Here is a 72,089-nt window from a genome sequence, read left to right as displayed (position 1 = left end):
CTCTGGTAAGGTGCTATATAAATTTAACATAATAATTATTATTATTATTATTTAACTAAATAATGGTGTCTTATCATAAAAATTCCTGATAGATTAATAGGACTTTCACCTGTTTGTAGGCTATATTGATTTTATTTTTATTTCTTTTAATGTTTGAATTTGTATTTATTATTCACTGCAAAAAATGTGTGCTCACATTTTGCTTGAAACCTCCTGCTTCAGGAAAAATATTGTAATGCATGAACAGATGAACGAAAATTGTTTCATGCAGATATTAATATCAGAAATACCAGGAGAAACCACAGTTAACAACATATTCCACAGTTAATGTAGCCTACAAATTCAGCTTCATCTAGTAAGAAAAAAAAAAGATTAAAATAATATATTTTTAAACAAAAGTTGTATAATTATTATTATTATTATTATTAGGCTATTATTATGAAAAGACATATACAATGCATATTTTATTAATAGAAACTAAATGTAAGAGTACCATTAAAATTTCATTTAGTTTTGATGCGCTTCCGGTTTAAGCCCCACCCACACCTGGTTCTAGCCGAATACAGATAATTTTGTCATATGAACAGATAAAGATACAAATACAGATAATGGCTACGCTGCACACCCCTATTAACAATATACAGGAAGATGACTGGAAGAAATATGGAAGAAGATTAAAAGAACTGAGACAGTCACTGATTCATTTGTGAATTAATTATTGAGTTTTTCCACTGGAGGAACTTTTCTTAGTAACTAAAAACTATTTCAGGTTCATGTTGTTTTTCCACCACACAAACTTGTTCCACGTGGAACTAAACCTGAACCAACACCAGAACCTTATTAATACCTGCTCCAGAGGTAGTATTTCCCTTGCAAAATTTAAACATTTAGGTGGATTCAGAACAGCGAACGTTTCTTGTTGATTAAGAAAAATGAATTTTTTAAAAACTGGATAGTAGCCTAAGCTTCGCTAACTTTTGTTGTGTTGTTGTTATTGTAGGTTTTTCAAATTGAAATAGATAGATGGACAGACACTGCTGTGAGTATTTGTGGAGAAGAAAAAAAAAAAATCTGCATGTTTAAAATGTCCACCAGAAACAAAAGGTGTACAAATAATATCAGACTGTCTTGCAAATTTGGCTTTGATGATCACAACATTTAACTAGATTAAAAATAAAGAAAATTAAACAAGACTACAAGAGAATAAATGATCATAACACATTATCTTGCAATTGTGTTTATTAAGTATGTAGTTCACTCACTCTACTATTAGATCTATCTATCTATCTTTCTGTCTATCTATCCTACATTTTAAAGAGATTCCGTGACAAACATTGTTTTGTTCTCTTTGGTTCATGAAAAAAAAAAAAAAAAAAAAAAAAAACTTTAAATCTCCTTCCCAGGGGACTTGTCAGTTTGATCCCCAGTCACTCAACATTTCCACTAGCAGAAGCTCCATGAGAGAAAAACACACTCAGTGCCACTGTGGTGTTATTTTTGTTTGCTGACTTTGGAGGTCTTTGGCTTAGTGTTCTTCCCCTCTCTGTCTCCATTCAGTTTACATATTTCTTTCACCATAAATAACATAACTAAAGCAATAATCCATTTTATGAGTGTGTCAGTGGTTATTCCCTTGGACAGGCTGGATTGAATACATTACTCAGTGGCCTGTAGTCATTTGAAAGACAGAAGGTTAACTCCTGTAAGAAAAAATATTTTTTCAATATCTAAATATTTGTTGCAGCTTAACTTTACTAAAACAGTATATTTTTAAAAGATTATTTAAAAAAAAACAACAACAAAAAAAAAACAATCAAATAAAAAAAGGGTTTAAAATAATTTTGTTCAGATTGATTAGAGATTGAAAAAAATAAAAATAGAAATGGAACTATACATAATGTGCACTCCTAAAAGACATATAGTATAACAGGTGACATGGATGGGTTTAAAAGCTCAACATTCTAATTTTTCAGAAAACCTCCCAAATAAAAAAAGACTCAAATTATTCCTAAATGATATTGTATGTGTTTATAATCTTAGGATAAACAGAACGTTTTTTTGAACCAACATGCACCAACCCCCATTGTTTCATTGAATATCTTAGCCTCTGAGTGGACTAGAAGCACAATCTTAGTGTCATTAGAAAGCTGTGATGATATATAACATTTGATCATCAATAGTCGAATACATATTTTTCTGATGATTTGTTAAGCATGCTTTTCCTGCTGGATCTCATATTTTGTTCTTGACATCTAAGCTAGAACTAGGGATGTCCCGATACCGATACTGGTATCGGGTCCGATAACACGCTCATGTACTGGTACTCGCAAAAATGCTCCGATACCAAAAACCGATACCATCTGATGTACGAATGTAGTTACGTTCACATTCAGCACACAAATTAAAATCTATGTAATTTTACTATATACATAATAATTTTTAAATTGTATCAGTATATGTTGAATTAACATTTATCAAGATAAATAAATCCTGTAAAAGTATTGTTCATTGTTTGTTCATGTTATAACTAATGTCATGTCATGTATCAAATATGAAACGTGCGGCATTATAAGGTTAAAGAGTTGCTCAAAAAATGTAATTAGAAACATGAAGACAAAAGAGTCCTAGAGGGCTGGGGGCCCTCATAGTCACAGGGCCCTGTTGAGGCGGGCCTTGTATAAGCTCTCAAATATTTAAGCATATATAAACATTTGTTTTCAAAGTTAATGGGCCGCGAGACCTTGCAGCCCAGGGTCCTGTGGGTGGCACCAATTGTGTTTCATGAATTACTGAGCTCCTAAGCTCTAACTGGGCAGTTCGTATACTTACAAACTAAACAAACATTTAGCCTACATGAAATTAAGAGTACATTAATTAAAGCCTTTGGTTAGGGCAGGACAATATCCATTTATTACAACACCTTCAACTGATTTTAATGTTAAATAGCTACATTAAGACCACAAGGATAAACATGTATCTGAATATGAACTATCTTATGTAACAAAGTATCTGGCTAGAAACAAATATAATGATATTCAGTAAAAGTTAAGCTCAATAGACAAACGTTGTGGCATAATGTTGATTACCACAAAAAAATCATTTCGACTCGTCCCTCCATTTTTTAAAAAACAAAAAACAAAACAAAACAAAAGCCCAAATCGAGGTTACAGTGAGGCACTTACAATGGAAGTGAATGGGGCCAATTTTTGGAGGGTATAAAGGCAGATGTGAACCTTTTTCTTTTTGAGCTTTTTTTTTAAAGAAAAGGAGGGATGAGTAAATAATTATTTATTTATTTATTTATTTATTTTTGATAATCAACATTACAACAAATTCTGTTAATTGAGCTTAACTTGTTTTGATCCCAGAATATTCCTTTAATGCATTAGGTTGTATGAGCTAACAAATAATAATTATTGTTACCTTATTAATTAATTTTAGTTTTATTAAAATGTATTAAAATATATTTTTATTAATTTTTATAAAAAATAAAATATAAAGTTATTCATGTAGGTTTATAATACATTAAGTAATGTTAATGTATACTACATTTAAATGTTAAATTTTTCTTTTAATTTAAAACATTTATAGCTGAACACATATTAGTAAGTGTAATATGATAGTATACTATATAATAAATATATGGTAACACTTTACAATAAGGTTCCCTTTTTATCACTTAAGTTAACAACATTAGTTGGCATGAACTAACAATGAACAATGCTTTTACAGCATTTATTAATCTTGGTTAATGTTAATTTCAACATATACAACTTTTGATTGAAAAAATGTGTTACTATTTGTTAACATTAGTTAATGCACTATGAACTAACATTAACTAACAATTATCAACTGTATTCTTATTAACTAACATTAACAAAGATTAATAAATGCTGTAAAAAATATATTGTTTATTGTTAGTTCATAATACCTAATGCATTAACAAATGTTAATGAATGGAACTTTATTGTAAATTGTTACCAAATATACATTACTGTAAAAGTAGGCTATTGTACATTGTTAGTTCATGTGAACTATTGCATTAACTTATGTTAATATATACAACCTTATTACACAGTTTACAGTAAAAACAAGGGATTTCAAATAAAATACCATTCCAGTTTACAATAATTTCAGATGCTTTTACACTCTGTTTAAAATCTCTTTTTATTAATCTTTTTTATGTTGTCCTCAACCTGATCTCACAAGAATTCGCCACAACAGAACGAGGAGTTATGCACCCTCCAATGAGAGATGCTTCCCTCGTGTTCTGTAGTTCCCAATGTGCCGTTTGTTCCATGTAAATCCAAAACTGTGTTTTCATAACTTCAAACCCAAACCCCATCCCTAAACCTAATCTTAGAGCTTTAATGTGATCATGATATTATATTAAACGTCCTGATGCATAATACAGGAAGAAAGCGACACTTCCTGGTTCCAAACGTGTGTTCGTGAAGCGTATGTGATTGGTTGATGTATAAGATGTACACTACCAGTCAAAAGTTTTGAAAAACTTGACTGAAATGTTTCTCATGATCTTAAAAATCTTTTGATCTGAAGGCGTATTCTTAAATGTTTGAAATTAGTTTTGTAGGCAAAAGTATAATTGTGCCAACATATACATTTATTTCATTATAAACTAAAATGTAATAAAAAATAAAAAAAAGTTTTTGAAATTGATGACTTGGACCAAATAATAAAGAAAAGCAGCCAATAAGAGCCCAACATAGATGGAAACTCCTTCAGTACTGTTTAAAAACATCCCAGGGTGATACCTCAAGAAGTTGGATCAGAAAATGTCAAGAGTACATGTCTGCAAATTCTAGGCAAAGGGTGACTACTTTGAAGATGCTAAAATATAACACAGTTATGATTTATTTTGGATTTTGTAACAACATAATTCCCATTGTTCCATTTATGTTATTCCATAGTTTTGATGACTTTACTGTTATTCTAAAATGTGAAGAATTTTTTTTTTTTTTTATAAATAAGAATGAGTAAGTGTTTCAAAACTTTTGACCGGTAGTGTACATTTCCGCATGATGAAATCGTAGTAGTGTGATGATTAGTACTCATGAGACTATGTTGTTGTCCTCCTTTGTTTAAAGTCTTACAGCTGGGTGAGCACCCAGAGGCCAGCCGCACACATGTGCATGACCCAGTGCCTCCAACACGGTATTCTAGGCTCAGCTAAAAGGAAATTGCTTTAATCCAAAATTGGTTTGAAGCAATTTCCCTGGCCCCTTCCTTAAACAGTGCCAGATACGGGGACCACCTCAGCAGCCGCTCATGTAGGGGATGAATAGCAGACCTCAGTGTCCTCAGGGCATGCAAACTCTCTTTCCATATGCTGCCTAATTGGTTTAATTACTGTAATTATCTGCTGGGGTTCACATTGTGCAAGCAGGAACGATTAATGACTTCAAGAACACATGCAGACAGAAGTAAAAGGAGAGTAGTAAAATGCTGAAGAATGCCAGTAGAAAGGGGGTCGATAAAGTTTGAAAGGACTGTCATGGCCACTCAAGGACAAGGAAAAACAGAGCTAATTAGAAGAATACTACAGAGAATGGAAAAAAGGGCTTGTGTTGTTGAACAAGTCGTTATTTGACCTGAAAACCTACAACAACACTGTGAAACTTCAGGGGAAGCAATCATGCAAGTTTTTGTACCATTTGTTGCTGTCTTCTTTAAGGCATAAAGTGTAACAGAGCAGCAACAGGGACAATATTTCAATGTCAAGCTGCCAATGTCTGAAAGAATCTTAAGTAAGGCACACTGATAGATGAGTTACCGTCTAGCAAGCATAATTAACCAAACTACATAGCCCTGTACATTGTTAAAATGCAGATAAGATAAGCTGTGTTAAAGATAAACATATCAATGGCACTTTCGTCACATAGCAGCATTTGTTTAGCAGTAACAAATGTATAAGTGTCACAAGTAGATAAATGTGTTTCCATGGGGAATCATCACCAATAACAGTAAAAACAAACTTTCATTAGGAAATGTTAACATTGTAAGGAATGGTGGTGCTGTTGGTATCTTCATTCAAGCAACCAAGCAGTAAATGTGTAATGATATTTCTTAGTATACATACAATACATAGCATGGTGTAATTGCAAGGCTATCTACTATATATATATATGAATATACATACATACATACACACAGTTGTGGCCAAAAATATTGGCACCCGTGGTAAATATGAGCAAAGAAGGCTGTGAAATAGATGTCTTTATTGTTTATCCTTTTGATTTTTCATTCAAAATATTCACAAAAATCTAACCTTTAATTGAAGTAAACTAATTGCAGGGGGATAAAATCAATAAATATATAAATAAATATTTTTCTCCAAAACACGTTTGCAACAATTATTGGCACCTCTAGAAATTCTTATGAGTAAAATATATCTGAAGTATATTCCCATCCATATTTTACATTTTTAGTACACCTGGGTGACTAGGAACATGAACATGAAATTGTTCAGCCATGACTTCCTTTTTCACATGGCTATAAATATGAGGTAACACACAGGCCAAATTACCTTAGCCATACATCACAATGGGTAAGACCAAATAATAAAGTTATGATGGGTGGCAAAAGTTGTTGAGCTTCACAAATTGGGAAGTGGCTATAAGAAAAGAGCTAAAACATTGAAAATGCCCATTTCCACCATCAGGGCAATAATTAAGAAGTTCCAATCAACTGGAGATGGTACGAATTGGTCTGGAATAGGACGTGTGTCTATATTGTCTCCATGCACGGTGAGGAGGATGGTTCAAGTGGCCAAAAATTCTCCAAGTATCACAGCTGGAGAATTGCAGATATTAGTTGGGGCTTGGGGTCAGAAATTCTCCAAAACTACAATCAGATGTCACCTACATCACAACAAGTTGTTTGGGAGTGTTTCAAGAAAAAAGCCTCTGCTCTCATCCAACAACAAATTCAAGCTTCTTCAGTTTGCTGGAACTTAATGGGACCAGGTTCTATGGTCAGATAAAACAAAAATAGGTATTTTTGGCAGCAAACACCAGAGATAGGTTTGGCGCACACAGAGAGGTAGCCATATGGAAAAGTACCCCATGTCCACTGTTAAATATGGTGCTGTATTTTTAACATTGTGGTGCTGTTTTTATGCCAGAGGTCCTGGACATCTTGTTCGGATACATGGAATCATGGACTCTATCAAATACCAACAGATAAAAAAAAAATCAAAACCTGACTGCCTCTGCCAGAAAGCTTAAAATGGGCCCTGGTTGGATCTTTCAGAGGGACAATGATCCAAAACAAACATCAAAATCAATACAAAAAATGGTTCACTGACCATGACCATCTCAGTCCCCTGACCTGAACCCATAGAAAATGTGTGGGGTGAACTGAAGAGGAGAGTCCACCAGCATGGACCTCGGAATTTGAAGGATCTGTAGAGATTCTGTATGGAGGAATGGTCTCAGATCCCTTGCCATGTGTTCTCCAACCTCATTAGGCATTATAGGAGAAGACTCAAAGCTGTTATTGTTATGATTCCTGTTGCTTTGCCTTGTGTTTTGCCCCTGTCATCTATTTTCCCCGGACTACACTTCCCATAATTCCCTGCCCTCATCACTGCCAGCTGTTCCCTATTGTTCTCACCTGTGTTTCATTTCCTCATTTACCCCTGTGTATATAATGTCCTGATTTCTACCCAGTCTTCGTGAGTTGTGTTTTTCTCTTCTGTTTATATGTACCAGTTCCCTTCGTGGATGTTTTGTTTATTTTATTTCTTAATTCAGCCTTGTTTCTGAGTTTTCCATGTTATTTTTGTACCTTTACTTTATTTCTTTATTAAACTTCTTTAGCTGCACCTAGATCCTGCTCTTGTGACTTCCTTCAAAACGTTACAGTTATCTTGGCAAAGGGAGGTTGCACAAAGTATTGAATAAAAGAGTGCCAATAATAGTGCCACACATATATTTGACAAAAATATTAGTTTTATTAATCAAACTTATATTTGCAATTGTTTGATATCCTTTAGAGGATAGATTTATGTGAATATTTTGAATAAAAGATCAAAAGGACAAACAATAATTTTTCCACAGCCTTCCTTGCTTATATTTACCAAGGGTGCCAATACTTTTGGCCACAATTGTAATGAAGAGCGTTTTCAAATGAAAAAGTATTAGTGTGGACGTGGCCTTGTAGTTTATTTTCAGAGATTTATTTTTTTACATTGTCAAATACTTCTGAGGGGCCAGATGTTGCATTCTGTGGTCAAAATTGTTGTTTAATGACTGTTAAACTGTATAATTGACCGTTTGCCTGGTAGCCCATTTCCTACATATGTAGCTGTGCTGGTCCATATCTCTCATTTCACTCTGTGGTCTCTTCTTGAAATAATTTAAAATCAAATCAATATTTCATGATCATGTATTTATTTATTTGGCAAGTAGCCATGTAATAAGCAAGATAATGTACAGTTAGATGGTCATTATTGTAAAATAAACCACTTTAGGGTTTATTTTGTGCTTATAACTGGCACACTGTATATTATCGTTTCCAGTACATATTATACACATTCTTTAGTGTTTCTATTTGTTTTGAGCTCAAACATGGTGGCCTTTGCTCACAGCTGCATTTGAAAAACATGTCAAACATTATGTAGTCTACATTCAGCATGTGTTTAGATTGTACTAAAAAGAACCTATATAAATATTCATTGGTTTGAAACAAAGGACAAAGTAGCACATAAGTTAAATTAATTGCTAAAACACCAGTAATGAAGCAACAAAAAACTGGTGAGTTTGAAAGTGTGAAAAAGTCTCATGAGGACAAATAGAACAGTGTATAGAGAAGGAGAAAGAGAGGAGAGAGTGAGAAACAGAGAGAGAAAAACTGAGTGAGGAAGACCAATATAGCCCCAAATTGGAGGATGTGTTTTTTGGTCAGAAACCCATCTCTAAAATTAGCCAGGGATGTAAATTCCACAACGCTTCTAGCTTTGTGTGCACAGATGAGAAAGAGGATGATGGAAAAGACAAGAAATACATTTAAAAGGAAAAGTCGTGTTTGAACAGTGTTATGATGATTTTTACAATGGGTGTACTTTAAAGAGTGGGGACATTTTCAAAGCCACTCTAAAGAAGTAGGAAACCTAAATATGAAAGCCACAGGCCCACATAGGCCATTTCACCATTAAGGTTAAACCATGTGTAAAATGCATAAAGCACCACAGTCCAGCCTCCAACACAGTCCTCACCTATGCTTTGTAGCCTGTAATTTAAAGTTGGAAAAGACACACACATACATTAAGAGAAAAGTGTGTCTCCCATGACTAACATTCTGGGACATTTCTTCAGAAACAAACAGTTTTGCTTATGTAACGATATAGGTATATTAATATATATATATATATATATATATATATATACAGTATACAGTATTGTGCAAAAGTTTTAGGCACTTGTGAAAAATATTGCCATAAACAGTTTTCACTTATCAGTTAATGTCATACAAAGTCCAGTAAGCATTTTAAAAAGCGAAATCAATGTTTGATGTGACCACCTTTGCTTTCAAATCAGACCAATTCTCCTGGGTACACCTGGACACAGTTTTTCTTGGTTGTTGTCAGATAGGATGTTCAAAACTTCTTGGAGAATTCGCCACAGTTCTTCTATCTATTTATGCTGTCTCAATTGCTTCTGTTTCTTTATGTAATCCCAGACTGACACAATGTTCAGTGGGGGGCTCTGTGGAGGCCATTACATTTGTTGCAGGGCTCCCTGTTCTTCTATTCTATTCTATTTTCAAAAGGAATGTTTGGGAGTCTAAGGGTCCGTTTACGCGACAACGTTTTCAACTAAAAACGGAAAACTTTTTATGCATTTTGGCTGTTCGTTTACACGACAACGGCGTTTTGGGGCATGAAAACACAAACTTTTGAAAACGGGTTTCAAAGTGCAAGTTTTTGAAAACTATGCCGTTATCATCTCCATGTAAACATACAAAAACGTGAAAGTCATGTGCACGCATATTACGTGTTATATAAAGAATGATGGATTGATAGGCATCAATTTGAGATGTATAATTATCAATATGAATACTGGTGTCTGTGCAAATAACAATAATCAACAGTTTATTCATTTGGAGTGTTTTGTATGGAGTGTGAACATTGTACAGTAGGCAGAACCTGCAATTTGAAAATCTTGAATTTAATGTATGGATTGAGATGGGGAAAATGTATTTTTATTTTAAATGTTATTTATGTATTTACTTAATTTTATTTGATGTACCTTTATCTTGCAATTTATTCATCCACCGCTTATGGATATAACCTATAGACAGAGATGTGATGCCATGTACAGTATTCAGTGATATGCTTAGAATATGAAAACATGAGGAAATGCATGTTAGATCCAGTGTACACAAGACCTCTCTCTCTGTCGGAAGATATCCATATCTCAGAGTTCTGTCTGATATCCAAAACCAGTCAACAACAACAGCTTGTTATGTTAACTTACTCTCCTACCAGCCCAAGAGTCAGCAGGGGGAATACAGAAGAAGGCAGGAGATGAAGTGATGATAAAAATGAGCTTTATTGAATAATCTTGAGAGTTCAGTCTATAGGCATGCGCGCGAGTACTTCAAAACAACGTGCGAGACATTCAAAACTACAATGGCGGACTACAGGACTGTGTTTGTGCTGCTCAAGATTTTGAGTTTATTGACGCTTCTCCAGCAAAGTCACTGTAGTAATAAAGCAACCTCATTGTCCGTCCAGACAAAATTGCTAGATGCTTTCACCATCTTCATTGTTTGTATTCACCGCTTCTTCTTCTTCTTAGGTTTTTATTGGCGGTTGGCAAACCAGCTTATAGGTGCTTTACCGCCACCTACTGGACAGGAGTGTGGATCAGAAGATTTGGCAGGATGTGGGGAAAGGGGAGGGGGGAAAATAAAATAAAAATAAATAAAATAATTAACCATATCTTTTTATACTTGCTCCATCAGGCCTGTTTCTTTAAAAAATATAATTAACTGTGTATATATTTTTCTCAATGCTGCTCCAAGGATGTTTTTTAAAGTGAAGTTTAGTTTCAATTTTTCAAGTATTTCTTTTAATTCCTTTCTTTCCTTTACATATGCATTACAATCCATCATCACATGTTGGACAGATTCTGGTTGATTGCAACGTAAACACATTCCATTTGTATGTCTACCTATTAAATGAAGTGTCTTGTTGAGCCCTGTGTGTCCAGTTCTGAGATGAGTGATAACCATTTCTTCACTTTGATTTTTTCCCCATCTCTCTTTCCATGCCAACAGAGCTTTGAATATTATACAAATGTCTTCCAGTGTCATTAATATCCCAATATTCCTGCCATATTTTTTGAGTTTGATCTTTTATGATCTTTAGCTTCAGCTTTACTTAGTGCAATCTGTAAATCTACTGTTGGTAACTTAAGAGATTGTTTAGCTAACATATCCACTTCTTCATTTCCTTTCACACCAACATGTGCAGGAACCCAAACAAACCATACATTCAAACCTTTATGATGTAATCTGTTTATTTTTTGATATATTTCATTTAGCATATCAAGTCTGCATGATTTCCCTGATTTTATACTTATGAGTGCAGACAAACTATAAGATGCAACAAAAGCATTTTTTTGGTTATTACCCACTGTAATCCTAATATAATGGCTACCAGTTCTACTGTATAAACTGAAAGATGATCTGTTGTTCTTTTCTTGATAGATTTTCCACATTGTGGGATGTACACTGCAGCACCTGTGCGTCCATTTTCAGGGTTCTTTGAACCGTCTGTGAATATCATTATTTTATTGGTAAAATTATTTTCTAAGTAGCTTTGGACAATAAACCAGACAGGTATTTGTTTCGATTTATCTTTTATTTCCTCATGTATTTGTAAATCAGTAAATGGCATTATAAATATCCAAGGAGGGATATCTGAATATGGGACAGTAGGACAATATTGTATACTATGCAAACCAATTTTCCTTGCTTTCGCATTCACAATTCATCCAAAACTCCTGAAATCTAATTTACTATGTTCCCAACACTCCTGTACAATAGTTTTTGCAGGGTGTGATTCATTATGCCCTTGCAGGTTAACCCAATATGAGAGCATAAGTTTAATTCTTCTAATACACAACGGCATCTCTCCCATTTCAACCTGTATTGCCGCAACTGGAGATGTTTTAAAAGCCCTACTACATATTCTTAAGGCTTGAGCTTGTTCTGTATCTAGTTTTTTAAGATTAGTTTCTGCTGCTGACATATAAGCTATACAACCGTAATCAAAAGTTGATCTCATAAGGGCCCAGTATATACTTCGCAATGAAGACCTAGTTGCTCCCAATCTCGTCTTGATAAGCAACACAAGATATTTCGGATTTTCTTGCATTTTGTTTTCATTTTATCTATGTGTTGTCTCCATGTAAGCTTTTCATCAAATAAAACTCCAAGAAATCTAATCACCCTAACTTGCTCAAGTTCTTTACCATATCATTTCAATTAAATTTGTTTATGTCGCTTAGAGAAGCAAATTATCTGGGATTTGATTGTAGATAATTTGAAACCCAATTTATATGACCATTGTTCTACCACCTTAACTGACATCTGCATTTTCTTTTGCATGTATTCTAGATTTCTGCCCCTAATCCAAAGGGCCTCATTGTCCACATATAGCGATTTCCCTATACCATGTTCAACTTGTTCAAAAATATCATTTATCATTATATTAAATATCAGCGGACTACATACGCTACCTTGCGATGTTCCATTTTCTACAAAGTGCAAACTAGAATACTCCTTCCCTACCTTAATTTCTATTGTTCTACCAAACAGAAAGTCTAACACCCAATTGTATAGTCTACCCCTTATACCTAATTTATTCAGTTTAATAAGGAGTCCTTCTTTCCAAATCATATCATATGCTTTTTTGATGTCAAAAAAGACAGCTACTACCATTTCTTTATTTGTCTGGGCTTTCCTAATCTCTGATTCTAGATATAATATAGAATCCATAGTATTTCTTCCTTTGCGGAATCCACTTTGATATGGTGAGTGTAAACCTTTACTTTCTAGAACATATGCAAGTCTCTTAGTTACCATCCTTTCCATTGTTTTCAATAACTGAGAGGTTAAGGCTATTGGCCTATAGTTTGATGGGTCTGACGAATCTTTCCGAGGTTTTAGAATTGGTACAATAACTGATTGTTTCCATGCTGATGGGATTTTGCCTGTTTCCCATACTCTGTTAAATAACCTTAGAACTTCAGCCAGTGAGCTATCTTCCATATGAGCTAACATTGTATAGCAGATATTATCTTTTCCTGGAGATGTTTGCTGTGCATTTAAAAAGGCTTTCTTTAATTCAAACATATTAAAAGGTAAATCTGTGTTTTCCCCTATAATAATTCTTTTGATTGCTACATGTGGATTTATTTCAAGTATATTGTTCCTTTCTTGTTTAGCTTTGTCTGATAAATTTTCAGAGCTTTGAATCTTCACTAGCACTTGCGCTATCATCACTGCCTTATCTATATTACTAATTGCCTTTTTACTATTTTGACATAATACCGGTATTTCATGCTTTCTTTTTATGCCACTTATTCTTCTGATCATTCCCCAAACATCTGATAATTGAGTCTCTCTTCCTATACTATTGCAATAATTCCTCCAATATTCATGTTTTGCTGTTCTTATATTTTCCCTAACTATTGCTTGTGCTCTTTTATATTGTATTAATGTGTCTATTGAATGGTTTATTTAATTGTCTAAATGCTTTATTTCTATTTTTGACAGCTTTCCTACAGTTTCCATCCCACCAGGGAACACTCTTTTTCCCCTCAGCCTCTTTACTTTTTGGAATTTTTCCTCTGCTGTCTGTATAATTGTGGAGACCAGTTTTTCATTAAACTCATCCACATTTGTTGGATGCTTCCTAAAAAGTACTTCACATCTACTTTTATTTATTATTTGAAATTTGTCCCAGTCAGCTTTATTAAAATTCCATTTGGGTGTTTTTGTTGACTCATCCTGATACACTTCTATTCCTCCTCTAATCATAACTGGATAATGATCACTGCCAATTGAAGTTTTATTAAGCACATCCTATTTTACTGCTATCTCACTTGACGTCAGAGTCAAGTCAATTGTACTTTCTTTATTTTGAGTACTATTATATCTAGTGCCACTCCCATCGTTTATACACACTAATCTTTTCTCATCTATAAACTCTTCTATATTTGGACCATTTACATCAGTATACCTACTTCCCCACAGATGTACTATGCGAATTAAAATCATTATTTTAAAACCATATTGTGGCAGCGGGGGCGTGGTCAAGCATCTCTCCAGAGAGAGAGAAAGCGGTAAGGGCGCTTACACCTGAGCTAAATTATGTCTAACACCTGTCTCTAATTTCAGTGAGCACGGGGAGAGCGGATAAATAGAGCCACACCGCAAGTAGAAGGGAGAGAGAGCCTGGGCATCACAGACCCGAATAAGAAGCAAAGAGTTTTGTTATTACAAATGATGAGAATTTATTTTGTGAAGCGGTGTGTGATTATAGAATAACTTACTGAATAACGCAAAGACTCTGAGACTGCAATTCTGCTGAAGAGAGAAAATAAATCCTTACCTGAACCAGGAAAGCTGCTTCTCGAGTCCTCCTTACACATATTATTTGACCCTGCATTTGTCCATCAATAGTGCTCAGTATATCACGATTAAGCCTTTTACATGGGTTCTAATAATTAATGATTGTTATGTCCTCTTGCCCTGCCCAAATCCTTACTGTTATTGATTCTTGCTCTTTCCCTATAATAACGATATTATATTTCATTTCATTCTGCAAAAATATTGCCACACCTCCACCTTTTCCATCCTTCCTATCATTTCTTACATTATTATATCCAAATATGACAAAATCCCATTCTGGCTTCTACCATGTTTCTTGAACACATATAATATGAGGTTTATCTTGTAAATTAGATATGAAATGTTTAAACTCCTGACCATTAGCAATGAGACTTCTTGCATTCCATTGCAGTATATTTAATGTATTACGGTATCACCATCCCATGTTTGAGAACTGGTAGCTCCCCCACTTAACATTTTCTCAACTGAATCACTTCCTAGGCTTTTGATTCCTAGATATTTCTCTGCTGATTTCACTATTATCTTGATCTTCTCAGTTTTCTTATCTGTTTGCGCTGTACAGATGATCACATCTACCATGAATAGGACAGAATTGCTTTTGCATTCAATCAATGTATCCTCTTTTATCTTGACACACCCATCACATGATTTTGTTTTCCTACCTTCCGTAACTTTTTACTTTGGTTTCTCTGTCTGAACAGGTACTCTTCTCACTGCTTGAGCATATGAAATCCCTTGTGAGACTTTCACTTTCTGTACTTCTGCTGCTCTCTTACTGGCTTCACATCCCCGATATGCTGAGCTATGCTCTACTCCACAGTTACAACATTTTAACTTGGCTCCATCTTCACACTTTCCATACTCGTGTTCACCTGCACACTTTCCACATCTTTGTTTCCCTCTACATATTGCCACCACATGTCCGTATATTTGACACTTAAAACATCTCAATGGTGGGGGAATGTAGGGCCTGACTTCATAGCTCATATAGCCTATGTATACTCTCATAGGTAGTTTTTCATTATCGATTTTAATCATTACTGCTAGACTGTCACATTTCTCTCCATTTATTGTTGTTTTTAGATGTTTTGCCTCAATCACGTTAGCTCCAACAACATTATCTTTTATTTGTTCAATTGTTACAGCTTTGGGTACCCCAGAAATTACTCCTTGAAAAATTTCCTGTTCTCAACCACTGTAGCTAGCACTTTTTTCCCCTCAATTTTATTTATTTGAATAGGCTTACCTTGTTGTGTACTATCCTTGCACTCAATCAACATTGCTCCATTTCGCATAATTCTGGCACTTTTGATTTCTCCTATCATTTTATTTATTGACTTGGTAAGTTGTATCGGGTTCCACTCACCAAACGACGACCCTTCTTGTGCTAGTTTAAGTAGCACTTTGTATTCTTCCCTTTGTTTCCCTATTTCTGCTTCGTTTCCTCCCATGCTGTGATCATTATCAGTTTCTCCACTATTTGAAATTGCCTTTACCTACCTATGGCATCTGCGTTTTCTATTATTCTTTACTCCTACCGTATTCCAGTCTTCATTTTTCCCGCTACCTAGATCCATTCTTCCTGATCCACTGTCAAATCCATCACTTCCTTCAGCCATCTCCTGTCCATTCACAGTCCAGATGTTGCCGACCGCCTACCTCCTCCAACTGCCTGAGATCAGCTGTCGATCGAGGCCTGCGAACCTTGTATTCACCGCTCTGTGGAAGAATGCTTATGTGCGCAGGCGCGTAGTGTTTCTTTACAAAGCGACATCACCAACTACTGGTCTGGCATGCATAATACATAGTTTTTAGTCGTTTTTGCGGATTCGTGTGAACGGGGATCGTTTTGACAACGTTGTCGTCTGTACGCGAAACTTTTCAAAACGCAAAGGAAAACATTTCCATTTTTAGTACATTGTTGTCGTGTGAATGTAACCTTAAATTTATATTTCCTATTGATACACTAAAGCTGAAGATATAAATAACCATCTTAAGACAAATGTTTTTTGTGAAACATCTTAACTGCCCAAGAATTTTGCACAGTACTGTACATATATTGTTTATATGACTTTATATCATTACATATAAAAACATATACATATAATATACAGTATGTATAAGTATATAACATATGTATAAACTGTATATTACATATACATATAATAATACATAAAGAATGTATTTTATAAACATAAAATACATGTAATTCATATAGTTTTATTGACATGTGCTGGTCCTTTAAAAATATATTTCCCTTACTTTCTCAACAATATTTTTGAAACATAATCAAATGTGATGTGTCACACAGAGATGTCTGGGAACATCTTTTAACTGTTTTTCTCTGTAAATTATACAAATTGTACTTACAAAAAAACATTTTCATTTTCACCTTCATTTTAACAATATTTTACTGTAAAAGAACTGTAGAATATATTTACAAAATGTACAATAACATTATACACTCTTATCTACAAATTATTATTTATTTATTTTTTACAGCTTTATAGTATAATTACAGGCATTGTTTTGTAAAACGAATATAAAGATTCACCATATATAGTAACTTGGTTGGTATGGTTTTACTGTAGCATTTTTACATTCTTTTACTTTCAAAATATCTTTTACAGTGTTCACACTCTGACGTACATGAGGCATATATTACGTAAAATTACAAGAGATGAAGAAAAATCTCATGGCCATTCTGGTTTTTGATCTGTCTGCACAAAACTCTTCCAGGCCAGTGATGCAGGTACAGCTTAACAAAAGATGACGTTAATGCATAGACAAAGGCAGACATGCAGACATAAAGGTCAATAAAAAAGGAACGCAGGACGCTTTGTTCACGGGTCCTACCTGTTTGACTACCATGATGGTATTGCATTCTTCTGCCAGCTTCCCCTTTCTGATTATTTTCGTATATAAATATTTACAATCCAGCCCTGACATTTCCACCTTATCAAAAGGGTACATTAGTGGCATTGTTACCTGCATCACTCAACAGCAGCTGATAAATTCAATACTCTGGGCGCCAGACAAAAACCTCTTTAATTTGGGTTCAGTGAGGCTGTGGTTATGGACAGGAGGGGCAAAACTGAGAACAAAGTAAATCATCTTCCAAGGGCTATAAGGTTCATTGGTTTCCGTCATAGTTTACAGATGGACTGCAAACCAGCAACTAATTAAATAGGGGCTCCTTCGACCAATCAGATAACACAGTCGTGCAAAGCTTCTAGTTTCCTTGAGTACATTAGAGCTGCCTTGACTAGATCAGTACAGCACAGCTTAATGCACTACACTGAAGCAGTGATTTGGAGCACCAATGTGATTCCACTTTTTTATTCTCTTGTCTCTAGTTACTAAAGAAACAAATAGGGAAATCAAAAAGAGACATTGAATTCAAAGGATACAACAATTTTATTGTGACTGAAAGACAAACTTCCATTACAAATAAATCCCAGTTCAGTGTTGTTAAGACAATAAATAGAAGTAAAAAATAAATATACTATTAAATAAGGTACAAAACAATTGGCCCAATTAAACTGGTTTTTGTTTGTGTGGAAATATGTCCAAGAGTGGAGTCTATATGTTGTACTGAGCTTTTCAAATATCATTAAAGTTTGAAAAAAGTAAAGTCAGAGCAGTGTAAAACAAATCAAGAGTCAAAACCAAGACCAAAATTTAAAATGTCCCTTTTCAAGCATGGGGGCCCTGCCATCATTACAGTTTGCCAGTATAACATTCCTAAACCACACTTTATGAAGGACAAGATCAACTGCAAACAAAAACATTAAATATGTCATTTCAAAATATGGAAGAGCCCATCTGCATTCAGCATCTAGAAATATTAAGAATAAAGTTAAATTAAAGTGATAGTTCACCCAAATATTAAACATTATCTTATAATTTACTCACCCTTATGCCTTCCCAGATGTGTATGACTTTCTTTCTTCTGCTGAACTCAAAGAAGATTTTTAGAAGAATATCTCAACTCTGTAGGTCCATACAATGCAAGTGAATAGTGGCCAGAACTTTAAGGTCCAAAAAGCACATAAAAGCATTAAAAAAAGTGATCCATATGACTCCAGTGGTTAAATCTGTATCTTCAGAAGCAATATGATAGGTTTGTGTGACAAACAGATCAACATTTAAGTCCTTTTTTACTATAAATCTCCTCTTTCACTTTAAATTCTTCTTTTATTTTTGCCGATTCGTATTCTTCATACATATCACCTCCTACTAGGCAATGAGGAGAATTTATAGTAAAAAAATGACTTAAATATTGATCTGTTTCCTATCATACCGCTTCTGAATATATGGATTTAACCACTGGAGTCTTATGGATCACTTTTATGCTGCCTTTATTTTCTTTTTGGAACTTCAAAGTTCTGGCCAACATTCACTTACATTATATGGACCTACAGAGCTGAAATATTCTTCTAAAAATCTTAGTTTTGTTTTGTTTTTTCAGCAGAAGAAAGAAAAGTCATACACATCTGGGATGACATTAGGGTGAGTAAATGATGAAAGAATCTTCATTTTTGGGGAACTATTCCTTTAAAAAGAACTGCAATATGTTCCAATTCCATAAGTGGCCTTAGTTAAGAAAGTTAAGGACATTAGGTATCTGTTTGTATCCTTTGTAAATACAACTACTCCTAATCTTTATTTTTTTTATTTTTTTACATTAAATCATTAACAGACCTTTCCATACAAGAGGGACTAATTTCTACACTTCCATTTGAAACCATATTGAGGTTGATCCTGTAAGTCTCAGGAAATAATCAAGGAAGGTCAATGCGTAGCATAACATTTCATCCCAGCATATCTTGTATCAGTTAATCATAAACCGAAACTGCCAAAGATAGTCTACACAATACTCAGCTCTAGGCAACTATGCTTTAATCTGCTGATACAGAATGAATAACAGATCATGGTGTATCAACCACATATCCCAGTAAACATAACTGTGTGTAGATTTCTTGTGATCATTTCCTTAGTTTGGAAGGATTGTCGCTCGGTGTAAATATCTCAAAGTCAAAACCATGCATTTGTTTTCCTGTTTCCGTGCATGTATTCCCTTTTGATTTCATCCGATGTGACACTTTATAGGTCCGCGTGCCAAAAACTGTCCCATAACCTTTTTTAAATTCCATTTTGTCATTTTGTGTGCACGGTGTTTCCTTCCATCTTGAATGCCATCATGGCAGTAAACTTCCATAATGATAAGGGATGAGACAGCCCGCATTTAAACTGTGTCAGTGCTGCTGCTGAGACTTCGGATTTAAGTGCTATTTCATGGTGGTGCCTTCTCTCCTCTTGTTCGTAGAGAACATTTTGAATTTAAGGAAAGACTTGATGGTTCAAAGCATATAGCACTGAGAGTGTAATTAAAAAGCAAGCGTCATCAATCATGGCCAGCTCAAGCCTTGATAGAAACCAGAGAGCATTACAATCACCTTGATCTCAGTGGAACATCTCTAAGTCTCAAGTTAAACCCATAACCACCAGCTCTGATTCCACATTTCAGCTGGTAGTGAAAGGCCTGTTTGTATATGTCTTCCATGGCACCAAACTGATGCTAAAAAGTTTAGTCAAGCACAAGGCACTTCTCTAAGAGACCATGCAATGCGAATTCCCCTACAAAACAGGCCACGTTTGTGTTTGGCTATAAGATCAGAGTAGACTAGCTTTGACCGTTCTCTGTCAAAATTAAGCATGCATATGAAACTAAACAAATTAAAAAACGAAACTAAAGAAATTGCTATACTTTTCTCTAAAAAATATAAACATATGCATATGGTAAAAATATATCAAATGTACATGGTTTGATTCAGACATCAATAGCTTCTTAATTGTTTTACACGTTTTCAATACTCCCCCCTCCATTTTTGATAAGTACATCAAATGAAAGTCTCCATGGCTCTGAGAGTCCATCTTGATAGGCTGGAGGGTTATGGCCAGGTCCAGGGCTGACACTGCAGTCCAATCCCAAGGCGGTTTAGAGTTCATTCAGTCCAAAGCCAGAGGGTTTGGTCCCTTTGGTGTATTTCAAAGACAGTTCACACTGCAAACACACTCAGGGTGCTGGTTTGGTCCTTAAGCCCCAAGATGCTGTAGGCAATCCTCTTTAAATGCCCTGGCAGACGTACTCCAATGTTACGGATATCCCTGAGAAGTGAAGGAAAAAAGCGTGTGAGAATGGGTGGGAGCTAGAAAATTACACATAATCTCATCTCTGAAAAGGTAATTTTGAGGGAGGCCGTGCACGCAAGCAACGCTTGACAGATGGCATGTTATCCAGGTCCTAATTGCATTTTTAATTAGCGCCTTGATGATTTAACAAGGATTCCCTACACCCACCATGAATCAAAGCTGGCAGCCACAGCCAGTGGAGAAACTTGTAAATAGTTTCTGGTTTGAAAGAGTGCAACCAGATGACAACAAATGGAACACTCAGCCATAAAACAAAACAAAAACGAAAAAGAAAAAAGGACAAACACATCAAAGACATTTCTGGTCCTCCACACAAAGTTCACCAAAGCTTCCATCCAAGCTAAAAACACCCACAGGAGCTGAGCCAAAGGTCTCAGGGCTAGAAGCTACACTGTTTCCACAGAGTCACCCACTCTATTCATATATCCCAACCCCTTCATCAGTCAAACTGCCTCCTCCGTGAGGTCCAACACTGTTGTCTTTACCTCCACATTCCCTGCTGGAAAATGTAGCTTAAGCTGGTTTTAGAACATGATTGCTGGTTTCTAGCTGGTCAAAACTGGTCATTGGTTGATCCAAGTAGCAGGCAGACCATCTTGTACCAGCGATAAACCAGCCTAAAGGCATATTGCAATGAAAGTGAATGGTGACTGAGACTGTCAGTGTGCTGAACAACTAATTTTTGTGTTCCATGGAAGAAAGAAAGTCATACAGGTTTGGAACAACATGAGGATGAGTAAATGATGACAGAATTTCTTCCTTTTTAGATTAACTAACCCTTTTAAAGTTGTCAAGCTGGTTTTTGGAATATCGTAGATGGTCCAAGCTGGTCCAAACTGGTCACTAGCTGGTCCAAGCTGGTAAAAACTGGTCATTGGCTGGTCCAAGTACCATCTTGGACCAGCAATAAACCTGCTTAAATGCATAGTTTACCCCAAAAAATTACATTCCGTCATTGTTCTGTCATTATTATTCTGTTAGTTTCAGTTACCATTCACTCTCATTGCATTTCAGTGCATTGAAAGTGAATGGTGACAGACACTGTCATTCTGTTGAACCTCTCCTTTTTGTGTTGCATGGCAGAAAAAAGTCATACATGTTTGGAACAACATGAGGATGAGTAAATGATGACAGAATTTCCTTTTTGGATTAACTAACCCTTTCAAAGTGGTTAAACTGGTTTTTGGATTATGGTAAATGGTCCTAGCTGATCAAAACTTGTCATCGGCTGGTCCAAGTAGTGGGCAGACCATCTTGTTTACAACAAACGTTTTTGATTACTGAGACCATCATTCTGCTGAACATCTCCTTTTTTTGTTCCATGGAAGAAAGAAAGTAATACGGGTTTGGTACAACGTTGGGCTGAGTAAACAATGAAAGAAGTGGTCAAGCTGGTTTTTGGAACATGGTAGCTGGTCGACTATCTAATGACCAGCTTGAACCTGCTAGAAAACAGTTAAAATTTTCCAAAACAACTGCTAGCTTGAGTTGGATTTTTCTAGCAGGGTCTGTGCATTCTCGTCTACCATTACTTCTCTCTTTTATCTCTCAAGTCCTGTCTTTTAAGTCCAATCCTGTTGATTTGAGAGGGAGTAGCCGCATAGCCTCATGAGCCTAGCAGGCAGGAACAGTGGTTACTGGCTGCAGTGGAAGCACAGGCCTCAACTAGTGCTGTTGGTAAAGGGAGGGATGAGAGATTCTGGCGAACAGTGGGAGGAAGGGAGGGAATGCATGCCACAATCCACCACATCCAGGCCACTAAAAAATAAGCCTATTCTTTCTTTCTTGCCACAGTCTTTTCCAATCAAGCTTGCCTCAGCTAATAGAATTTTAAGGTTTATATGTTTTATTATATGAAAATGTCATTAACGTCTTAAGGTGTTTACTCCAAAAAGTCTTGTAAGACGGTTAAATAGTTATTACTATTTTTACGTGGTTTCCACGTTGGCCAGATGCAGTCAATCATAAATGTTCTGTGGCCGTGCAAGCTTATCCTTGTAACCAGATCATACATTTGAGTTACATTCAATTACTGGATCCCTAAAGCAAAACATGGAAAATATTTGTATGTTCTTCAAGAATTATTAAAAGTTATAGATACCATCTTATTTAAATACGATCTTGTCCTGGCCAATAAGCCTCAGCATAGGCTGTTTCTGATTGTATGCCACAGGGAAAACAGTTCTCCAAATGCACAAAATTCTTTCACAAATTCCCATAACTCTCAGTTACAAATTATGTTCATCTGGGAGCATTTTGTTTAAAGGACAATTTGCATAAAACCTCACAAGTTGTGTACTATACAAGCTGGAAGAGTGAAAAGACGGCAAAATATGATTTTACACAATAAACAGTGATACATTAAATGCACCTTAAGCTAAATTTAAGCTAAATCTTTCTAATTGGGCTGCCAAACATAATGTGATAACTTATGAGGTTAAACATATTTAATGCTCCTGAATATATTTATATGTTTACTTTTCCGTAGCTCGCCTCTCGTTTATCAGTAAATTATGAAAAAATATTCCGGGTTCAATACAAGTTAAGCTCAATCGACACCATTTGTGGCATAATATTAATTGACATGAAAAGTAATTTTGACTCATCCTTCCTTTTCTTTAACAAAAAAAAAAAAAAAGCAGATATCTGGGTTATAGCGATCAGGCACTTAAAATGGAAGTGAATGGGGCCAATCCATAAACGTTAAAATACTCACTGTTTCAAAAGTATAACCATAAGACAAAAACAATATGCATATTAACATGATTTTAGTGTGATAAAACCACTTACTAACCTTTTTTGTGTAAAGTCATATCCAATTTTACAACTTCGCTGCCATGACAATATGTCAACAAACTCTAAAATGACTGTAAAAATGATGATTTTACAGCTCAAATAATACATGAGTTTTAGAAGAATTAATTTATGTCCTTTTAAAATTATATGCTTCACATTTCTGCCTTTAAACCCTCCAAAAATTGGCCCCATTCACTAACATTTTAAGTGCTTTTATTTTAAAGAAAAGGACAGACGAGTTTTTTTGTGGTAATCAACATTATGCCACAAATGCTGTCAATTGAGCTTAAATTGTATTGAACATGGAATATTCCTTTAATGACTAATTTACAGTATATGTTAATTCAGTTAAAATAGGATTTTTTTTATTTTTTATAATTTTATCCCCTTTTCTCCCAATTTGGAATGCCCAATTCCCACTACTTAGTAGGTCTTCATGGTGGCGCGGTTACTCACCTCAATCTGGGTGGTGGAGGACAAGTCTCAGTTGCCTCCACTTCTGAGACAGTCAATCCGTGCATCTTATCACGTGGCTCGCTGTGCATGACACCGTGGAGACTCACAGCATCTGGAGGCTCATGCTACTCTCTGCGACCATGCACAACTTACCACGTGCCCCACTGAGAGCGAGAACCCCTAATCGTGACCACGAGGAGGTTACCCCATGTGACTCTACCCTCCCTAGCAACGGGCCAGATTGGTTGCTTAGGAGACCTGGCTGGAGTCACTCAGCACGCCCTGGATTCGAACTCGCGACTCCAGGGGTGGTGGTCAGCGTCAATACTCGCTGAGCTACCCAGGCCCCCCTAAAATAGGACTTTTAACAAAAGTAAAGTCATTTGCAGTCTCTGTATAAATGTACTTATTATTGAAGCCCAAAAAGTGTGAATTATCCTTCACAAGCGAAACTCACCATTGATGGTACTAATGGTAATGAGAGGCCAACGCTAGGGCATCAATAAAACATCTGTCACATATTTTGCTTTCTTTCCTTAAAAGCGCAACTAAATGCATTGTAAAGGAATATATATATATATATATATTGATGGTCTTAGCTGGTCTCCCAGTCTAACCAGCTGAGAAGTGCCCAAAACCCTACTAAAACCAGCCAATTTACCAGCCTTACAATTAATTGTTTTAATTTATTGAAAATCCTAGTTTCAAACTGATTCCAGTAAAGTCAATCTTAATATTCCAGGACATGTCACGCCAAGGAAAGAAGAAAGCAAATGTGTAAAAATGCACTATGGACTGTCTGTGATCTCATCTAATTGTTCACTGCAACTCTTCCCTACTATTGGGTGCCAAAGGCCCAGAATGATGGGAACTCTGTGTTACTCACTCGCTCTTCATCTGCAACACCTGCTCCATGCTGACAATGCCGGCTATGCTGAAGTTCTCATTGTACTGGCTCATCTTGATGGACTCCAGCCACTCCACCACAGACCTGAAAGGAGAACCATCTGAGCCACTGGTGCTGGGAAGCCGAATGGAAACTCTGACAAGGACAGAACACAAATACATTCAGCAAACCACACAGTGAGTTTTTTTGGCTTTCCCTTGTTGTAATAGTTGGGTGGGAGATGTACTGTACACTTCAAGAGAAAACCTGTCTGTTCAGTTTTAGAATCTGATAAAGATATGAAACAGTCAGACATTTTACCCTTTTGCACGCATACAGTGTGATAAACATCAGAATGCCACACCATTCTGAGGTCCCATTGGTACATGGTGCATGTCTTAACTTCACCAAGGAATGACACTGCTTGAAGAACCATTTGAGTTTCTTGAACTAATTCAAAATTGTGTAAGGGTGTGTTCACACTTGGCAGGTTTGATTCTATTAAAACGAACTCTGGTGCGATTGCTCTGTTAGTGCGGTTCATTTGAACAAGTGTGAACGCTGCCATCAGAACCTTGGTGCGCACCAAACAAGCGGACCAAGACCGTCTGAATAGTGGGTCTCGGTCCGCTTCCAAACGAACTCTGGTGCGGTTCGATTGATATATAAATGCAACATGGACTAAAGATGTCTAAACGGACCAAAAACAGGAAGTAATTTGCCTAATACTGACCTCAAGTATACATGGCTCTTCTCATCATAGGAGCTATGTTGCCCATTACAGCTCGGAACATGCGTCGAACTGCCATCAGCTGTCCTTGCAGCACATCTTCATTTGTGTGTGCAACGGAGGAATTCCTGGCGCTGTTTTGACTCCTTTACAAATTTTATTAGCTCTTCGTTTGTTCTCAGCTGGTAAAAATACCACCATATATACAGGTGCATCTCAATAAATTAGAATGTCGTGGAAAAGTTCATTTATTTCAGTAATTCAACTCAAATTGTGAAACTTGTGTATTAAATAAATTCAGTGCACATAGACTGAAATAGTTTAAGTCTTTGGTTCTTTTAATTGTGATGATTTTGGCTCACATTTAACAAAAACCCACCAATTCACTATCTCAAAAAATTAGAATACATCATAAGACCAATAAAAAAAACATTTTTAGTGAATTGTTGGCCTTCTGGAAAGTATGTTCATTTACTGTATATGTACTCAATACTTGGTAGGGGCTCCTTTTGCTTTAATTACTGCCTCAATTCGGCGTGGCATGGAGGTGATCAGTTTGTGGCACTGCTGAGGTGGTATGGAAGCCCAGGTTTCTTTGACAGTGGCCTTCAGCTCATCTGCATTTTTTGGTCTCTTGTTTCTCATTTTCCTCTTGACAATACCCCATAGATTCTCTATGGGGTTCAGGTCTGGTGAGTTTGCTGGCCAACACCATGGTCATTTAACCAACTTTTGGTGCTTTTGGCAGTGTGGGCAGGTGCCAAATCCTGCTGGAAAATGAAATCAGCATCTTTAAAAAGCTGGTCAGCAGAAGGAAGCATGAAGTGCTCCAAAATTTCTTGGTAAACGGGTGCAGTGACTTTGGTTTTCAAAAAACACAATGGACCAACACCAGCAGATGACATTGCACCCCAAATCATCACAGGCTATGGAAACTTAACACTGGACTTCAAGCAACTTGGGCTATGAGCTTCTCCACCCTTCCTCCAGACTCTAGGACCTTGGTTTCCAAATGAAATACAAAACTTTCTCTTATCTGAAAAGAGGACTTTGGTACACTGGGCAGCAGTCCAGTTCTTCTTCTCCTTAGCCCAGGTAAGACGCCTCTGATGTTGTCTGTGGTTCAGGAGTGGCTTAACAAGAGGATTACAACAACTGTAGCCAAATTCCTTGACATGTCTGTGTGTAGTGGCTCTTGATGCCTTGACCCCAGCCTCAGTCCATTCCTTGTGAAGTTCACCCAAATTCTTGAATCGATTTTGCTTGACAATCCTCATAAGGCTGCGGTTCTCTCGGTTGGTTGTGCATCTTTTTCTTCCACACTTTTTCCTTCCACTCAACTTTCTGTTAACATGCTTGGATACAGCACTCTGTGAACAGCCAGCTTCTTTGGCAATGAATGTTTGTGGCTTACCCTCCTTGTGAAGGGTGTCAATGATTGTCTTCTGGACAGCTGTCAGATCAGCAGTCTTCCCCATGATTGTGTAGCCTAGTGAACCAAACTGAGAGACCATTTTGAAGGCTCAGGAAACCTTTGTAGGTGTTTTGAGTTGATTAGCTGATTGGCATGTCACCATATTCTAATTTTTTGAGATAGTGAATTGGTGGGTTTTTGTTAAATGTGAGCCAAAATCATCACAATTAAAAGAACCAAAGACTTAAACTACTTCAGTCTGTGTGCATTGAATTTATTTAATACACGAGTTTCACAATTTGAGTTGAATTACTGAAATAAATTAACTTTTCCATGACATTCTAATTTATTGAGATGCACCTGTACATATATAAATTTAACAAGTGCATTTCACCCAGCAGCCAGCATTATTTTGGATGTTCGGCAAAATCTGTCCAATCAGGTTGTGACTTTTTCCTGATGCCTTTTGTTTTGTAGCTTTAGGTTCTGTGTTAAAAATGGCAGTGTGAACGTTAAGCGAACCAGGACTAAATGTATCATTTTCTTTTTAGGTCCGGACCAAGAGGACCAAGAGAACCAAACTACAAGTGTGAACACACCCTAATAGATGGTGCATGCCTCAACTTCTTGCTGTTCATGTTTTGAAAGCTTCATAAAAGCCATTGTAAGAATTCAGAGAATAGTAGCTCCAAAAAGGCATTTTGACACTTAAGGCGTGCTTGAAAATGTAGGAATGTCATTGCATTAAAAAAATAAAACATCAAAGCAACTGGCATGTACTGTGTAAAAGTTTTAGGCAGTTGTGAAAAAAGTTGTTTAGTGGAGATGTTTTCAAAAATAATCCCATTAATAATTTGTGTTTATCAGTTTACTTCATTCAAAGTGTAGTAAAGTGCTCAATTGTTCTAAATGAAGTATTTGGACACTTTCTGGTTTTCAACTCTTAGTGTAACATAACTATAGTTAATGTGTTGAACTACACCTTTGGTTACTCTGCCAAGACATTTGTGTGAACTTGAGGGGAACTGACAAAAAACCACCTCGACACACTGAGTTGGTTAAAAGTGAGTTTTGGGTTTGTGCTGTGCTCCTACCGAGGGTCAAAGTCTGCAATGGCCTTGAGAGAATCTGGGCTCTTGAGGAGTTTGTCCAGTAGGCTGACAATGTCACCGAAGCGTGGCCGCTTGGAGCGATCTTGGAGCCAGCACTGTAACATCAGCTGATATACAGCAGAGGGGCAGTCCATCGGAGCAGGGAGCCGGAAAGCCTCATTAATGGCCTTCATTACCTAGCAAAGGACAGCACAAATGCTCAGATCTAAGACATTTTGCTCATATGATGAAGATCCTTCAGCAGATACACTAAGTTACTGTTCAAAGCTGGTGTGGAGTGGCCTGGATATACCTCATGGTTACTCATGTCCCAGTAGGGCCTCTCTCCAAAGGCCATGACTTCCCACATGACAATGCCAAAACTCCACACATCACTGGCTGATGTGAATTTCCTGTAAGCTATGGCCTCAGGAGCAGTCCAGCGAATAGGAATTTTTCCTCCCTATTGGAAAAAACCATACAAACAATTCAGGACAACCCTTGTAATTTCTGAAAATCCAGAAAAAATAACCAGGTTTTAACCAAATAAAGACATCTGGAGGTAGGCACAGCTTCAGAGAACATTCCAACCACAAATTTATTGAATGTCTCTGTGAACTTACACTGGTGGTGTAGGTTCCTTCAGGGTCATCCTCCAAAACACGTGACAAACCGAAGTCAGACACCTTGCACTCCAGGTTACAGTTGACCAAGATGTTGCGGGCAGCCAGATCCCTGTGTACATAGCTCATGTCTGAGAGATATTTCATTCCGGCTGCAATGCCACGAAGCATGCCGACCAACTGGAAGGACGACATCTCGCCATCATGATCCTTAAAAAAAAAATCTGATTTTAATTATTCAATTTTTTTTGTGAAACTGACAAAAGGAAATTCAGACTAACTTATCTGATTTATTAAATCACTTGAGATGACATGCCATTGTCATCTGTTATAATTCTGCTGTCTCCAGCAATTAATTTGACAAACGTACCCTCAGGTATTTGTCGAGAGCGCCATTTTCCATGTACTCAGTCACAATCATGGCATGCTTAACTATAAAAAAAGAAACAGACAAAGGTACAGAGTTGTTTTACATCATAAAAGGCAAATACCAATTCCCCTGAAATACATTCAGAAGTAACAACACTTTTTTTTTTATTGTAATGTATTTATTAAAATATTTTTAAATAATTAGATGATCTAAGTAAATTATTCTTTACTTTTTAATAATTAAAATTTATTAATGAATCTATTTTAAAATAATTATAATTATAATAAAATATTGTAATTTCAAATTTCAAAAATACTTTTAAATAATGTATTTATAAAATGTATGTATAAATGTATTCATACAAAATATATGTCATGTCTAGATGTGTTTTTGTTCATGTTTTGTGTTCATGTCTTTTATTTTAAAGTTTAGTTCCTGTTCCTGTTCAGGTCATGTGGTTTCATGTCATGTTATTTCCTGTTTCCATGCCATGTTTGTTCCTGTTTCCATGGTCATGTGATTTCATGTTTCCCTCCATGTTCATCTGACTTGTCATTGGTTATCATTGTCATGTTTCTCCCTTGTCCATGTATTTAAGCCTCATGTTTGCCATTGTAACTTTGTTGGATTGTTCAAATCAAGTCAAGTCAATCAAGTCAAGTTCATGCTTTTGTATTATTATTTTTTTCACGTTGGGAGTTACAGTTTTTGGATTTCACGACTGATAATAAACTGCACTTGGGTTCATCACACATCATCGTCTTCATCGTCTGCCTATCATTGCCAGCATCATTACAATATATATATATAATTTATTTATAAAATGTATTATTATATAATTACAGTTGAAGTCAGAAGTTTACATACAGCTTAGCCAAATACATTTAAACTCAGTTTTTCACAATTCCTGACATTTAATTGTAGAAAACATTCCCTGTCTTAGGTCAGTTAGGATCACTACTTTATTTTAAGAATGTGAAATGTCAGAATAATAGTAGAGAGAATGATTTATTTCAGCTTTTATTTCATTACATTCCCAGTGGGTCAGAAGTTTACATACACTTTGTTAGTATTTGGTAGCATTGCCTTTAAATTGTTTAACGTTTTAGGTAGCTAAGGTCCTTAGCTGTTGTTCTGGGATTGAGTTGCACTTTTCACACCAAACTACGTTCATTTTTAGGAGACAGAATGCGTCTCCTTCCTGAGCGGTATGATGGTTGCGTGGTCCCATGGTGTTTATACTTGTGTACTATTTTTTGTACAGATGAACGTGGTGCCTTTAGGCATTTGGAAATTGCTCCCAAGGATGAACCAGACTTGTGGAGGTCCAGAATTGTTTTCTGAGGTCTTGGCTGATTTCTTTTGATTTTCCCATGATGTCAAGCAAAGAGGCACTGAATTTGAAGGTAGGCCTTAAAAATACATCCACAGGTACACCTCCAATTGAGTACAACTCCTTTCATAAGCTAACTGGCTAATTGTCTAAAGCAGTGGTTCCCAAGCCTGTTCCTGGAGGCCCCCCAACACTGCACATTTTGTATATCTCCCTTTTCTGACACACCCAATTCAGGTTTTGGAGTCTCCACTAACGAGCAGATCAATTGAATCAGGTGTGCTTGATTAGGGAGATATCCAAAATGTGTTGTGTTGGGGGGCCTCCAGGAACAGGGTTGGGAACCACTGGTCTAAAGGATCTGCATAATTTTTTGGAATTTTCCAAGCTGCTTAAAGGCAGAGTTAACTTAGTGTATGTAAACTTTTGACCCACTGGAATTGTGACATTTAAAAGTGAAACAATCTGTCTGTAAACAATTGTTGGAAAAATGACTCATGTCATGCACAAAGTAGATGTCCTAAACGACTTGCCAAAACTATAGTTTGCTAATATGAAATCTGTAGAGTGGTTAAAAAAATTAGTTTTAATGACTTCAACCTACACTGCCGTTCAAAAGTTTGATGTCACTTACTCATTCTTTATTATTATTTTTTCTTCACATTTTAGAATAATAGTGAAGTCATCAAAACTATGGAATAACAGAAATGGAATTATGGGAATTATGTTGTGACTAAACAAAATCCAAAATAAATCAAAACTGTGTTATATTTTAGCATCTTCAAAGTAGTCACCCTTTGCCTAGAATTTGCAGAAATGTACTCTTGACATTTTCTCAACCAACTTCTTGAGGTATCGCCCTGGGATGCATTTTAAACAGTATTGAAGGAGTTCCCATCTATGTTGGGCACTTACTGGCTGCTTTTCTTTATTATTTGGTCCAAGTCATCAATTTCAAAAACTTTTTTTTTAAATACAATTTTAGTTTTGTAATGAAATAAATTAATATGGTGGCACAATTATATTTTTGTCTACAAAACTAATTTCAAATATTTAAGCATACGCCTTCAGATCAAAAAGATCTTTAAGATCATGAGAAACATTTCAGTCAAGTGACCCCAAACTTTTGAACGGCAGTGTAAGTGTATGTAAACTTCTGACTTCAACTATATATAGATAGATATATAGATAGATAGACAGATAGATAGAATGATAATTTACAATTAATATATTTATATAATTAATTAAGAGTATCTATTTTGGTTAAAATATTGTTAAATAATTAAAATAAAATATTTTAATTGTTTAAATTATTTTAAATTCTAAAAATACAACTTATTATAAAATAATGTACGAAATTATATGATTAATTATTGTAGTAATTAGAAAAATATTTATATACTTTATTTACACAATTTATAGTTGTATAATTATCCATAATTATAATATATTATTATAATAATTAAAAGTATTTATTTTGGTTAAAACATTTCAAATAATTATAATAACATTTTGATAAACAAAATAAAAATAAAAATGATTTTAAAATAATGTATAAAATGATAATTATATGATTACATTTAGTCATTTAGCAGAAGCTTTTATCCAAAGTGACTTACAAATGAGGAACATAAACAATTTGTCTTACAAAAGTCAACAATATCTTCAGTATCGCACTGCCAAGTTATCACAGTGGCTGGAGTAGTAAAGATGATAGCTTAATGCTAGATTAATTATTGTAGTAATTAAAAAATATTTATAATAAATAATTAAATACTACAGAATTTATACTTCGATAATTATCCATAATTATAATATATAATTATAATAATTATATAGAATTATAATAATTTCAATTGTTTATTTTGGTTAAAATATTTGTTAATATTTATAATAACATAATAATTAAAATATTATATTTTTGTATTATTTTAATGTATACAATTATATTAAATGATTAATTATTTTTATAATTTATTTAAAAATAATTACAATAAAGAAAAATGCGTAACTTTAAAAAAAATAAAAATTAGGTGTCGACTACACTTTTAAACGGTACTTACATTTGGTGACCACCCCTTCCAGTCGGATGATGTTCTGATGTGAGAACTGTCCCATGATGCTGGCCTCACTAAGGAAATCCTGCCTCTGTTTCTCCGTGTAGCCTGGTTTCAGCGTCTTTATTGCTACTGGCAATTCCTTGCGACCTGGAGCTTTCAGAATTCCCCGATACACCTCTCCAAATTCACCTACAGCACAGCAACACAAACGACCAAAGAGAAAGGCATACAGGCATCAGATAAGCAACATACCGAACTATAACTCCTTAATCTTGTCTCATGAAATATAGGGGTTAATACAAAACACAGAGGGGAGTCTTTGAAATGATATCCAGCATAAGAGAGGGTGAGGTAAAAACAAAAGCATGTGGATGACCCATGTGCACCTGAAGATAAGGCCATAGAAATGCCTATGAACAGACAGTGGTTGGATTCATGGGAGGGGGTCAGTAAGGGTATGAGAATCCGTGTACAACAAGCAGACACAAAGTTGACAAGATCCATGTCCTGTGGGAGGCTTAACAGGGCAAACGTGACCACACTGCACTGATCTTCTCATTTCAAGGCCAGGGAGGCTTGACGTTTGAGGTATATCCTATAAACACTTGAGACTTAGGACTGATTTAGCAGTTGTTTGTTTTATTTTTAAGTCATGATTAATTAACTTTGGGGTTTTTTAATAGCAATACACTACTCCATGTGGGATTTGAGAAAGCTCCAGAGCAAGTTAAGAAAACAACACTGATTCAATTTGACTGACATTGGGAGGGGGAAAAAACGGTCTCTGGAGGGGAAGAACTGCTACAGTAAAAATATTCCAGCTCTAACATGTAGAGCTTGAATCAGACAATTTCTGGTTTGAGCCTTGTTGAAGCTTTCACTCCAATGAACTGTAAAAAAGCTGTCACTTGCAATGAACTGTAACATAACTTCAAATAAATAATGAGTGAAGTGCACCAAGGGGGAAAAGCCCTCCCTTTCCCCAAACTGCATTCAAAATAGCTCCACAGTGTGTTGTCAAACTGACACAAATGTTCAAACCTGCTCCGATGACTTTCTGCTTGGTGATGTGACTAGGATGTATCTCGCTGGCAAATTTGAGCACTGCCGTGTTGGGGTCTTCATATGTGTGAGGATCAACATAGGTCTTCAATGGCTTCAGTTGGTCTAGATTGAAGAGAATTTGACAGTGAGATCAGAGAACATTTAACAAGACCATGGAAAAGCATGTAAGTATGCTGGTCTTTTCAACAGGGAGGAAGGGGATTCTAAAAGTGGAAAGCCACCAAATGAAATTCAATGCCACTAACCTGGGCTGGAGAAGTAGGTGTCCTCTGGCCCTTGCCTTGTGTGAGAGTTTCTTCGGCTGTAGAAGAAAAACAACTCAATGAGGGCTCTATTTTTCAGCAAACCGACACATTTCTTTTCAGACTTGAGTTTGAAGAGTGGCTAGCACTGGACCGGCTCCATTCAGTCGAGGAGTGCTTAGATAAAAAGCCGGTTGTGTTTGCCAAGTGGTGACAGAGGTCTGGGTTATCACAGGCACTTTCTCAGAACCGCTATAGCCTCAAACCCATAACGCCTCTTATCTCACACAATAATCCCTCTCTGATTCATTTCCTTTGAAACAAGCCTCTTGTTAAGGTACACTTACTGAGCAGTCAACAGACAAGTCGTATTCAACTCTGATTCTTCCTTTAAAGTGGTGAGGAGCAATTCCAGTTAAAGGGAACATTGAATGAACATTTACGAAGGAAGAAAAGGAATGCCTGGAAAGAATGAGTGGAAGACAAAGCTCTGATGTGTGCGTTGAGTGCTTGTTTCTTACCGTTTTCGCAGAAGCAGGACCACTACCACGATGAAAAGCATGACGCCTCCTCCAACCGCTGCCCCGAGGATCACTGCTGTGTTTCCCGCTTTTTGAAGAGCTGAGAAAACAACAACAAAGCGGTCTGGCAAATAAGTTACTTAAGAATGGAAAAACACACTCCATAATACAAAAGACCAAACAGACATTCTATGTCACTTAAGTACACATACATTGTTGCACTATAAATTTACACTCACAAACTATAACATTTTAAAGACCCCATGAAATTGTTTGACTAGCACAGTTTTTTTTTTCTTGTGTTGATCTATTTCCTTTTGAACCAGCAAGTTTGGGTGAGACATATGGAAGGGCTTGTCTATTATTTTTTGTCTATTTGTAATTATCCAATAGACTTTAGTTCCGTCACAACCATGAACCAGTATTTGCTACTTGCTAGTCATTTGCAGGTGGTATTGGGGGGAGGACATTCTCATTCTAAAGAGAATCTGATTGGATGAAAATCTGTGTAGTGCAAGATGAGCCATCAATATTTTTGGTCACCAAAAAAAAAAAAAAACTTGGGGCAAAAATTTAACTGCTTTTGTTTTGTTGACGTCATCTGATCCAGGAAAGCTAATGTGTTCGTAGCCAGATAGCAAGATACCAGATAGCCAAATGCTGTGTGCACATTGTGCTTCGTGTGGGATATATAATGATCTATGTATCTGATTAATTTGTGTGTGGGCTTGTTTTAAAGATAATCGCCTCCTCTAAGAAATGTTATGTGATATCTTATGTTCTGTCTATTTTATGTGAAGTTATAAGCAAAAATGCTACATATGAGCAACACCTGTTCACATGAAACATGTATGTCAAAGTCATATACTTAGCTGTTACTCACTATATATTTTTATTTTTTTGTGAGTAAAATAAATAGGTTGGATGTATTCAACTCTTTGAGAGCTTTCCAACAACATATGACACATGGCTATTTGATGAGTTTGGTGTTTTTACCAATTACAATACTATGTGCAGTGCAAAATTATCAAAACGGAACACTTCTGGTTTGTCTGCAAATTTCAAAGCACTTGTTCGGATTTGGTCATAATGCCTACATGCATTGCAGAGTAGAACTTCTAAGCTTTCAAACGGTACCTATTTTGTGTTGGTCAAGACTGTGGTTATTAATATTTTGATCATAATTTTTTTCCTCACTGGCCTTTCATCCAAGCTTAAAGGGTTAAAGTGAATTTTGTCAAATTTTCGAAGTACAGTAGCATATAGGTGGCCTCAAAGTAAAACACATCAACTTAATGCAATAAAACTTTTCTTTTGATTTAATGGGGTCTTTAAAGTCTTTTAATAAAAGGAATATTCTGGGTTTGATACAAGTTAAGCTTAATCGACTGCATTAGTGGCATAATGTTGATTAACACAAAAATGTATTTCAACTGGTTCCTCTTCTTTAAAAAAAGCAAAAATTGAGGTTACAGTGAGGTGTTTACAATGGAAGTGAAATGTGAAGCTTATAATTTTTTAAAGCACTTACATTGATTCTGTTAAATACATTAACGTATTATTTGAGCTGAAAAGTTGTTTAAATCATAATTTGTACAGTAATTTTAGGGTTTGTTGACATTACATCGTCATAGCAACAAAGTTGTAAAATTGTCTATAACTTTACACAGAAAAGTTTAGTAAGTGATTTTAACACACTAAAATTTAATGTTTACTGATTGGCCCCATTTACTTCCATTGTAAGGGCCTCACTAGAACCCAGATTTCAGTTTGTTTTTTAAAGAAAAGGAGGGACAAGTCAAAATAAATTTTTGTGTTAATCAACATTAAGACACAAATGCTGTCAATTGAGTTTAACTTGTACTAAACCTGGAATATTCCTTTAATGGAATATTTTTACTTAGTTTACCTTGTGGAAGTGTTGAAAACTCCTGTTCCATGCTGTAGCTGCCCGGATTGCCCTCTGGGCTGAGAGCTTGGACTTTAAACAAGTAGACAGTTGAAGGAGCCAAATCACTGATCTGGACTGAGTTCTTTTCCAGCACCAGCACAGTGTAGGTAGTCACCTTTCCACTGGCCTTCTCCTCATCATTCTCCTTTGGGAATGACAATGGAAAGGAATATGATTAAATGGAGAGTAACAATGCCAATATCAAAGATCAGAAGATCAGAATTTGCAGTGAAGTATTTGAGCTTTAGACGAACATTGTGCCTGACCTTCTTGCGATACATCAGTTCGTAACGGGTGGCGACTGGCTTGGCGCGGTGAGAAACAGACCACTGCAGTGACAGGCTGGTGGGACCACTTTCCACTAGGTGCATTGAGGTCACTTTTGGGGGATCTGGGGTAAAACAAAAGGGTCAAAGATTCAATGAAGTTCAACTGAAAGTCCTCTAAGGGATAGTTCAGCCAAAAATGAAAATTATGTCATAATTTACTCACCCTCATGTCATTCCAAACCTGTATGAATTTCTTTTTTCCGTGGAACACATACGGAGATGTTAGGCAGAATGTAAGCCTCAGTCATCATTCACATTCATTGCATCTTTTGGCCATAAAAAGAAGTGAATGGTGACTAAGGCTTACGTTTTGCCTAAATATGAGAGTGAATAAATGATAACAGAATTTTAATTTTTGGCTGAACTATTCCATTAATTTAGAGCTCCCATTCCTTTTGACCAATAAATTTCAATGATTTTTCCAGTAGTTCATGATTAATGGATTTTTACTCACATTGTACCAATGAAGGGCAGTTTCTAGCTGATAAAATGTTACATGACGTATGGTACAAATGTACATGGCAGGCACACTTTTAACTATTAACAGATATAAAACTATTATGAGATATAACTAGAAAATCTTACAGTTGCTATAGAAATTTCTATGACTTTTGAAAGATTTGACTAATTTCTACGACTGTCCCAGGCCTAGAAATCACAATTTTAAAATTCCCTAATATTTCCAGGTTTTCCATGACCATGCTGGGAATCCTGTTAATCAATAAGAGCACTGACCTGTATAATGTAATGCTGTGTTGATACTGTTGATGGCTCTCTTATTGCTGAACTGCGACACTCTGCTCCTTGCCTCCACGGAGAAAGTATAGTTCAGATGGGGCTCCAGTTCGCTTACAGTTACTCTGGTCTCCTTCAGGTCCGTGTTGCTTGGGTCAAAACGCACTTTCTCACCACAAGGCTGACATACTCTCCCATCGCACCGTTCACACACCACGGTGTATGTTATATCACTGCGCCCACCTGTGTTTGCAGGGGGCCTCCATGACAACTGAAGCTTGCCTATTGCCATCTGAGCTGTGGTGGCCACCAGACTTTGAGGAGCAGAGGGTAAACCTGAGTAGACAAAGAGCAGAAGCCTATTATTTACCTATTCCCCTGTTCAAACAGGCTCTTGATGCTTTAGTTAATCCCTAAAGAAAGGAGTGACATGGGTAAAGATCTGTAAAGGTAGATAAGGAAGGATATTGTATGTATGATATTGTAAGTGACAGGGTGCTAACAAGGTTATGTCACCAGTGGATGGATGTGCAAAGCAGAATGACGGTTTGATCGTGAAAGTTTCTCACCAGAGCAAGCGGCTGTCTCAGGGTCTTCAGGTGCCCGATAAAAACCCTCCATACAGGAGCAGCTGGCGGCTCCGGGGCCCGAGGGCTGGGTGTTTTCTGGACAAGATTTACAGGCCTCACTGGACACCAAAGATTTGAAGAAACCTGGCTGACATTCTGCAAAAAAAAAAAAACACATGTATGACAACTTGGATGAGGATGAGAGGACATTGCAATTAAACAGCTCTTGGCATATATGTCAAGTGATTATCTGTGTATGAACACAGCAAATGAACATCCTTTGAAGTGGATGTTTTTGTTTTTTTTTACTTTGTGCAAGAGTGTTCAAAGTTGACCGAGCAAGACTAAGCACACTCCTACTCATCCTGTGTGAACCATCCCCCCCATTCTCTGTAAACAGGACCAGTCATCCCACATTCCAGCCCAGTACCTTCGCTCTCAAAACTTCACCACGAGAGAAAACAGAACAAAACACATAAAACCAACAGACAGCACGAATGCTGCGCATAACAAAGGAGACCAAACACTTCTTAGAAAGCCAAACATTGTTTTCAACTAAGTTCACTGTCTGGATTTATTTTGTATTACATATGCCAATATTGGCGTACATGAAGTTTTTCATGTTTTCAATGAAAAGAATGTTGGTTTCTGTTAACGAACCACATTCTATAATTACTCTAATACAAAATTAAATAATATAGGGTAGGGGGACCCAGGTAGCTCAGCAAGTAAAGACGCTGACTACCACACCTGGAGTCGCAAGTTCAAATCCAGGGCTTGTTGAGTGACTCCAGTCAGGCGTCCTAAGCAACCAATTGACCCAGTTGCTAGGGTGGGTAGTCATGTTGGGTTACCCTCCTTGTGGTCACTATAATGTGGTTCTCGCTCTCAGTGGGGCGCATGGTGAGTTGTGCGTGGATGCAGTGGAAAATAGCATGAAGCCTCCACATGCACTAGTTCTCCGCAGTAACACGCTCAACAAGCCACATTATAAGATGCACGGATTGACGGTCTCAGATGCAGAGGCAACTGAGATTCGTCCTCTGCCACCCAGATTGAGGTGAGTCACTACATCACCACGAGGACTTAGAGCACATTGGGAATTGGCATTCCAAATTGGGAGAAAAGGAGAAAATCCCCCCACCCCCAAAAAATAAACAAAAATAATAATAATATAGGGTAGATCGAGGCCAGATATGGGAAGTTGTCACAAGGGCTATATTTCAGAAACTATAAGAATTTAATCAAATGTCAACTGTCAAATGATTTCTCTACCAGTGGTTTCATTTGCTGGTTTCAAACACCTTGTTTAAAATCCTCATAAATCAGATTAATTTATGTGAATTCTATCCTTCAAATAATATAATAACTAGCTCTTTGGTAATTTGGTACTTTGTTCTAAGGACAAAAGTATTTTTTTTTGTTTCATAAACTTGCCCAGACATGTCAGGTCGGCCCAAGTTATCACATTTTATTGGGGCAAGTTGTCAGATGTGTTTTAAATGTTCTAAATTCATAACATTAATTAATTACATTTTATTAATTTATTTTACTGGAAATTTAAAATAATGAATCATATATACTGTATGTATGTGTATATATATATATATATTTAGATTGCACACAATTAAATTAAGTTGAGACCAAATGCTAAAGAATTGTTACATTAGCTCATTTTAAATAGGTCAGTTGAGCAAGCAGTAAAAATCACGTTGAGTGAACACCATCCGTAAGAAGTCGGAACCATTTGAAAATTTTTATGGTAATATGATCATATTACTTTTTGATGTCTGTGTTGAATATCACTTGGACTTTATGCAATATAATTATGTTCTCATATCAAACATAAATGTATTTAGTTGATTTCAAGTGTACTGGTTTGGTATTTTCAATGGAGCTGCTTTCCCTTTTTCAGTAAACTTAATGCATTCTGCAGATAAATCATGTTTGACCTTTTCTCAAAAAATTTACACTTTTACATATTTTACATTTTTGCTGTTTTATTAATAGTTTGTTTTTACATTTTACTGAAAATCTAAAATAAAATAAAAATATTATTTTTAAATATCAAATATTCTATATAATATAAAATATATTATATATAATATTTTATTATTAAAAGAAATTACATAAATGAAAGCGCAAGATTTACGAACATTTATAACACACAAAACATTTTCGTGGTTAATTTTAACCAGTTACCAACTTGGTAATTAATACTTGATAACTTTGAAAACTTTTAGTGGTTGTATGAAGTTAACAACCAGAAAGTGGCACAATACTTTTGTTATATAATTTTAAATTATATCTATTGTTTTATCATTAAAAACAAATATATTTTTGAGAATGTTTTTCTTAAAAATATTTCTTTAAAATAAACGATTGGATTTTTGTTATCTAAAATAAACACAATCATGCATTTTAAAAATTGGGTAAAAAGTGTCCAAATACTTTGTGTTTCTGTAACACAATAGCCAAATTATTGTTTCCATTTTCTAATGGTTTGTTATCTAAAGATTTGCCAAACAGTTATAATTACAGAGTTGGGTGCTTCCTCCTTCCTGAGTATTTTGTATCAATTGAGGCCTTGTTTTGGGTTGAGCCACTTGCTCTCTCTCACAGGAAGGGGGTTAACGGCAGTATACATTACCTCTAATATTTGAGAGCACGCATTCTCTTATTTCAAAAGAAAACTCTCAGCATGAAAAGAATTCAGTGTGGCAGCGAACATCGAGCCAATGTGTTATTTATTCCTCCTTTCAAGTCAACTCCTCATCCCGTTTCTGTGCCAGCTGTTGTGGAGACTTTACTGCAACTCATTAACTCGCCTCTCTGTGGAGGTGGGGACGGTGTGGAAGGCAGGGGGACTGAGGGAGAGACAGAGCGAGGGATAACGAGTCCTGCAGGGATTTGAAAGGAAAAGGGGGAGCAGGAGAAGAAAAAGAATTGTCCTATTCACCGAGAAAGGGGGCCGAACAGCTGCAGCTGCGAACCCTGTTTCAAATGCCTACTGCACCCCCTCCGGCTCTCCACTGGTAATCACCAAATTCTTAAGTCCCCTCGCTTGCCTCATGGCCACATGTGAGGGTCTAGCACAACATTCAGCAGCCCATTGACTCTGGACAACAGGCACGGTATGCCACTCAGTGCAGAGAGAGGGAAAACACTTGTTTCGAATAGTGTAGATGCCACATGACGCGATAAAATATTGGCTGGCTTCTTAACAGCCAAGGACAAAAAGCTGCCGGCATTTTGGAGGATTGTGTATTCTAGCGTTAGAGTTCTTCTTTAATCCTTTAATGCAATGGCATACAAAAGTTTACAAAATAATTTCTCAAGTATTCTCCAAACAACGTCCTGAGAATAAATGACTTGAAACTTTTTTCGAAAGGCTTTTTGTTTATCAGAAAAGTAGATCTGAGCAGTACGAGTTTTGATTCAATAGTATTGAAGGGATATTTCACCCCAAAATAAAAAAAATATGTCATCATTTACTCACACTCATGTTGTTCCAAAACCATATGTTTTTCTTTCTTCTGTGGAATACAAAAGTACATGTTTGGAAGAATGACAGCCTTAGATAAATGATGACAGAAATAATTTTTTTGGTGAACTATTGCTTTAAATCCTATTTTTTGACTCACATGAAGCAACTTTTTAAGATACCAGACAAAATTTTTCTTATAGTGTGTCAAATCAGTTCTATTTACTCTTCAAGCTATAGTCTGTTACATTATATAACTAATGTGGCATTTTAAGTGAACTTTTCTCTTTTCAAAATACAGCAGGAATGTGGTTCAGTGCAAGGGGCTTTATATTTTTTATATTTCTTTTATTGAACAAATGTTGACTTCTAAATACATACCGCATACCATAATAATAATAATAATAATAATAATAATAATAATATCTAAATAGGCTATATTACAGTTAAATGTAACTATATATCATTGTTGTCACCAGTGCTGGGTGTATCCAATTACAAAGTAATTAGTTACTGTAATATCATTACTTTTTAGTCAAAAAAGTAACATAACATTATATTTCTAATTCTTGTTATCAGATTACAGTTATGGTCTTTCAATTAATTACATTAGTTGCACTAAAGTAATATGTATAGCACATTTAAAATATGCATTCATATATACGTCTGTTAGCATTTCTGTGAAAGCTGAAGGGTGTGTGACAATAAATGAGCTAATATAGACATTTTGAATTTTAAGCCGAAAACCAAAAACATTTCTAGGCAAAGTGATTAAGAAAGTAACTTAAAAGTAAAATAATTAATAATGTGAAAACTTTTTAGAGAAGTTATCAGTAAAGTAATCTGATAATTGTTTTTAGAAGTAATTAATCATTTGTAGTGGATTCTTATTTTGAGTAACTAGTAACCCAACACTGGTTGTCACACAGTAAGTTTGAGTCAAAAGTACAATTACACAAAAGTGCAGTTTCTCTAGCAGTGGGTTTGTATATTGGATTCAAAGTTATTTCAAAACCCCCTTAAATTAGAATAATTACTTTGAATTCTATCCTTCAAACTAAATTCCAATATCATCATATTTTAAATATAGCTATTAGTGAACACAATAAAACTGTAGTCTGTTGCATTATATGACTAATGTGGCATTTTAAGAGAACTTTTCACTTTCCAAAATACAATATGAATGCGGTTAAGTGCAAGGGGCTTTGTCTTTGTATTTCAGACACAACAGGAAGCAGGAAGCGCAAGGCTGACGCGTTGCTTCCTTCCTAAGGCAGCCAATGAAAGCATGTACGGACATAGAAAGCGAATGTTGGACGAACTGGATGGAGGAAAGAAAAACTGGCCCATTTGCAAAAATGGCAGAGCGAGGTCATAGGGTAGAGAGGACTTATGGCTTTTGAGGAACGTTGATTACATTAATGTAATACAAACTTCCCAGCATAGAGATGCAAGCACGTCTGTTGCGCTCGACTCTCATGGGCCCTGTCTCACTATTTGGCACCAAGGGCTTAGGCCTTAAGAGGCTTTGAGTGACTGTTTGTTTATTGTGAGAGTAGCTGGATCCTGCTCGCCAGTGACCTACTGGGGTCTGTGAGCTGTGTGGGTTGAGTGGAACAGTCAGAGTGAAGACGGATGAGAGGCTGACATTAATGGACGGATGTATGGATGGATGGATCGACGGAGAAGGGGAAGGAGGGCTGAATGAATGAGTGTTTACATGGTGGCGGGACAGCACGAAGCCCTCCAGGACAAGAGTTTGACGGGGGTGTTTCAAATAAGAAAAAGGAAAGAAAAACAAAAGGCCTAGTCATTTAAAGCTAGGCGCAGAGGGGCTTACATGTAGCCTCAGGCAGAGTTGAGTTAAAGTGTGCTGCTCCACCAGGTGTTGATGGCCAAGTAAAACAAACAGTCCTGCGGAGTGAGTGCGGACAGCGGCCAGGGGCTCGTTTCACAGGGGAAGAGGTTAAATTCAGAAAGGGAGCCATTGCAAAAATAAAACATGTGCACTAAAGAAAATGAAGATTAAGACAACATAGAGCAATCATAAGCATTCGTTTTCTTCGGCTTGTCATGAGGTGAAGACAAGTTTACAGTGCAGCTACATATGCTCTCATCTTACTAGTCTCATTATTTTATTCACTAGTTCATCCAAAAATGTAAAATTCTGTCATCATTTACTCCCCCTAATGTTGTTCCAAACCTGTATGATTTTCTTATTTCTGTGGAAAACAAAAGGAGGTGTTTTTAACAATTGTACTGGTAATTGTTTCAAATAAATAGGGACTGAATCTTAAAGCTTTAAGAAGGATGCAAAAGCACTATAAAAGCATCCTAAAAGTGGTCCATATGACTAGTGTTTTATATTCCATGTCTTCTGAAGTCACTATATGAGTGTGTTTACATGCAAAGCACTCCGCTGAACTAACTATAAAAAAAAAACGACAATGTAAAAAAAACAGTGTTTACTTGAGATTTGAAATCTTATGATAATTCTCTGCTTTTGACGTCAAAATGTAAACAGGCATGCACAAAACACCGTTAAAACAGCAGTAAAGATGTTTACATGCAGAGCGAAAATAGGGTAATCGGCAAAAACCTAACCAATCATGTGCTGATTGATTTACTGTATGCTGAAATCGTTTTTGGACTTACCCTGATAAAGGAAAACCATGTACGGTTTACCTTACACCTTGTTGGCTTATTTAGCATAATCAGTATAAGGTCGTGCATGTAAATGCTCTCTTTGTGTGAAGAAAATACCAAAATGTAAGTTGTTTAAGAGTAAATAATGACAGAATTGTCATTTATGTGTGAACTATTTCTTTAAATAGTGTCTCTCTTTGTCTGAGAAAAAAGTATAATTAAATTTTTTGATTGTAAGTAGCGATCCACCAAGTAGTGTAGCCTATTACGAAAACTTTTATTGTTAACTGCCCTACTGGATAATGCAGCAGCAAAATTAACTGTAATTCCAGTTCTATTGGCACATTTCTTCCCCCACATTGTATGTGGACCTGGAATGTGGAATGGATTATTTAGTGGATCTCTTTTGTGTTAATTTTAGTTGTGATAGGGTCAGTTTAAATATTATTGTAATTTAATAATAATAATAATAATGATAATAATGTTATATTATACAATAATCAAATTTCACTCGTAATTTCTCAACTTGAACACAGCATTCCAGGAACATTCCAGGAAGAACGTCGAGCCGTGCGTGCGTGTGTTATGAGAGTGTGTAAACAACAGAGCAGCGCTCATTTACTGAAGCTTACTACGCATTAAGACAATATTTTTACTTATTAAATGCATCCTTTGCAATTAAAAAACTATTGTATGTCTTCAAGAGACTTTGAGGGTGCTTTCACACTTGGTTTGATTGCTTTGACCGAAGCTGAGTTTGTTTCCTCCCCCCTACCCCTGCCCTCGTTGGTCTGTATTCACATCATATTTTTTGAGCCCGAACCACGGTCCGATTACGTCATCAATGTGAGTACAAGCGGCAGCTGTTTACCACTGTATCTAGGTAACAACTCGAGAAGATGTCACTGTGTTAAGTATTAAAGTTTGTCTCTTTGGATTTACCAAGAAAACTTGCCATGCACAGAAAAACAATTGAGTTTGTCTCCCACAGATGCATTGAATGTGCAATGATGTGATGAATATTAGCGTTTGTCTGCCGTGAGCCCGTGGATGCGTTGCAAGAGATGTGAAGAATGTGAGCTGCTCTCTGTAGGTGGTGTATTTGGACACAAGCAGGTAGGAGAAATGCATTATACTATAATTGCGATCGTGAGCCTGCAAAGATGTGATTGTTCTCATATCAGCAGCAAACCGTACTGGAGTTCACATGAACCGTACCCCAGACTACCTTTTCAAGCAGACCCGGGTGTGGTTCGCAGGTGTACACCCGAGTTCGAAAATCAGTGTTCACATTATCCAAACGAATTGAACTTTGACGTCATTCGATCCCGGGTGCGCACCAAAAGTGCTAGTGTGAAAGCACCCTGAATGTAATGCACGAGTCATATGGACTACTTTAATGGTGCCTTCAAGCTTCTTTAATGTCATATTGGAGCTTGACAGTAATGGCTATGACACAATAACGCAAATTTTTGGAGCACTGGAAAACGCTCTTCATTAATGCGCTAATAACCAAGAGAGTGATCACTTCACTCCTGGGCATGCAGACTTTAATGTTCAACATAAACAATGATTTTTTTTCCCATGTGAGTGTTTCTGTGAGCAGATTTTAAAGTAACAGTTTCTGTTCAAATGTTTGGCCAAGATTTTCTGCCTTTTTTCTCTTTCTACCGAAAATAGCAATTTATGCCATTTTCAACCAAAAATTTCGGTTCATCCCTAATTGTAAGAGTTTTAGTTTAGATAAAAGATAAAAATGTTAATGAGCACATTCTAACGGGGGTCTGGGTAGCTCAGCGAGTATTGACGCTGACTACCACCTCTTTGAATCCAGGGTGTGCTGAGTGACTCCAAAAACAAGCCAAGTTGGCCTGGTTGCTAGGGAGGGTAGAGTCACATGGGGTAACCTCCTCGTGGTCATGATTAGGGGTTCTCGCTCTCAATGGGGCACATGGTAAGTTGTGCGTGGATAGCGGAGAGTAACATGAGCCTCCACATGCTGGGAGTCTCCACGGTGTCATGCACAACGAGCCACGTGATAAGAGGCGAGGATTGACTATCTCAGAAGCAGAGGCAACTGAGACTTGTCCTCCGCCGCCCGGATTGAGGTGAGTAAACGCGTCACCACGAGGACCTACTAAGTAGAGGGAACTGGGCATTCCAAATTGGGGAGAAAATAGAATAAAATAAATAAATAAATAAATAAAATATTTAAAAAAAAAATTGCACAATCTAACAACATAATATCTCACACTTTATACAGAAAATGTTTTTACCATCACTGAATGGTCAGTGGAGTGGTGTGATCCTTATGACCAGGCAGAACAATGTTAGAGCTGTGAGTGTGGGTGTTTGTATGTATGTATGTGTGTGGGGGGGGGGGGGTTGCAGTAGTAACATGAAGCCAGCGGGGAGGGAATGGTCCCTAGGCGTGGTGAGAGCATTAGTGCAAAGAATTATCAGCCAAATGGAACAGTTGTAAGGGAATTACATCTATGCATTACAATTCCACTAGCTCTTTCATCTAGTCGTTAACAGACACAATAAATGCTCTAATCCCTCTCTTTCACACTTTTCACTCACTCTACAGGAAAGAGGGCAAAAGGAAGAGAAGATGACAGAGCACAAAAGGAGACAAACATTGAGACCCATCCAGCAGATTTGTTAATTAAGAAGGGAATTAACTGAGAAACCTGAAGGACAACTGAAAACACTACAAAAAAAGTAGTAAGATCCTCAACGTCTGAATGAGCACAAAACTAGTTTATTACTATGGGTGGGAATCAGCAGGGACCTGGCAATATGATGTTCTTTGCATATTTGGGTCGTGATTAGATAATAATTTGATTCTTTGTGTTTAGTATATTGTGATTAAAAATTGTGTTATATGTTGCGATATTTTACTCACTTGTTACTCATTCATCTTCATTGGACGTTGGTGCTTTGCGCAACAAGAGCTGAACTTCCTGCTTTATGTTTAATGTACTGCGATTCAAAATTGTGATATACTGCAATCTTTCACTCACTTGTATCTCTTTCATCGTCATTGGACTTTGGTGCTTTGTGCAACAAGAGCTGAACCTCCTGCTTGACTTTATCATAGAGTCTTAGAAGTAGTGTAGAGCATTGGCATGTGAGGGTGTGAGGGAACACTGCACTTTGTGCACAGTGTTTAACATTACACAAAAAACTTACAGTACAGCTGTACATACGATCAGTAAAAAAAAAAAAGAAAAGAAACAGTTTATAGTGTCATTTTAGCCTGTTCTGAGTTTGCATTTTGTTTGAATAGAAATAACTGAGTGTTCATGACATATTGTCACAGTATGTTGTCTTCTCACACTATGAGTGGTGGTAAATCTCTTTTTTTATAATTTAAAAAAAAAATTGTTTAACCCACCCAAATATATATATTCTAGATGTTAGAATGTTGATACGGTATTATAATGTAAAATATTGCAATAAATTAAAATATCCTTTTTTTTACCACCACACTGTAAAAAAGAATTGAGCAAACTTAAAGATTCAACAATGTTGCAGTAAGATTTTTTAGTTCTCTCAGCGACAGTCTTAATAATTGTCCCCAGTAACATTGCTGTTTAGTGAATGTGAATTTGTTTGTTCTTGTTGAGAGAACTACTAATTTCTTGTTCAGCCAACTATCAATTCGCAGTATGAGAACTTCAATTTTGTCACCGTTTCAATTACTTTTACATAACAAATGAACTGCAATTAACTTTAAAGAGAGGTATGTCTTGCAAGGCAAGGCAGTACGTACGATTGTTTGGCATAGACACACAACAAACCTCAACCCCTAACACACAAACGTCAACAACGGTGACAATCAACAAACCTCATTAAGTTAAAAGATGAGCTCCTAACATCAACACACAACAACCGACTAACATTGGCAACAAAAAAACAGGGAACTCGCAAATCAGTGACATTGTTCAATATGAAATTGTTCGTTCAGACAACTCTGTTAGACTAGTCGGGAAAACATTTGGGGGAATATTGTTGGTCTAAAATATGTTTTTATATAGATACAAAGTAATTCACATTTTGAGTTTCTGTGATTCAAAAATCCCCATAAGCTGGATAAAATGCTATTTGAATTTTTACAGTGCACCTCTATCTATTATTGATCATCAAAAAGTTTTATTTTGCTTTGGTTCATCATCCAAACACTGAGGCCACATTCACACTAATCCATTTTCAAATTCAGTTTCCAAACAGCATCATTTTCTAAGTATGCAGTATTGGAGAACGCTTTCCTTTTCGGTGGAGGAAATGCAGTTTCAGTGTGGATTAGAAGCGTAAACATAACAAAATCAATACATTTTCAAACAAAAACATATTAGTGTGGACAAGGCCTGAGATGACAACACAGATGGGAAGAGTCAGGTTTAAGCCACAAAAAAAAAAAAAAAAAAAAGGGCAATAAACCAAATTCCTTAATAAATGGAAAAGAATAAGAGAATGAAGGCAGTGACTGAGAGTGACAATAGAAATCCATGAGCTGACGAGTTGAAGGGTCACAGAGGATTAGTAGGCCTCCGGTTTCCGCTATAGCTTGTCCTGTTTCAGGGGACACAGAGCTGACACGGGCCAGGAAACTGCTGATCTCACACACCAACAGCACAATAGACTCAACACTGAGCACATGTACACTATCCTGAAATCAACTCCACTCATGAGGCCTCGAATAGAACATCAAGTTGCAGAAAAAGTATGCGAACCCTTGGATTTACCATGGATATCTGCATAAATTGGTCATAAAATTGGTCTGGTCTTCTACTAATTCACAACAATAGACAAAGTCTGCTTAAATAACACACATACAATGATACTGTAGGTTTAAGTTTATGATTATACTGTCTTTCTTAAACACATCTTGTAAACATTCACAGTGCACATTGGAAAGTATGTGAACCCTTGGATTTAATAACGGGTTGACCCTCCTTTGGCACTAATAACCTCAGCCAAACGTTTTCTGTAATTGCAGACCAGGCCTAAACAATAATCAGGAGGAATTTTGCACCATTCCTATTTACAACAGTGATTCAGTCCAGCAATATTCTTGGGTTGTATTGTGTAAATCACTCTCTTATGGTCAGGTCAAAGCATCTCAATCGGGTTGAGGTCAAACTGGGCCACTCCAGAGGCTGTATTTTCCATGCTAAGAAATCCATGTTAAATCCAAGGTTTCGCATACATTTCCCTGCAACTGTACATATTGTTCAAATGTACAAATGTACACAGCTCTTACCAGGGCTTGTGATAACTGAATGATTTTAATACAGTAATGTTCAAAGCAAAGCAGAGAACAGATGGGCACATGACTGTCACTTGGTGAGTGTGTGTGCAATGTTCATAGGCGCTGACTCAAATGATGGAGAGTGGGAATATGTCTATTACAGGCGCTGTCTTGTGCTTTCACTCTGCGTTGTGTGTGCAGACGATAATGAGAACAGACGTTGGTATTAAACTCAAACTTGGCTTGTTTATTGGCCATTGTGGTCTGTGTGGGTATATCAATGGATGGGTTTCAATTAATGGATTGTCCCGTGAAATCATTCCTCTCTGTATCAAGTTCAGTGCGGACTGAAAACAAGTATGTTAAACCAAAGCAGAAAGCGAACAGAAATTACAGTGTAAAAATAAAATGAAATATTTTAAAACACAGATTATTGTAAGATATCCCACAATGTGGTGAAATTAAATTTATATTCATATGCTTTTTTTTGTTTAGATTAATTTTAATTTTAATATCTGCTACATGGGTAACAGATCTTCTTTTTTCTCATGCTCCGAAATTGTGGAATTTAAATCTTATCTTAAAATTGAGACAGCTTTTACTTACCGGAAATGATAACAGTATTTTTTTTATTTTTTTATTCTGTCGTTTTTATTAACTCTGTTTTAATATACATTTTATATATTCTTTTGGTTTTTCTGCTATGCATTCTTATATTCTTTTTCTTTTTCAGTGTAATACCCCTTGAGAAGCTATCTTTAAAGGCACTGTATAAAAATAAAGTATTATTGTTATTATTACATAGCTAATGGTAAAACTGTACATATTATACGCAGTTTATATGCAATTCGGAACAAAAGACAACTATGTTTGTGATCTCTGGAATAGATGTTCCTTTTTTCTCCCATTAAACAGTTTATTTGGGCGCTGGGTGTTCCGATGTTCTGCGCATTCCGATGATGTCATCAAAGGATTATCATATCGCCTTTTTCCTCCATATCGTGCAATCCTACCATCCTTGCATCACTCATGTCACTTAAACAGCAATGGAACAATATAATATGCACACAAAGAACAAGAAAAATAAATGGCTGATCATTCCAGCAGAATTGTATGTGACCTATTTCTCACTTTACCAAGGTGGAAAAATCCACAAAATTCCCTCCTTCCGATGAGTCACTTAATGATAGTCGAGCAAAGTTCTCTCCAACACCCCTCTGACATTTAAAAGAAAACAGTGAGTAACTTTGATTTCCAGTAAGTGTAGTTTAATTTAATTTGTTCATTTGTATATAAGAGCCATTATATCAGAAATTAACAAAACAATATCCACTCTTTATTTGATGTTAAATCTTGGCATTATGTTGACAAAGGATCAAAAACTCATTATCTAAACTTGTCCAGGTAGATGGCACTGCCAAGAAATGAGCCAAAATTGTGTTAGTAAATTAAAATTAATCCCAGAACTAAACTGTGTCTGTGAGTTAAGTGGGATATGAAAATAAAGAGAAGAAAGAATTAGCACCAAATAAAGCAGAGAGTAATTACACACCAGGTGAAATAACCTGGAGTTGGATTACAGATCATGATGATGTTAAACATTCGCACAGCTTTCATCAACACACTATTTCCCGAGGTTGCTGGCAGAACACACTATAGTGGTATATTCGAAGACTACAATATAATTTTGACTAAATAAGCTTGCACAAATGCTCATACTTTTAGCTGAACAAAGAGCTTATTCTTTTCTATGTTTATCTCAGCTTTCACCTGCAATTAGACTCTGTGGTGAGTTGATTTCTTTATCTTCCTTTTATGCTGTAGATCGGCCCTGTCACCACATGACTTGACAAATCGGAGGACTCTATGGTGTTTCTCAAGCAAGAAATTCCAAAATTCCACAACCTTTTTCCATACACAATACATTCACTGAGCACTTTATTAGGAACACCTGTTCACCAACTTATTCATGCAATTATCTAATCATCCAATCGTGTGGCAATCGTGCATGATAAAATCATGCAGATACGGGTCAGGAACTTCAGTTAATGTTCACATCAATCACCAGAATGGGGATAAAATGTGATCTCAGTGATTTCGACCATGGCATGATTGTTGGTGCCAGACAGACTGGTTTGAGTATTTCTGTAACTGCTGATCTCCTGGGATTTTCACGCACAAAAGAGTTTACTCAGAACTGCAAAAACCAAAAACATCTAGTGAGCGGCAGTTCTGCGGACGGAAATGCATTGTTGATGAGAGAGGTCAACAGAGAATGGCCAGACTGGTTCGAGCTGACAGAAAGGCTACAGTAACTCTAATAACCACTCTGTACAATTTGAGTGAGCTTAATAGTATCTCAGAATGCACAACACATCAAACCTTGAGGCTGATGGTCTACAACAGCAGAAGAAGACTACGTCAGGCACTTTATTAGGACCATAGTGCTCAGTGAGTGTATGTTTATTACTTATATCAGAGTAAGAGTTCAAGTTTATCTTTCATGGTGTGCATGTAAACTAAGGATAGTCTAAAAGCATCTAATTGTCTTTGGGGAAATAGGCAGGGGATAAGCAAAGCTGTTTATTTACAAGACACCATCTGAAATCTCCCAGAAGAAGCCAAACAGTGTTTGCAGGGCCGTGTGAAACTGGATGTTTAAACTTTCAATACATGTCACTTCCAAGACCTTTTCAAGGCCAAAAATAACACATGGTCATCAGAGCAGCCAATAACAATAAATATAATACATGCTGCCTTGTTGGTTTCATTCGGATTACTCTAGGGATCTGTATCACATTCACTTAAGTTTAGAAGAGGTCATAAAGGTGGTAAAAACTAAAAAGCATGAGGAAAGAAAGAAAGAAGAGTCAGATAGGAAGAAGATACAACCAGTACTTATGGCTCCTGAGAACACACCCATGTCAATTACTACCCAACTAGTCACTCACCACACATAATACACACAGCTCTAACTTGGTCACCCATTACTCTTGGCTTTAGCATGTTTCGGTGAGGGAAAATCTTATTTACAGTAAAGCACAAGGCTTCCTCAAGACAGAAATAAGTTACCATAAAAGATTCAAGACCATCAGGCTTAATCAGTCTCTTTTTTTTCTTCTATAGACCAACAACATGTAGGCCAAATAGCCTTTGAAATGTTCCAGAAACTTGCTATTTTTTCTGCTCTGGAAACCTCGAAGGGTTTACTGCTAGTGACAGGGTGTGGGCATGAATACCTTCAGCAATCTAACATACTGTAGGTCAGGCAGTGTGTCTTTGTGTGGTCAGCTAAGGTATGAACTCATTTATTTCAGTGAGCGTTATGACTGAGAAAGAGTGTGTTTTAAGAGTGGAAATTGTGTCAGCGTCAACACTTGATTAAACTTGAATGCAATAGTGTGTGTATTTTTAAATAATCTCACCATAGACAGTTTGCCATCCTGAGAATGAAGTTTGCATTACCCCAACCTCATATTTACCCTGTTCTGTTTTCCAGTGTCCTGATCTAAATATCCAACAGTGATTGCCTTTAATCAACAGTACATCCATCATTGCAAGTCAGCTCTGGCCTGGAGCTCTCCCCAGGGAATTTTTAAGGCCTGCAGTAGTTGGGGAGGCTCCTTAATAAACCTAGCAGGAATGCATCAGTGGAGTGAAAGGGGGGCGGTTGCAATGGGGGGGGGGGGGGGGTTATGTCTCTAGCGGAACACAGCACTACATTGTTCTGCTACCTTTACATTCCATTCTCCACCTTTCCACTACAATCTCCTCCCCCTCCAGAGTCTTATGCTTTATTTCTCTTCCAATTCTAAAGCATGCACACACCTGTTCCTACAATCTTCAGTCTATAAATCAAGGAATTTATCCAAACAAAAAAAATTATGTGTATGTGCTTGGCAAAGAAAGGAATCTCTAACCGCTGAAATTAAGAAATTGTAATGCAGAGGCCCCGTTTAAAAGGTATTTACTGCTCTCACTAATGTTTCATTGTGTACATTTGGCTGCATTTTACCTGACATTGCATGCGGTAGAATTGTTGGGAATACTGTAAGTTATGTTAAAGTGTGGGGTTAGAGGACGTTTAAAATGGAATTATTCTAACTTGTCTCAACATGATAGTATTCTCGTGCACATCTCTGCCATCACAATCCATTTTAGGACTGTCACATGGCTGATGTCTCTCTGGTGTGGCAAGGAAAAGAACAGACACGAGGTGGCCAATAGAGCGACATTGTCACATCCTTAAAAAAGCAAGTTTTAAACCTGTCTTTGAAATGTTCTGCCTAAAGCAAAATAGTCTGCAATGGTAAATGACTTGTATTTTAACTTGTATTTTAAAGAATGCTGGGGGTCATGGGAGTCAAATCCACTGCCATGAGAGCAAACACATAAGTAACTGAGTAAGCATGAACAAATGGATGACGAGTGAGATACTAAAAATGTAGTGTGTGAAAAATGTGTCTGCTCCATTGTATGAAATAAGAGTAATCGAGTCCAAAGAACCTCTCAGACGTGGTCAATTTATCCTCTCCCCTAACACACACACAAACTTGTTTGATGTTGAAGCTAATTGAATTCGTAGAGTGTTTAGTTTTGTATATTTAATTGCAGTTTAACACAAAACATAAAAATAAAAGGCATTCTTTTATGTGGCATCATCATAGCTCTGCATATGAAACAAAAAAAGTTTCTTCCAGGCTTTTTCTTATGGCCAAAGAATTATGTGGTAACATCCAAACAAATTTCCCCACAATAAAAAACAAAAAACATCACTTCCAAAATAATACAAGATAATACAGGAAATAATGATAAACTACAAATGAGATGCTAGTCTCAATCCATGTAGAAATCTAGTCAACATTTAAATCCTCCATCAATCCCAGTTCTTAAAGGAATAGTTCACCCAAAAATGAAAATTCTCTCATTTACTCACCCTCATGCCATCCCAGATGCGTATGACTTTCTTTCTACTTCTGAACACAAATGAAGATTTTTACAAAACATTTCAGCTCTGTAGGCCCATACAATGCAAGTGAATGGTGACCAGAACTTTCAAATAAAAAAAGCACATAAAGGCAGCATAAAAGTAATCCATATGACTCCAGTGGTTAAATCCATATCTTCAGAAGTGATATAATAGGTGTGGGAGAGAAACAGATCAATATTTAAGTCCCTTTTTTACTATAAATCTCCACTTTCACTTTCACATTCTGAAAGTGAAAGCAGAGATTTATAGTAAAAAGGATTTAAATATTGATCTGTTTCTCATCCAAAGTGATTGCTTCGCTTCAGAAGACATATATTACACCACTGGGGTTGAATGGATTACTTTTATGCTGCCTTTATATGCTTTTTGGATTTGAAAGGTCTGGTCACCATTCACTTGCATTGTATGTACCTACAGAGCTGAGATATTCTTTGTTTGTGGTCAACAGTTGAAAGAAAGTCATACACATCTGGGATGGCATGAGGGTGAGTAAATGATGAGACATTTTTCATTTTTGGGTGAACTATCACTTTAAGTTAAATCAGATTTCACAGTAGACTCAATTTAGAAATCAGAGTTTCCAAGAGACGATGGAAACTGTGGAAGTCAAACAAAGGAACTCATATCTTACCTTGGCATGCATTGTTCATGGCTTCAAACCCGGGTAGGCATTGGCACTGGCTCACTGGTACCACCCACTCCCCATCCGTGGTGCAATAAATGCGAGGTTGGTCCTCACTCACAGCATTCTCCACACAACTTCCAGCCACCTCCCGCAGGGCCTGGTTCTCTCCCCCTGCCACTGTCTCAGGGAATGCTGCCAAGCTCTTCACTGTTGCTGGACATGTTTTATAGTAAACTCTGACAGAGTAGATGGCTACACAGGCTCCAATGTCTTGGAAGGCCAGGTAAAAGCCCTTACGAGAAAGATTATCCACTACTTTTGTCTCGACATTCATCTTCATTTCCCCAAGGCTGGATATTTCGTCCGGAGCGATGGTGGCCACCTTGCGGAACTGGCCTTTGCGGAAAGCAGTGCCGATGTCTGCATCAGCCTCAGAGGCATACAAGTTAAAGGTCTCCTTGCAGATAAGTGAGTCTGCATTGAAAGAGTTGCAATCACGAACGACAAATCGCAGCTCCACAAAGACCCGAGAGGCGGTGGGGTGACGCTGGATGAATGTAGAACGAAGCCAGTTGTCTTGCTCCCGTTCCTCCACGTTACATATATAATAGTTATACAGCAGAGAGCCATTCACAGCTCGCTGGCCTATCTCCCACTGTAACGTGAATAATAATAATAAAAAAAGGATGTTAGCAACAGTCAAAACCAAGGTTGTGGAAAAGAAATTTAAAAGATGCCAGCGAATGTTCAGAACAAAAATAACATAAAATGTCCTGACCGTGGAATTTTAAGTAGTAGTGAGGATGCTGGGTAATTACCCACCAACATCTGGCAAGAAACAATACAGCAGTCTTTCTACTGCATCTAACTTATGTAATATGCTGCAACACATATATTTTCAAATGCAGTAAGCGTTTTTTTTTTTTTTACTGTAATTTCATGTGTCCACTGTGCTATTAATTACAGGAGATTTGCATTATTTTCATAGTGTGTGGCATGCCTATAAAACTTTCTCTGCAACAAATGCTTCCATCTAAAAAAGACTTGTGGTTTAAGCATTTCATAAGTTTGAAAGTAGTAGAAGTATTTCAATAAACAGCCTCTCATTAAAAGTGCAATTAACTTTCTATAAAGTAGAACATGCTGACACCTTGTTCACATTCTTAAATTCTCAGCGTTTTCAACAACACCCTTAAGAAAACAACTACTAAACAGATTTCTTTAGCCTACTTAATATTTCTTTGTTTATAATACATTTTTCCCACAGCTTTCTATGTAGAGAAACCGTCAGACGGGTTATTGATTGGATGAAGATGTAACATGTCTGTACTTGCAATCTCGGTCCATTATCATAGAAAGAAGGAATAAAAGAATGGGTTTAAAAGCAATTATGCTTTTACATGCTAGTTAACATTATAACTGCCGCTCACGTCACAAAAAGCACCATATGAGCCAAGCTTTAAATGTTAATTACACCCTTAGTTTTACAATCCCTAACACGAGTCTTTAAACTCATGCGAGGGTACAAGTGTTCAGCAGGAAACAAAGTATCTGCAGTTTTCTGAACATTCCCAGGAGTTTTTTCCAAAGTATGTAAAAAGGTAACAACTGAAGGAATATATATGCGAAAATATGCATTTATATATGCGTTTAGACTCGTTATAATGAGCTTGGCACACAGAAATGCAGCAAAATGCAAAGTTTAAGGATTGTACGGTAGTAGTATGTACTCACCCCGCTCTCAACAGGCGATGTCAACCAACCCAACTCTGCTCCCGATGCCATCATATCCAACAGCACCTCTGCAATAATTATTTTAATATTAAAAATATTAGCTATATATAAGCAAACATTTCTGGCAGTATAGATGTATAATTTAAAAAAGACACAATGAAGAAAATATACGATCACATTTTTTTTTTCTCTCAAGAGGGGAAAAAACGGGAAAATTACAAACACAGCACGTGTTACAAAATTGTCCGGATAATTTTTTTTCGTCGCTAATATGCAATTTATGCGCTTCGCTCATAATCAGATTTGCTTTAAAACCAGACAGTTCGTTCCTTACTTATTCAATTGGAACTTGACAGACATAAATTAGCCTCCTTTCATACACGGACGTTTTAAAGAATTTCATTCTAAAGTATTTAAAATCACAGCGAATCTTATGCGCGGATTCGCACTGGATTGATGAAACCAGCCTTTTTAACACGTAAAAAGTCAAAAGTTTGTTCGCACACAGAATTGGATTTAACCTCATGCCAGTCATAGGCAAATAATGAGCAAAAACGCAAATAATTGCCACAGAGACATTTGGGTAGACATGGCATAAAACAGAGAAGCCTTTAAATAGTTTAAGTCATGTGAGTGAACCTCAGTGAGAAGTTTTAGAAAAAGTTTCAAAGAGTTACGTACCTTCCTTTTTTTGAAGAGAAATAAATACTATGTTCATAAATACATTCACAAATAAAATACGCTTAATCCGTCGGTAATCCATGTTCTCTGTGGAGTGGACAGTGATCCAGGCTGCTCCACGCTGACACCAGTGCCTGTTCCAGTTGCGCTCGCGGAAGACTCATTGAGAAATGCCGAGTGTTATGATGAACCCCGCCCGCTGGAGTGTGATCGACGGAAGGAGGGGTGCTCAAACTGCTCATGGGCACATTCACATGTATGAATTCCGTCGTGTGACCCCGCCCCTCACTTCTAAATTTACCTGTAACATTTACAGTGAACCATCTTTTAATCCTTTATGAATTTTCCTTCTTTTGCTCTGAGACTTCCTGACCTAGGCTACAGTGAATTTTATGGTTGTCAGTTTATGGTTGATTAATTTTGTTTAATTTTTTTATTTTTTTTAAATCGTCTAACTGTCATAAATGATTATCTATCCATAATTATTGTACCAATTAGGTTCACACGTGCTTCATGCTTAATAAATGCATCAACAACTGCATGCTCAAAAACTGGCGCGAGTTTGGATACAAGACTTAAATCATGACAAAAGTGTTCCCTAGCAACTCTTAGGAATTTTGGAGTCAAGCTCCCTGTGTTTTGAGACCCCTGCTTGGTTGACTCCATGACAGCCACACAGTGGAGTCACCGACAAAAAGAGCACAAGTGAAAGAAGTTACTTGACAGAGAGAATTTCACGACAGTCACCCCACTTTCAGTTCATTTAGATACTGCACAACAGATAGTACTAAAAAAGGTAGGCCTACAAAAAAGGTTACTAAATTATCGCACACTATCACATCTCTGCCAATCAGACAGTAAATTAGATGTTTTAGAAAAAAAAACAAAAGTTTTTCAAAAAATATCAAATAAATATATAGTTACGGAGTGCATGAAAGATGGTCTGTTTTATTTTGGTCCTTTTTGTTTGTGTTACACCTGTGGAAAAGGTTTGAGATGCATGCTGTCATTGCATTACGCGGCATAAAAAATGTCCACTTTCCATGGCTCTGATGCTACTGTCCTTCACACCAAGGACTGTTCCCAGTGTTTCAGATTCGTTTGGTTAACAATGCCATGTGCTTAACTTCGCCACCCCACTATTATCACCTCACACCCTTTTTTTCTCCACACATGAATATGAACTCAAGAGTTTGATTTTAGAGAGAAAACATAGCACTTACAAATAGAGTAAAACTAGCTGCTATTAGACAAACAATTTTATGATAGATTTTACAAAATAATTATGTTTTATTTGTAACTCTGCATTAAAAACAAAGCATTTAAAGGGACAGTTCACCACAAAGCCTCAATCACCATTCACTTTCATTTTATGGAAAAAGATGCAATAAAAGTAAATAGTGACTGAGGCTAACATTTTGCCTAACATCTCCTTTGGTGCTCGACAAAAGAAAGAAAGTTATATGTGCTTAGAACAACATGAGAGTGAGTGAACAATGACGGAATTTTCATTTTAGGGTCAACTATCCCTTTAAATGCATTTATGGGAATGTAAAGCAATTTCCTATTTCTTCCAGTAACTAGTGGCAATACATTTTTATGTTCTTATATAACAGCAATCTGAGATTATATACAATGTAAAGCAGTTACAAGCACACTAGTTAGTTACCAAGGTGCCACATAGATAAGGTAAACACATACCATAAATCTTGAAACTTAAGAGTCATGAATAGTTGGAGAAAGGGGTGACTTGAAACTGTGGGGGGAAGTTGTGATGGGAGAGCTGTTGGAGGGCAGGTGGTGGTGCAAACAGCAGGTCCATTGTTACTAGCCCATCAACAAACAGCAGCAAGTGTTGCTCAAAGACGCATGTGTGAGCTAATGTATATCTCAATGGATCACCTCTATAGTAACACAGGGACTTCCTGCTCTTAAAGCCTGGCATGTTGTTATATAGGCTGTATAACAGAAAACAATGCGTTTTGCTATCCACCTTCTTAGAATAATAATCTGATATTTTTTATTCAAATTTGGGGCTATTTACGAGTAATTTTTTTTCAATGTGTAATATGATTGTATTTTATTTGGACATTATGTATTATGTGTACACTGTGCATAGTGAGTGTTTTGTGTATGTTGTAATGTTATAAATTGTCTAATACTATCACGAAATGACTGCAATGTTGGTGAACCACACAGCCAATACTTTCATCTGTTACTACACCATACACAAGTGGTTTGATTCAAAGGGGAAAACCTTAGGGAAATAATGAATTTTCCTTTTTTACATTGAAACTGGATTAGCGTTTTTTTGATTGGTTGTCAGTTTGTTATGGTTACAATCAAATTAGTATCGACTCAAGAGCCATTAGCAGGTATATTCCCATACAAGGTCAAAAGTTCAAGAAGGTGATTTGTTATTGCGACATGAAGTGCTGGTAGAATATTTACTTTGAATGTGGTCAGAGTTCATTTTTACAGTCAGATCACAGACTATGGCCACAATTCTGAAATTGTGAGCAGAAGACCACACAGATTTGGGGAGGTTGAGCCACATGAAGGGGCTAAAACACTTGAGAGTCCTCACAACAACTTTACTGATGATATAGAGTGGGGTTCAAAAGTCTGAGTTCACATTGAAAATCTGGGAAATAAACAATAAAAAAAAATAAAAAAAAACATATAAACATAATGAAAATGAATATTAATAAGCAAATTTGTGACATTGCTAACTTCTTTGTACAAAAGGTTAGATTTCCTTGCTTATCAGGTTTTGCAAAAACTTGTGGAGTCCATGCCAGCTCGAGTGCATGCTGTTTTTTATAAAAAAGGGGGAACATAACATATTACTAAGAAATTCTGAAATTCATGTACATTTTTCAGTTCAACTGAAAAGTGAAAGCCAGTATCTATGTGCACAAACAGTCAACTCTTCTCTTACGATGGTTGCGGGTATAAAGTAGTTTCAGCATCTTGGCTGAGCTGCAGTTCAGACCGTATGTGGTTGCAGATGAAGATAATGATGGAAATAGGGGAGATGCCACTGTGGTCCTAACCCTAAAATTACTCCAAGACTATATGGTTGGTAGAAAAAGACATAAAGAGAAATTTAATTCCACTAGCCAATTTTCCAACTCCTCAGCATCTCTAAAAAATGCAGTCCTTGTTTTATTGTTGATTTGGATGAAGAGAGTTGGAGATGGGTTCCTCACCATTCTTGCCTTCATAATACAAATTAGTTGCAAGTTTCTCCTTATTTTTATAAATTCTACATGGATCATGCTTATTTTCTTATCATTTCATTATCATATCATTTACTTACACTTTTGTCATCTTATATGACTTTCTTTCTTCCATGGAACACAAACGAAGATATTTTGATGGAGATATGAGATGAATAATATGATTGGAAACTCAATTACACTTTCTCGCACTTGAAGCATACATCAAGCACGAGGAGGTGTAATCGAGCATCCAACTGTGAATATAGGATTTGACTAGTAGACTGCAATGAAAGATGTACAGTGAAAAAGGAGTAACAATTTGGTCTGTTTCTCAACCAAAAGCGATCATATCACTTCAGAAGACATGGATTAAAGCATGAGTTTTATAGATTCATTTTATGCTGCCTTAATGTCCTTTTTTGGAGCTTGAAAGTTTGGACATATGGATAAATTCACAACATATCTCCATAAAAATGTCTTTGTGTTCCACGGAAGAAAAAAGTAAATACAAATTTGACGAATTCGAACTATTAAGTATGCCTACTGTAATGTTTAAAGAAGGTCACGAGAGCAGGATCTAGGAGCAGCTTAACTTTAATGAAAAAATAAAATGAAATACAAAACAGGAATACAAAACAGGATAAACGCTGGAACAGGGCAAGACTGGGAACCAGGAAGCAAAAACAAATGTAAACAAATAGGATAGAAATCAGAGCACGAACTGGAGAGAAACACAAAAACTGACAAATGTAAAACAGACATCAGGGCAATAGATATACACAGGGATAAACGAGGTAAATGAAACACAGGTGAGAGCAACAGGGAACAGCTGGTAGTGATCAGGGCAATGAATTATGGGAAATGTAGTGCAAGGGAGACTAGAGACAGATGACAGAGGCAAAACACAGGGCAAAACAACAGTTAATCATGACATAAACCCCCCCCCCCCCCCAATGGGTGGCTTCTGATGCCCAAGGAAGGGAGGTAAGGGAGGCAGGGCCAAGATGGGGCCAGAGACCAAAGAGGCCAGAGCAGATCAGGCGGAAAGGCCAGGAGACCAAGGAGACCAGAGCAGATCGGGCGGATGGCCAGGGGACCCAGGAGACTAGAGCAGATCAGGCGGACTGTCATGAGACCAAGAAAACCAGAGCAGATCAGGCGGACAGCCAGGGGACCCAGGAGACCACCTTAGGGTAGGGACTGGATCAGGAGGCCTGGTTGGCAGCCACAGGGCTGAAAAAGGGTCAGGAGGTCTGGGAGGCGGCCACAGACTAGAGACTGGAGCCATGGAAGACTCTGATGGCGGAGCCATGGAAGGCTGAGCCGTAGGAGGCTCGAGGGTCGAAGCCGTGGCATGCAGAGCCATGGGAGGCTCGAGGGGCTAAATCATGGAAGGCGGAGCCGTGGGAGGCTCGAGGGGCGAAACCGTGGAAGGCGGAGCCGTGGGAGGCTCGATGGGCGAAGGTGTGGAAGGCGGAGCTGTGGGAGGCTTGAGGGGCAAAGCTGTGGAAGACGGAGCCGTAGGAGGCTCAAGGGGCGAAGCTGTGGAAGGCGGAGCCATAGTAGGCTCGAGGGGCGAAGCTGTGGATGGCGGAGCCATGGTAGGCTCGAGGGGCGAAGCCGTGGATGGTGGAGCCATAGTAGGCTCGAGGGGCGAAGCCGTGGAATGCGGAGCCATGGGAGGCTCGAGACTAAGAGTCCTGGATGACTCTGGGCATGGCCAGAGACTCGGGAACGACCTCTGTGGTCGTGAACCTGGACAGAGACTCAGGAACATCCTCTGTGGTCATGAACACTGGCAGAGACTTGGAAGCAGAAGCCCTTCTTCTCCTCCTCCGCTTTGGGACGGATGAGGCTGGCAACGCTGACTCTGGGACGGACGAGGCTTCAAGATCGGTGGCTGTGGCAGGCGTGGGCATTGGCTTGGTGGCCATGGCAAGTGTGGCCGTTGGCTCGGTGGCTGTGGCAGGCATGGAGCAAGGAGCCATGGGCAGCTTGGCTATGACATGGCGTGGAGCAGACTTAGGCGTGGCTGTGACATGGCATGGAGCAGACTCAGGCGTGGCTGTGACCTGGCGTGGAGCAGACTCAGGCGTGGCTGTGACCTGGCGTGGAGCAGACTCAGGCGTGGCCGTGACCTGGCGTGGAGCAGATTCAGACTTGGGTGTGGCATAGCGTGGAGCAGACTCAGGCATGGGAGGTTTGGAAGCCAGGTTCAGGGTAGGGAGAGGAGGATCCTCTGAACTGAAAGTTTCTAGTGTTAAACTCACGTATTCCTCCCAAGTGTAGTCTCCTGTCTCCGGCAAATCCCTCCACCTGTGAGCTAAGAGTCCGATCCGATACAGGGATTTCAGGTGGGAATCAGCAAATCCCGTGTATGTGGCAACGGTGCTAAAAAGATGTGTATTCCTTAATGGGTAAGTCCGCCTGGCTCAACTGGACAAAGTAAGCCGCTAGATCCATTTCGGTTCAGTCAGTTGTTCTGTAATGTTTAAAGAAGGTCACAAGAGCGGGATCTAGGAGCAGCTTAACTTTAATAAAAAATAAAACAAATAAAAAACAGGAATACATAACAGGATAAATGCTGGAACAGGGCAAGACTGGGAACCAGGAAGCAAAAACAAACTTAAACAAACAGGATAGAAACCGGAACATGACACCTACGGTGAGTCACAATCATGAAAATGAAATTTACAGAAACGATTTTGCAATTCAGATTTTAACATGGATAGTTCCTGTTCTAGACTCTGATTGGTTAATACAATGTTTTAGTCATGCTGTAATCCATAATAAAGCACAACAGTGCTTTGGGAAAAAAACATTTATCAAAATGTATTTGTTAGTTAAGAGCCAGTTCTTTTGAAAAAATATATGAACAAAACTTAAAACTTGATAACTCAGTACAGTATAAACCCTGTTGCTATTTTAATATAAATAAACGCACAGTATTAAGGGTGGTTTTTAGTAACATATTATTGCAACAAAAGTGCTAGCTAAGATGAATTCAGAAAAAAATGTTGGCCCCCGCCAAGTTTTCATCTGGATAATCAGGCCCACGCAAGAAAGTAGTTGAAGAGCAGAGTGAAACAGTGTAATTGATAATCTGGTGCAATGTTCCAGCAGATTATAGCAATTTTAATTCTTGTTTTTGGTGGCACAGTTTGAATCTTGTTTATCATTTCACTGACACGGCCCAACATAAAAAAAAAAAAACAATGAGTCTTGCCAAGACTGGCAGAAAAATTAGCAGCAACTAATAGCCGGGCAGTCATGTGATTGCACTACATAAAACAGTGCACATATTCACTTGAATGAATAAATGCTCTGTGGGCACTGAAGGCCTTTTTAACAACATTCCAATGCTCTGACTTGGAACACACCAATATACCTCCTGTTCAATTAGATATGCTCAAGGCTCAGTTAACACAAGACAAGCAAAGGGGATGTTCTCGATGTTCATTGGAGGTGAATGACCTTGTCACTGGGGACTTCATTCACCGACAAAGCTATCTATATGAGGAAAATGTAACTGTAAAACAGCGAGATTAAGTATACAAACAGTCAACTTTTATGGAATTAGTTCCCATGTTTACTTTATTCTAGTAATCAAATCAGGATTTACTTGTACTGTATAAATAAAAATTTTGTTAAATGGCCACCTGTTGATTTAGTGCTCATGACCCACCCAACATTGAGTGTGTGCAGTCATGCATTTTATCAGATGAGTCTGACAGTAGGCAAGGATAAAGAAGCAAAAAATATGCACAGGTTTGTGTGTGCGAACACATGTGTGCACTTAAATGGACAGTTCATGCAAAAATAAAATTCCCCCATCATTTACTTACCCTCATGTTGTTTGAAACTTGTATTGCTTTATTTTTTTCCGTGGAAAACAAAAACATTATTGAGCAGAATGACAGCATCAGTCACCATTCACTAAGACTAAAATACTGCCTATTTTACTAAAGTAAAGGCCGATTTAAATACAGTACTTCTGCTTTGAACCTACAATGTAGGCTAACCATAGTCTGACATGCACCTCTCCAAAAATCACAGACCACAACTGTTGTGATTGGTCCGCTTTGTTACCAGAGACCATCCACTAGGACATCAAAACAGATATCTGAGGTAAAGTCACATTTCCACCAAGATTGTTTTAAGATCTTTACATCATATCACATTTTATTTGTACTCAGGAGCATTGTATTAATCTGGAGCATCTGCTGTTTTTATGCTATGTTTTTGTTTTAAGAAGACAAAAAAACACACCTGTTTACAACTTGTAACTTATATAACCTTTTTTACAATAAATCTCCACTTTCACATTCTTCTTTTGTTTTTGGCGATTCACATTCTTTGTTATCACCACCTACTGAGTAGGGAGGAGAATTTATATAAAAAAGAACTTAAATATGGATCCGTTTCTGACCCATGCCTACCATATCGCTTCTGAAGATATGGAGTAAACCACTTGAGTCATGTGGATAACATATATGCTGTCTTTATGTGCTTTTTGGACCTTCAAATTTCTGGTCACCATTCACTTGCATTGTATACATAGCTGAGATATTCTTCTAAAAATCTTTGCATTCAGCAAAAGAAAGAAAGGGATGGCATAGATGATGAGGGTGAGAAAATGATGAGAGAATCTTTGTCTTTGTGTGAACTTCCCTTTAAAATTAACAGTTAGTTAAGTGGTGGAACTCTTTACATTTTCACACAGCTGTATTGAGTGAGCAGGCAGCAATAAGGCACCTGTTCCATCAGTCTAACCCCCAGGAGGTTAACATTGGCTTATTGAGGTAGGCATTAGGAACTTCAGGCATGTCAACCCCACGACCAGCTGACTGGCCCTTCCTTCCTCCCTCACTCACTCTATGAAGGAGGGGGCCAATGCCAAAAGAAAGTGGAAGACAGCTGTGTAAATTATTGCAAGAGGGGGAAACTCATAATCTATTGGTGCCACATAAGGAAAAGGAGGAAAGGGAGAGGAGGATCAAAGCAGTGATTAGTCAAAAACAAGATAAAAAGGATTACAACAGATGGAAATGCGTTATGCACTTGATAAGAACAGGGGACTCTAAGTTTTCAAAGTAACAGCTTAGAGATGATGTAGGTCACTGAATCTTCATAACCAATGCTTATATAACAGTAAAAACCAATGGGAGATTTTTCATGAGGGGATGAACTAGAATCCCATGATGCAATGCAAATGACGTAATCAAATAAAAAAATCTTTGATTGGTGGAGCTTTCTCTTAAGGATTCACAGGTTGTCTAGTTCTTAAATACCTCTATTAAATACTTTTTTTTTTAATTAAGTTTAAATAATGCAGACTGATGGCTTCAACAGATGGATATACCATTATTAACAACCTTAGAGCACATGATAGGTCTGTCAAAGGTTGATAAGTCATCGTTAAAAATCAGTTTGTCTATAATGAAAATGAATGGGATTTTTCTTCCGAAACCTGAAAGTTGCGCTCTACAGAGCTCAGGTTTTCAGTCATGATGTCAATTTGTAGACCAACCCAGAAGGCTAATTTGCCATTGGTTCCCTCTGGAATTTGAAATGGGTTTTTTAGAATAGCAATTTTCAATTTATGAGTAAAATAATGTCTGTGGTTACCATTATTTAAAGAGAATCTCCTGTTTTATTCTACATATACATGTTTACATCTGTTACCTGTTCACATGCTTGACAAATGATGTGCAATTAAAGGAATAGTTCACCCAAAAATGAAAATTCTGTCATCATTTACTCACCCTCATTCCATACCAGAATTTCTTCTGTGAACACAAACAAAGATTTTTAGAAGAATATTTCAGCTCTGTTGGTCCTTTCAATGCAAGTGAATGATGGCCAGAAATCGGAAGGTCCAAAAAGCACATAAAGGCAGCATAAAGTAATCCATAAGACTCAAGTGGTTAAATCTAAATCTTCTGAAATGATATGACAGGTGTGGGTGAGAAACAGATCAATATTTAAGTCCTTTTTCAATATAAATCTCAACTTTCATTTTCAGATGTGACTTTTTTTAGATGTGAAAGCGGAGATTTATAGTAAAAAAAAAATAAATAAAAAAGAAATAAAAAAGGACTTAAATATTGATCTGTTTCTCACCCACACAGTTCTCATATCACTTCTGAAGTTATGGATTTAACCACTGGAGCCTTATGGATTACTTTTATGCTGCTTTTATCTGATTTTTGGACATTCAAGGATGGCATGAGTGTGAGTAAATGATGAGAGAATTTTCAATTTTGGGTGAACTATCCCTTTAAGCAGACAACCGATGTAGTCTTTATGTAGCAACTTTCATTTTTAAAGCAAATGGTTTCAAAATTCACATTTAAAGTATGACTGTGTGTAATTTATGTTTAAGAACAAAAAAGGAAAGTCTATTAAAGTGATATTAATCACAGACTTAATTTCACTCAAAGTCCGCTATTCAAAAACCCATTAGAAATTCCTGAGGGAACTCATGGCTCGAAAATGCTTAATTCTCTTCCGGGTTTCAGGACAACAAACTGAATAGCTCTATTCAGTAATATTTTGACATATTTTCTCAAATTAAACTCAAAAAGATCACAAAATATCTCCCTCTGTCAATAATGTATATATGTATTTAATTTGTTCATTTACAAAAATTCACTGAACCATGAAGTGAATAATGTTGACAGCGGAGCAGACTTGAGAATGAAAGGTCCTCTATTTTGACAGGTAAGTAGTGGTTTGAAATTGAAGGTTGCAAATCATATCCTCATTTGCTGACAGATGTCACATCTTACACACTGCTGTGAATCTGTGGCCAAACGTCTTCTCAAGGTGGGCCTTAAGTGTGGTGCGAGAACATGGTTGTCCTTGTTGGCCCCACTCTAAAAACCACCCTCAGAACAATTCACCAGATGACAGCAGCCCTCTTCAATTTAAACACATTGGCACATGGCAACCACTTAAGATGCAGATGCTCTCTTCCTTTACCCACCCCCTTCCAGCTACAAACAAACACACTCAAATCAACAGGTGAACACCATTAAACACTAATAAAGAGCACTTCAGCACTATCTGAGACATTATTCTACATACTGAATAATACAATGGCTATGCAGTGTCCACCAATGTCTTAGACAGAAGGCTCAGATGTGAATGTCAACTGTATGAAAATGTATTTAACACCTAAAGATTCAAATGTTTAAACAATGCTCATGACAACATACAGTTAAAGTTTGAAGTTTACATACAATTATGTTGAAGTCATTAATTTTAACCACTCCTCAAATTACATATTAGCAAACTATAGTTTTGGCAAGTCGTTTAGGACATCTACTTTGTGCATGACATGAGTAATTTTTCCAACAATTGTTTACAGACAGATTGTTTCACTTTTAATTGACTATATCACAATTCCAGTGGGTCAGAAGTTTACATACACTAAGTTAACTGTGCCTTTAAGCAGCTTGGAAAATTCCAGAAAATTATGTCAAGCCTTTAGACAATTAGCCAATTAGCTTCTGATAGGCTAATTGGAGTCAATTGGAAGTGTACCTGTGGATGTATTTTAAGGCCTACCTTCAAACTCAGTGCCTCTTTGCTTGACATCATGGGAAAATCTAAAGAAGTCAGCCAAGGAGCAATTTCTAAATGCCTGAAGGTACCACGTTCATCTGTGCAAACAATAGTATGCAAGTATAAACACCATGGGACCACGCAGCCATCATACCGCTCAGGAAGGAGATGTATTCTTTCTCCTAAAGATGAAGATAGTTTGGTGCAAAAAGTGCAAATCAATCCCAGAACAACAGCAAAGGACCTTATGAAGATGCTGGAGGATACAGGTAGACAAGTATCTATATCCACAGTAAAACGAGCCCTATATTGACATAAACTGATAGACTGCTCAGTAAGGAAGAAGTCACTGCTCCAAAACCGCCATAAAAAGCCAGACTACAGTTTGCAAGTGCACATGGGGACAAAGATCTTACTTTTTGGAGAAATGTCCTCTGGTCTGATGAAACAAAAATTTTACTGTTTGGCCATAATGACCATCGTTATGTTTGGAGGAAAAAGGGTGAGGCTTGCAAGCCAAAGAACACCATCCCAACCGTGAAGCATGAGGGTGGAAGCATCATGTTGTGGGATGCTTTGCTGCAGGAGGGACTGGTGCACTTCACAAAATAGATGGCATCATGAGGAAGTAAAATATGTGGATATATTGAAGCAACATCTCAAGACATCAGCCAGGGGGTTAAAGCTCGGTCGCAAATGGGTCTTCCAAATGGAAAATGACCCCAAGCATACCTCCAAAGTTGTAGCAAAATGGCTTAAGGACAACAAAATCAAGGTATTGGTGTGGCCATCACAAAGCCATGACCTCAATCTGATAGAAAATTTGTGGGCAGAACTGAAAATGCGTGTGCGAGCATGGAGGTCTACAAACCTGACTCAGTTACACCAGTTCTGTCTGGAGGAATGGGCCAAAATTCCAGCAACTTATTGTGAGAAGCTTGTGGAAGGCTACCCGAAATGTTTGACCCAAGTTAAACAATTTAAAGGCAATGCTACCAAATACAAACAAAGTGTATTTAAACTTCTAACCCACTGGGAATGTGATGAAAGAAATAAAAGCTGAAATAAATCATTCTCTCTACAATTATCGTGAAATTTCACATTCTTAAATTAAAGTAGTGATCCTAACTGACCTAAGACAGGGAATTTTTTCTATGATTAAATGTCAGGAACTGTGAAAACTGAGTTTAAATATATTTGGCTAAGGTGTATGTAAACTTCTGACTTCAACTGTATATCAAAACTATAAAACATTTTCTGAACTTTGCAGTAGGACAGGTAATGGATTTTGACCTTTTTTACCAGTAATGTTGTCATAATAGGCATTTGTTTGCATATGAAAATGGCTATAAATATAAAAAAAATGTTTTCAAATATTGAATCTGGAAAGCAAATATGGAAATGTTTTACTTAATGCAACCCAACAAAGGCAAATAACTATGCAATCTAAGCTTCAAAGTTAAATACAAAGTTACTGTAGTGGATTATACTAACTACTGTAATTACAGGAATCCCCCTCTTATGTGAGTGCTTTAAGGCAATAGATTTGTAGTGATTAAACAACAGGCCATTTCATATGACAGCAATATTGGTGACAGTCCTGTAGCACTGCTATTCTCAGTCTGTTATGGCACTTTTCCACTGCACGTTACGGTTCGACTCGACTCTATTCTGCTCGCTTTACTTTTCTGAGCTTGCTTTTCCACTGCAATTTAGTGCCGCCTCAGCGTGGGTGGGATTATAGGCTGATCGTCATAGTTGCGCCACTTCCACTGCCGTGACATCATCTTAAACGTGACACAAACATTACTGACCATAAACAATAACACGACCGCTAACTATTAGCTACTAGCTCATTGTGCTGCATAAAGCAGTTGTTGCACGGTGATTTTGCCTGGTTGTTTTAGAAGCAAGCTTTCCAGTAGCTGGTCAACTAAATAAAGTGAAGCTTTCAAGCAGAACATAGAGTTAACGTAACAAAACGTACCATCCTCCATCGTGGACTCCAACAATGCCGAGTCCAGGGCACTCTCCCTCCCATTGCTTGCCAGTCTATTGCCATAGATAGCGTCCATTTGGTCGAACCACTACATGGTTCTGTAGTCACTTTTAAGTTTTTTTAACTTTTCCCTACACTGTTGGAAGGTCCGGTGGTAGCCGTGTGCAGTCAACAGCTGAGACACTTCCTGAAAGACTTTTTCGTTTCGCGTCATTTCGTTCGTCGCTAACGAGAGGAACGTCTGCACCTCGTTTATTGACCACGGCGTGGTTTTGCGCACAGCCATTTCTTTTTACAATTCGAAAGTCACATGAACAAATGATATTGCTGTCGCTGTTGCTAACTTTAAAACTAGTGGGTTGATGTCCCGTTTCGCAAATCCAGTGACGCTGGTAGTGACGATTCTTTCTGACCAATCAGTGATCTGCAGGGTTTTGACGTCACATTTAGTATCAGCTCGGCTCGCTTGGAGCCTCGACCGAGGTGGTACTAAAAAAGTACCAGTTACCAGGTACTATCCACAGTGGAAAACCCCCAAAAATCGAGCAGAGTCGAGTCGAGTAGAGCTGTACCGTACAGTGGAAAAGCCCCATTAGTCTCATGCTCTCTCTCCTTATTCTTTTTTTTTTTTTTTTTTTGCTATCTTTTTCACTCTCAGTTCCTTCTGCTTGCTCTTACATGTCCCTCACAAGTTCCACCTTAACCACATATAAATCAGGTGTGTTGGAAGGGTGTGTGTATGAGAGACTTCGAACAGGCAAGAATGACTTACAGTTGAAGTCAGAAGTTTACATACACTTAGGTTGAAGTCATTAAAACTCATTTTTCAACCACTCTACAGATTTTAAATGAGCAAACTATAGTTTTGGTAAGTCATTTAGGACATCTACTTTGTGCATGACATGAGTAATTTTTCCAACAATTGTTTACAAACAGAATGTTTCACTTTTAATTCACTATATCACAATTCCAGTGGGTCAGAAGTTTACATACACTAAGTTAACTATGCCTTTATTTTTCTGGAAAATTCCAGAAAATTATGTCAAGCCTTCAGCAAGTAGCCAGTTAGGGGTGTACCTGTGGATGTATTTTAAGGCCTACCTTAAAACTCAGTGCCTCTTTGCTTGACATCATGGGAAAATCAAAAGAAATCAGCCAAGACCTCAGAAAAAAATTGTGGACTTCCACAAGTCTGGTTCTTCATTGGGAGCAATTTCCAAAGGTACCATGTTCATCTATACAAACAATTGTATGCAAATATAAACACCATGGGACCACACAGCCATCATACTGCTCAGGAAGGAGACACATTCTGTCTCTTAGAGATGAACGTAGTTTGGTGCATAAAGTGCAGATCAACCCCAGAACAACAGCAAAGGATCTTGTGAAGATGCTGGAGGAAACAGACTACAGTTTGCAAGTGCACATGGGGACAAAGATCTTACTTTTTGGAGAAATTTATTCTGGTCTAATGAAACAAAATTTGAACTGTTTGGCCATAAAGACCATCATTATTTTTGGAGGAAAAGGGTGAGGCTTACAAGCCGAAGATCACCATCCCAACCATGAAGCATGGCGGAGGCAGCATCATGTTATGGGGGTGCTTTGCTGAAGGAGGGACTGGTGCACTTCACTAAATAGATGGCATCATGAGAAAGGAAAATTATGTGGATATATTGAAGCAAAATCTCAAGACATCAGTCAGAAAGTTAAAGCTCGGTCGCAAATTGGTCTTCCAAATGGAAAATGACCTCAAGCATACCTCCAAAGTTGTGGCAAAATGGCTTAAGGACAACAAAATCGGACGAGCGCGCCCAGTCGGTGCT

The 72,089-nt window shown here is 37.2% G+C and overlaps 1 protein-coding gene across 1 annotated transcript; it reads right to left on the bottom strand.

Moving 5' to 3' along the window:
- Nucleotides 1-16,909: 16,909 nt before the first annotated feature.
- epha2b (eph receptor A2 b) lies at nucleotides 16,910-57,613 on the bottom strand. The gene is made up of 17 exons (XM_051662045.1): nucleotides 57,472-57,613; nucleotides 56,791-56,858; nucleotides 55,063-55,711; nucleotides 38,055-38,210; nucleotides 37,486-37,821; nucleotides 36,688-36,812; nucleotides 36,380-36,566; nucleotides 34,471-34,570; nucleotides 33,953-34,008; nucleotides 33,684-33,809; nucleotides 32,646-32,831; nucleotides 29,250-29,311; nucleotides 28,880-29,089; nucleotides 28,570-28,719; nucleotides 28,260-28,453; nucleotides 25,022-25,177; nucleotides 16,910-20,838 (listed from the first exon to the last, which is right to left on the bottom strand). Exons 1-17 carry the CDS (start codon nucleotides 57,551-57,553, stop codon nucleotides 20,730-20,732), a joined length of 2,952 nt encoding a protein of 983 aa, XP_051518005.1. The 5' UTR covers nucleotides 57,554-57,613; the 3' UTR covers nucleotides 16,910-20,729.
- Nucleotides 57,614-72,089: the final 14,476 nt, after the last annotated feature.

This window comes from Myxocyprinus asiaticus, chromosome 29 (genome assembly GCF_019703515.2).
Source record: "Myxocyprinus asiaticus isolate MX2 ecotype Aquarium Trade chromosome 29, UBuf_Myxa_2, whole genome shotgun sequence".
NCBI lineage: Eukaryota > Metazoa > Chordata > Actinopteri > Cypriniformes > Catostomidae > Myxocyprinus > Myxocyprinus asiaticus.
This window is presented reverse-complemented; position numbering and strand designations above follow the sequence as displayed.

Coding starts and splice junctions, on each gene's coding strand:
- epha2b (XM_051662045.1), bottom strand. CDS start 57,553: ATGGATTACCGACGGATTAAGCGTATTTTATTTGTGAATGTATTTATG. Junction 56,859..57,471: donor TTCTCTTCAAAAAAAGGAAG/GTACGTAACTCT, acceptor TAATTATTGCAG/AGGTGCTGTTGGATATGATG. Junction 34,009..34,470: donor GTCCTGCTTCTGCGAAAACG/GTAAGAAACAAG, acceptor TTTCTTCTACAG/CCGAAGAAACTCTCACACAA.